The sequence below is a fragment of the Amphibalanus amphitrite genome, unplaced genomic scaffold (genome assembly GCF_019059575.1).
Source record: "Amphibalanus amphitrite isolate SeventyFive unplaced genomic scaffold, NRLGWU_Aamphi_draft 000294F_arrow, whole genome shotgun sequence".
NCBI classification, from domain to species: Eukaryota; Metazoa; Arthropoda; class Thecostraca; order Balanomorpha; family Balanidae; genus Amphibalanus; species Amphibalanus amphitrite.
In genome coordinates, this window is record NW_024881789.1 from 74,051 (window position 1) to 134,998 (window position 60,948).

General features: G+C 51.1%; 5 protein-coding genes across 7 annotated transcripts; 3 read left to right on the forward strand and 2 right to left on the reverse strand.

The window, feature by feature from the left end:
- Positions 1–6,858: 6,858 nt before the first annotated feature.
- LOC122387647 (beta-1,3-glucan-binding protein-like) lies at positions 6,859–10,872 on the forward strand. Its single transcript, XM_043378015.1, has 8 exons — positions 6,859–7,394; positions 7,731–7,925; positions 8,240–8,394; positions 8,542–8,705; positions 9,053–9,169; positions 9,527–9,664; positions 9,919–10,067; positions 10,228–10,872. Exons 2-8 carry the CDS (start codon positions 7,740–7,742, stop codon positions 10,432–10,434), a joined length of 1,116 nt encoding a protein of 371 aa, XP_043233950.1. The 5' UTR covers positions 6,859–7,394; positions 7,731–7,739; the 3' UTR covers positions 10,435–10,872.
- Positions 10,873–18,308: 7,436 nt separating this feature from the next.
- On the forward strand, positions 18,309–20,522 carry LOC122387681 (zinc metalloproteinase nas-13-like). The gene is made up of 2 exons (XM_043378086.1): positions 18,309–20,006; positions 20,287–20,522. Exons 1-2 carry the CDS (start codon positions 18,572–18,574, stop codon positions 20,520–20,522), a joined length of 1,671 nt encoding a protein of 556 aa, XP_043234021.1. The 5' UTR covers positions 18,309–18,571.
- A 723-nt stretch (positions 20,523–21,245) lies between these two features.
- Positions 21,246–27,781, reverse strand: LOC122387660 (arfaptin-2-like). Of its 2 annotated transcripts, XM_043378036.1 has the most exons (8): positions 27,748–27,764; positions 27,544–27,631; positions 25,518–25,890; positions 24,976–25,137; positions 24,539–24,648; positions 24,027–24,238; positions 23,100–23,265; positions 21,246–22,764 (listed from the first exon to the last, which is right to left on the reverse strand). In XM_043378036.1, the coding sequence occupies exons 3-8, from the start codon at positions 25,888–25,890 to the stop codon at positions 22,612–22,614; spliced, it is 1,176 nt and encodes a 391-aa protein (XP_043233971.1). In that variant the 5' UTR covers positions 27,544–27,631; positions 27,748–27,764; the 3' UTR covers positions 21,246–22,611. The 2 variants fall into 2 exon arrangements, with proteins under 2 accessions (XP_043233971.1, XP_043233969.1); XM_043378034.1 differs by having other exon boundaries at positions 27,580–27,781.
- A 405-nt stretch (positions 27,782–28,186) lies between these two features.
- Positions 28,187–45,776, forward strand: LOC122387661 (heat shock protein beta-1-like). Its single transcript, XM_043378037.1, has 5 exons — positions 28,187–28,344; positions 28,597–29,205; positions 38,439–38,541; positions 39,759–39,851; positions 45,243–45,776. Exons 2-5 carry the CDS (start codon positions 29,024–29,026, stop codon positions 45,435–45,437), a joined length of 573 nt encoding a protein of 190 aa, XP_043233972.1. The 5' UTR covers positions 28,187–28,344; positions 28,597–29,023; the 3' UTR covers positions 45,438–45,776.
- Positions 45,777–49,389: 3,613 nt separating this feature from the next.
- LOC122387662 (ribitol-5-phosphate xylosyltransferase 1-like) lies at positions 49,390–59,434 on the reverse strand. 2 transcript variants are annotated; one of them, XM_043378039.1, is made up of 7 exons: positions 59,394–59,434; positions 58,150–58,354; positions 57,680–57,825; positions 52,773–52,922; positions 51,743–51,957; positions 51,198–51,362; positions 49,390–50,980 (listed from the first exon to the last, which is right to left on the reverse strand). In XM_043378039.1, exons 2-7 carry the CDS (start codon positions 58,313–58,315, stop codon positions 50,575–50,577), a joined length of 1,248 nt encoding a protein of 415 aa, XP_043233974.1. In that variant the 5' UTR covers positions 58,316–58,354; positions 59,394–59,434; the 3' UTR covers positions 49,390–50,574. The 2 variants fall into 2 exon arrangements, with proteins under 2 accessions (XP_043233974.1, XP_043233973.1); XM_043378038.1 differs by lacking the exon at positions 59,394–59,434 and adding an exon at positions 58,804–58,867.
- Between the last annotated feature and the right edge of the window lie 1,514 nt (positions 59,435–60,948).

Genomic DNA, 60,948 nt, shown 5'->3' on the forward strand with positions numbered 1-60,948 from the left:
TCCAACACAGCGCTATCAAAATGGCTTGATTTTAGCAGCATCATTTTTTCGCTTTATGATACTTAGTTTTACTTAGAACATTCTGAACTTGGCTAGTCACGTGTCCTCAAGCCAACGGTATCAAAACTGGCAATATATTTTGGAATTACAAGTGTATTTTCTTGTAATTAAAACACATTGTCAGTTGCGGGTCAAGGTTGATATGCCTCTGACAGAGATAATGGATTGAAATGAAAGAAAACATATGCTTCTGAGCTTTTGTTGACTGGTAGTCAACAAAATATTTATGAAGTGAAGTGAAGCGAATCTAATTCAGACTGTATTCTATCAGGTGAAATAAGCGACATAAAACAGAATTCGGCATCAAAAGCCAAAATTAACCCTCGCACTTATATGCGGGCGAACGGACCACCTCGGCTTTTCGCACATAACTTGCGCAAAAAGCGGCCGATCGCGACGATACTTTCAGTGCCTCTCGAGTTTATCAATTTTACACATGTTGTAAAGATTTCATGACCCTGACTCAAATGGTTTTTGACTTGTGACCTGATTCTCGAGACCATGCTTGGCCGGAATAGCGATTTGGCGTAGTCGGCTCACATTATCCGCGCATTTCCAGTCTTTTTTTATTGTAACGTCCAAACATGTAAATGATGTTGGTCCCATGCAGTATTTTGGGTGTCAACTGTCAAGGTCACCTGAAGGTCAGGTCAGGTCATTGACCTTTGGTGACCTCGGCTCACTTTTTGGAGTTTTACATGTTTCTAGGGTAGTTTTTTTTTCGGGCCGATGTCGAATTTAACATGCATTTGATCATTTACGAAGCAGTTTTAGTGCTTTCGTAACATGTTACGACACCGTCAGTGGTAGTTGACACTTGACACTCCCTATGGATAGCCGGCAGGACACCTACTGGTTGACCTGACCTGACCTGACCCGGCCTAAATATACGAAGACATATGTGATCAGAATTAACATGACATTCGTGATCAGCAACAGCCAAAAAAATAATAAACTCGCTTTGCGAACTTCAAATAACCCCCTATTTTCCCGGACTTCTTGGTAATTGATCTGGCCTGGAAGGTTAACCAATGACCTAGGAACTTAAAGTTGGTTATCATCGGCTTCCTTGCGTCTCGGGCAACACGCTCATTTTTTCCGCGAAGCTCTAACTCCACCAGGGGCCAAACGACGATGAGATTCCAACGGACCCCCCCCCCCCCGCCCTATACGTTAAACGGTGGCAAAACACGAATACGGGCGAGGGCTAAAACACCAGTCAATTTCTTTATATTGTTTGTTCCATTTCATTTTATCACTCATTCTCGGTTGGCAACTGCCAAACAGGAAAACTAATCAGTTTCACGAGATCAGAATTCCCGCGCTGTTAGCCATACAGAAACGACAGTTCTGTCATTTTCGAAACTACGAATAATAATAACAATTTTTTTTTAATCTGTATGTATATAGGTGTTAGGGAGCCATCTTGAGACTTGACAGGGAGTTGTACTGTGCCTTTTGCGTGTTAGGTATGTCCACAAAAAAAAAACTTTGGGGTCACTGATGTTAGATGTCGGACCTTCGTCCCCGTCTTGATTTGAGATGTTAGTTTCACAACGTTTCGGCCAGTTACTTTCCGGCCGTCGTCACTCGTCAGGTGTTCTTTGACCCTCAGAAGGACAGGACCTGGATGTTGGTGGCGTTGCGCCGTACGCGTCAAACCGTTCGAAAGCTCTTGTAGTCAGCGGGAATCGAACTCGAGTTTCCCCCGGTGATGGTCCACGGTTCTAACCACTCCACTATCGAGGCGGATTTGAATATGGCCGGAGAAGTTACTGGCTGAAACGTTGTGAAACTAACATCTCAACTCCAGACGGGGACGAAATTCCGACAACTAACATCAGTGATACTAACAGGCCTCGTCTCAAGCATTCAGAAGAAAAAAACTAAAGCTTTTGGGGGTTGATGGAATGATGTGGGGAAATAAAAGGAAAAGAGTTGGTCTAATTGACATTGTCTTACCTGCAGACCCATATTTCATGCTAATTTGCATGCATACCAGCCTGGTATCAGCTTTTATCATGCATATCAACTCACCACTTGATGGCATATCAACTCACCACCTGCCACTTTTCTTAAAATTATAAAAAAGCGTTGTTATAGGTGAAACCCAAAACTACCTGGGATCAACAGTAAATTGATGGTAGTTTCTTTCCCAGTGCATGTTGTTCCATGAATATCAACCGTCTTTGCTGTAGGGTGGGGACTTTTCCTTAGTTTCAAAATCAGAAGAAAAAAAGGACTTTGAAAAAAGTAATGTGTTAAGAAGGCACTGCACCACATGCATGCCTTTCTCAGCTATATGCATCACTTATTGGTCGCTTCACTTCACAGAAAAATAAAACTAAAAATTGGTTTACAAATGGATGAGCAGCACACATTTTAACATTTTTCGAGCAATTTATATCAACTCACCACCCCATATCAACTCACCCCGGTTTACGGTATCGCAAATATATCTGATGAAAGAGCTCAAAAAATATCATCCACTATCCAGGCTTTCAAACGGCACTTGAGCATCGATAAACTGGCACCTGGCAAATGCAGGGGTTTTCTAGCAGCCTCCCAAAACGTTAAAATGTCAGGCACCGTAGCTCGTAATATGACGCTTGAATTAATCGTTACACACATGAGCTCATTCTACTGTCCACAAACTTCCCTCAGTAGCTCACTACTCCTTGGCTTAAAAAAAAAATAGCACAATTTTTTTGGATAATACATGTATCCCGTCCATTGATCAAAATGATCCATTCGAATCCAGAATGAATAACGTAACCTACAGAAAATCGAATACAGTTATCATACCTACAGAAAATCGAATTTCACAACATGAAATACCTCATGCCAACAAACAACCCACTTAAACTTATCCTAATGTTTCTTTCCTGTGTCACCGTGACGTTGCTATGATCATGAATCCACTGCGTGCTGGTCGTCTGAGAGCATCGTTCGACCGTCACAACACTGGGATTTACAGGTGTGGCCCTATCGGTCGGCGCTCGACAGCTGCGGTGGCGAGCTCTGCGGGTGTGGTGGTGGGCCTGACCCGGGTACAGCCACACCAAGGTCGGCCACCATCGCACCATGGACGGTCACGTGACCGTGTTTATGACGCACTCTCAGTGATCGGCACATGACCGCTTGCCGGCCAGGGGCGAGACAATCGCAGTTGTTTCAACAAGCGTGAGATTGGGTCATGAGGTAATAACAAAACAGCTAACATAGACAAAACATACAAGTCAAGCAAACCAGTAAAAAAGCATTCACATATGTCCCTTTGTTAACATCTTTCAAAATTATGTAAGCCATTATTGATAGTTTATCTCACTGAACAGGCATATTGACTGAAAACGTATATTGGCTGAATCTTGCATAATAAGCACAGTCAAATTTATATAGACAATTGGGCTCAAACTTCAAAGTGACATAGACAACCAAATTGTTTCTTGAATTTCAATAAGGGTTACCGCAGATTAAAGGGACCCTCCCGGCTCCCACCTTCAAAAAAGTTTATGAATTGGCATGAAAGTGATGTCGCTCGGTTCAGAAAGAGCGAAAACGAATATCTACCAAATTTCACCGAAAAATATTCACCGGTTTTCAATATATTAGACTTTTACTTTTGTTTACTTTTTTGGGATCTCCGCTGTTTCTAGCGACTTTATTTTAGAAGTGCGGCGTTTGCGGCAGATGTTGCGCGCAAATAGCATATACCACCGCGTGCTACAAAACGTTTTAGTCAAACATTTAAAAATCGTTAGATATCTGCGCTGACGTCACACATTCAGAGGGGTATTCCTAAGCATTAGCGCCTCTGAATCAAAATGCTGCAATTTTGAAATTCAATATTTCCGATTTATGGCATTTCTCGATGTTGTGAGTGCCGAAACCGGTAAGTGTGAGCCAGGGACCCCATTTTGACTATCTCAACTCAAATCTAATGTTAACCCGCGCCCCGTTGGGCTCTGCCGAGCAACGCGCCCCGTTGGGGGGGGGGGGCATTTTGCCCCCCCCCCTAAGATCTCGAGAACCACGCAACATAGCGACAAGCAGTAAACGGCGTTGGATAGCCCCAACGGGGAACTACCTTGTGACCCAATTTTATTGACCTAGGTCAAACCGATGACGTCACAGGTCAGGTCAAAGGTCCAATTTTCACCGTTTACAGGCATTTCAAGAAATGCGTTGTAAAATCGAGTAAAATGCATTTCATTGAAAATCGTCGATGGGGAAATGTTCTTCAAACACATATTTTGCTATTTGAGGTCACTGATACCAGGTCAGGTCACAGAGGTCAGGTCACGGGGGGTCAAAATATGAAAGTGTCGTGTGATACATGTTTTATGGTCCATTTTACATGACAAATGCGATTATATGGGTCAGGCAGCCTTTGGGGCCAGCTTAGGTCACGTTTTGGTCAAGGTCAGGTCAAGGTCAGGTCAAGGTCAGGTCAAGGTCAGGTCAAATTAGGTCAAATTTCAAAGTTAATGTTTTTGCATAAAATGGGTATCGAATCGATGCAGCTCGTCACGGGGAGTTCAATGGTCGTCTTTGTTTTGCCGTACGTGGTCTAGAATCGCTATAAATTGAGTTAAAAAAATTTGACGTCATCATTTTTGAACAGTTTTTTCGCTATAACTTGGCCAAAAAACGAGATATCGATCTGAAATTTGGTATGTATATAGAAGAGCGCTGGGGCTATCACACATATTCCGTTTTTTTTTTTCGCAATTCGGAAAAAATTTGGATTTTTTAAAAGTTTTTCTAAACAAAATCAATTTTTCTATTTTTTTTGTCAAAAACAAAATTTTTTTGATTTTTTTTTGGTCAAAAACAAAAATTTTGAAAATCGGAGATAGCAGTTTTGTAGCGCCGCTTTTTGTCTACTAGACCATATAAAGAACTTTGAAATTGCTTGATAACTGTAGATTTGGTGAGCGTTTCAAGATTGCATGTTTTTTGCTCATTTTTGCTCGAACATGACCTCAGTTTGACCTCAATAACTGCTGACCCTAGGTGACCTAAGACTTGAAATTTGGTGTGAAGGTGTCAAATTGATGCCCGGGAAGGTACTGAAAATTTGGCGGCGCTGCGCGCCGCCGTTTTCTTGCTATTCAGGAAAAACCACAGGGGGGGGGGGGGGCCAAAATGCCCCCCCCCAACGGGGCGAGGGTTAAGGTGGGAGGGTCCCTTTAAGTCGGTTAAATGATCTCACCAATCTTACTCTAAACGTGAAATAGGTAATCGCTACTTACCTAACTCCGAAAACATAAAATCCCATTTCGAGCACTTGTAGTCTTGGAATCATGTTCCTAATGCAAGGCTCGATAGGTATATGAATTTTTTCCTTTTGAATCTTGCATAGAGCCGTGCGCGATATTTCAAAGATGCTCTGAAGTCATCGGAGTGTTTCGTCGAGCACTACTGACTCAATTGAGCTAGCGAGTGAAATAAAAAAGGATGCCAATCGAAAGATACGGAACATGGCATCAGACCCTCCCATGCAAACATAAATACTGACTTGACTGGCGAAGACCTTAGGTCAATAACCAAATTAACCTTTCCCAAACAAAAGGTATGTCACTCAACGCGGCTGTCATGTCAAACGTACCTAATGGTAGAGGAGAGTGATCTAAATTGGCCGTTTGGGTTAATTGACCGCCCAAATGTAAATTGACCAGTGCAATAACTGACACTTAACCCTCGCCCTGGCAGGGCATTTTTCATAACACGGCCTGGCAGGGGGGGTCGATGCGACCCCCCTCGCGATTGGCTCCTATGGCATCTAGAAACACCAAATTTGGTAGGTAGGTGGGCCCCCTGGAGTTCTCGCCCCTGTGCAAATTTGGTTGCTCTAAGTCAATATTTAGGGGGATTTGGGGGGGTATAAATGTCAAAATTTCGCTAAAAACAGGTCAAAAGTTTTTCGCCTATAACTTTTAATCTAATTAAGATAGAGCAAAAAAGCACCAGTGAACTCAGCACGTCAAGGCGCGTCGAATGATGTACTTTCAAGCTTGCTTAAGTGTACTTAAAGTTTTTCTTTATTTTTAAGTATACTTTAATTAATTAATTAAGTTCAAGTTAACCAAATTGCATCATATTGCATATCATTCGATTCGGCTGATCACCAGGAACACAATGACACCATTGTTTAAGCTCTAGCGTCATTATGTGCCAAGTTATTGGCAAAAACGTCATTTGACCTCAGTTGACCTCATTTGACCTGACCCATGGATAACTACACCAAACAAAGAAGCACCAAGTGACCTGCTGTTAAATACTGTGGTTTTAAAGCACAAAAGTGATAGAACGAAGCGGATATCTCCAGTATTTTCCGAATTTAGTATTTTCCCATAGGCTTAACATTACGACGTAATGACCTCTAACTGACCTCAGGTCAGTGACCTCAAAAAACCCAAACTATATGCTATACAACTCGGTGAACTTTGCACATCCTGAACGTTTGAAGGAAATCAGTCAAAAACTGTGAGTTGGACAGCTGCAAAAAGAAAATTGAAATTTGACCATGACCTTGTACCTACCGGTTTTTCTGACCTGGTGACCTGACCCAAGGTCACCTGGACCTGAAATTTTCCGGTAATGTGTAAAAAGGTTGCCCCATAGGCTGTGCGAAATTTGGCCGTCGCCCGCCGTTTTTACGCTATCTTCGAAAAACCTTAGGGGGGGGGGTCGCATCGACCCCCCTGCCAGGGCGAGGGTTAAGTTTAAAAAAAGAATCGAGCTCTAAGCTGCTGACAACAATACTAAACGGTTCGGTTGTTTGAATTGCGTAGTGAAGAATGAAATTTTGTATCATCGTTCTGGCAAATAACGCTTTAGGACCTGAACACCGTTGATCATATTACCTGATAAGCGAGCACACTGGTGCGAGTAACAAGGGGTTTAATTTCCACATTGAGAAAACTTCACATGACTAGCTAAAGGGCCAACCACATCACCGTAAATGCATGCCGAGCAGCGGGGTGCCGCAACTTTCGGGGTAGGTATATGCAAAGCTGTTCAATAATCAACCTCCCGTATCAGCTATGGCCTATGCATCATTTCGCCACATTTCCATCCAGGTAGTGACGTCACAGCCAACATCCCCATGCACTGATTCAGCCGAACTGCAAGTCAAAAGCGACTATGCGCGTGACTGGTAGGTTGGCAGATCTTACGAGGCGACGCAGCTGGGATTTCCCACGCGCGGCGGAGTCTCACGTCGTCCCGCCGACGTCCGCTGGTATATAACCGGAGGGGGCGTCTGCCAACATTCGACAGTCGTGGTCCGATAGAGGAGGGTTTTGCTCCGTCTCAACAGGACACCTCAGGTGAGACATGGCGCTAGAATAATGTAGCAGATGATTCCATTCGTGTGGGCCACATAATGTACAAAGACTTATACAGAAAAAGTCAATGTCCAGAAGTACTGCATCTAATGATGGAGCGGAGCAACGGGTAGGTCTGTGGCCGTTCATTGATTCACAATAATACATGTTGTGTCAAGCGCGAGTCCTTTAGAAGCAAGAAACTCAATGGGAACCTTTATTTTCGATTCATTTATAGGTAAGCAAAGTCCCTGACCTGTCCCGGCGTGCTGCCTATTCGCCGTTATATCCCGGTGTGTTCTATCTCTCCGTTCATGTATGTCCCGCCGTGTTCGGCAGCCCTGCGCGATGTTGCCCCTGCTGCTGGCGTCGCTGGCGGCCGCCGTGGCCGCCGGGCCGGTCTCCGACCAGCTCAGTGTCACCACCTACAACGAGGGCAAGACGGCCCTCTCCGGAGAGGTCATCTTCGAGGACAACTTTGACGAGCTCGACATGGTCACCTGGCAGCACGAGCTCACACTCTGGGGCGGCGGCGTAAGTGACTCTTCATCCGGAAATGACAAACGAAGGCATTGCTGTCTATTGCCTGTATGTAAAGCACCGATCAATCGTCAAAAGTCATGGCTTGTTTCACTGGCACATGTGAAGCATATGCCACGTGTCAAAAGCTACAGTCTGAAATTAAAGAGGTCTTTCATCACAAACAAGTTTTTGTAGTGATCTGATAACTTGTATTATTCTATAGGAATTCGCATTACCTACTTCATTTAAATGAGCTACAAGTAACCAATACCTATTCAGATGTGAAACTTATTCACTAACCGGCATTTCCCCTCTGTTCACCGCAGAACTGGGAGTTTGAGGGCTACAACAACAACCGCACCAACAGCTTCATCCGCGACGGCGTGCTCTTCATCAAGCCGACGCTGACTGCCGAGCGGTTCGGCGAGGAGTTCCTCTACTCGGGCACCCTGGACATGAATGGCGGCGCGCCCTATGACCAGTGAGTACACCGCGGCACATGTATCATACTTGATCCAAACGGAGGTTAATAATGTCCCTCTCTGGTGTCCTGGTGTGCCAGTCGGTCAGTTTTTTTCAACCAGTCTTGCCAGTCTTTGCACTGATTACCGGCTCTGTCGTCCCCCAGGTGCACGTGCGCCCTGAGCTACGGCTGCAGCCGCACCGGCAGCGCGGACAACATCATCAACCCGATCATGTCGGCTGCGGTGCGCACGCCACTGTCCTTCAGCTTCACCTACGGCACGGTCGAGGTCCGCGCCAAGATGCCGGCTGGAGACTGGATCTGGCCCGGTGAGTCGGGAGCGATGAACCTCAGCACCGCAGTCGGGATAATGATATATTGTGACGGGATAGTGTGAATTATACACTACTTACCTACTTGGTTACAGGCGACAGCCTTTCACGCTAGATTATTCACTTTCATGCCCATTTACGAGTGTTCGTAAGCAACTAAGCGCTGCAAAACTAATCTCCGTGATTATTCACCAAACTGTCTAACTGAAGTCGTATGGTCCACATGAATTTCGCACACTTTTGATTTCGACAATCCTAAGGTGGGTCCCCGAGTTCCAGGCTCCGACACCCCTCCCAAGAGGAGCTATCCAAACGATTCACGGTATTCTGACCGTGGGCTGCAGCCATCTGGATGATGCCCGTCCGCGAGGCCTACGGCAACTGGCCTACCTCCGGTGAGATCGACATCGTCGAGAGCCGCGGCAACAAGGACCTCAGCTGCGGCGACGGACCCCAGATCGGTGAGTGGCCGGTTCGGATCGATGCGGTCCGTATTTCTCTCAAACTAACCTAAGAGGCACAACCATCAAAACGAAACTACGATAAGGTAACTGGGAAAACTAAAAAGAGGGCAAACTATTTTGGCGATGACTACACCTTAATACGCTCAAGGATATAGTATCCATAGTAAAATATTCCTACTCGAGAGCCAGCATCACCACCAAATTAAAGTAATTTACTAAATGTACCACAGCTTCAATAGCTTATGCGCCAATCGATAGTCGTCACAAGAAAAACCAGCCACCACTGTTCACCGTCTGTGTCTCCGTATTGAACCGTCCCGTCGGGTGATCGATCATTCACGCTGTGTGTTACAGGCACCCAGCAGGTTGCCTCCACGATGCACTGGGGCGCCGACTTTCCGTCCAACCAGTGGCCGCTCACCCACTACGAGCTCAACGACGAGGCCGGCTTCGACACCGACTTCCACATCTACAAGGTCGTCTGGACGCCCGGTACGTCACCCTGTGTGGGGATGTGCGAGATCGTTACAAAGTCCTCTGGCTGATGGTGCTGACTTTGTGATATTCGGCTCTCACGGGCCTTGTGACATCAGCAATCGACTGTTTTAATGACACCCGTCTTGACTTGTCATACACGGTGCATGGTTTCGTTCACATAAGCGTTCGGCTTGAATGAATCATTTGTACTTTTCCATTGCATATTACCTCATTAATATCACACTCCTAACTTTTGGTGCCCGTTTCAGACGGTCTGACTTTCTCCGTCGATGACAACGAGATCGGCACGGCCGCCCCGCCCGAGGGAGGCTTCTGGGAGATGGGAGGTTTCGACCAGGACACCTGGAGGAACAACCCCTGGGCCGGACGCTCCAAGATGGCACCGTTCGACCAGCCGGTACGACATAATAAACTTTTACAGTGGACTGACGTGAACTAACAATGCTAATAATCTATGAGGAGGCTGATGAACACCTACCTTCGACAAATAACGATCACTGTATTGTAAGACGATACATATCTGTGCTAGCCTGACTACTTCTCTTTCTGCCGCGCAGTTCTACATCAAGTTCAACGTCGCCGTCGGAGGCACGGGCGGCTTCATTCCCGATGGATGCACCAATGGCAACGGCGCCAAGCCGTGGTCCAACACGTCGCCCCACGCGCCCAAGGAGTTCTGGGAGGGCCGCGACCAGTGGCTGCCCACCTGGAACGGCGACGACACCGCCATGCAGATCGACTATGTCCGCGTTACCGCTCTGTGAGCGCAGCACAGTAGCACCCCAGTGACATCATCAAGGGAACTACCATCGTTCGTTGTGATGTAACAGGTTAGGAGCCATGCGATAATAACACACAGAGAAACCCAATGGAGAACGATGTTTGGCGCCGACGTTCAGCGATGCGTTCAAGTACGTATAGATCGGTTTTGTTAGCGCTGAAGATTTGATAAGGGTTCAAAGATCCCGTTTGTGGGTGAGTGATACCACAGGATATTCTTGTCTGATCCGACAGCTCTTGTATTTTTTTTTTGCGGTCAGTATCAGTGGCATCACTTTACGTCGTGCTCTCGCAGCAGGGTAAGGATGGAGGAAGAAACCCGTGAGAATACGACTAAGCTGCGTTAGTTACGAGCTTAAATAATTATTTATTTATTTTTGTACAAATGTGCAAGCCAAATAAATGGATCGGTTTTGTTCGTGTTCGTTCTTTTAAGTATCGAACACAATTCTTTTCTCCTTAAAGTTCGTGAAATGCATTACGAAAGAAGATTGATCGTTTACGGCTTTTAAGTTTGGGCATGTTCGGGTAGGGGAATCTGTCATCAAAAGTTAAATTTCCCTTTGATTTTAACGGGGACAAAATCGGAAACCGAAAAACAAGCTGAACAGCTGAGATAATAATAAGTAGGTACCGGCGTAGTATTCAGCTCAGCCCCGGTCTTAAATAAATGACACACGACAAATACATAAATCACAGCGGTACTAGACCGATGGGTCTGGGACTAACCTGGGAAATGACTCCATATTCCGCTCTTGGACGATAGTAATCCTTGTGGTAGAAGTTGAAGTCTCTGCGCTGAGCTAACGCAGTCCACAGGTTTACGTCCTCAGTCTATGACGAAAGCTTTCCGGTCGACGCACGCGTCACAACACGTCAACACCACACACTTCACAGCACAACACTAAATAAGGCCGAGCCGAGTGGAACACAATCACCATTCACCACATCGTACCACCGAAACAATGCGGTTCGTTTGAAACAACAATTCGCACTGTCAATGTTCAAACGCACATTGACATCACGGGACACTCAGTGGAGAGTTGGCTCGCTGCCAAGGAGTCCGACCGCCCCGGGCGATGGTCACATGATTTAATTGCGGGCAATGATTGGCTGGCGGAACCGGATGGCGACAACTGACCAAGGCCGTATAAGAGAGGTAGAATCATCCCGCAATTTCCAATGGACCGGTCGCTAAGCATTAGCGTGACGTCACTGGTGGAGACCGCGCGGCGCCCGGCTCCAAGCCGTACGTCGGGTACATTTGGCACTTCATCGTTGTTATTACTGAACGTAACGACAACTTATGACCCTTAATAACTTTTTTACCCACCTAAAGCTGATTTCCTTGCCGATACATTGCCGACCCGAGCCCCACGGTTGACAATCTTGGGATATGGGTCGGATGGGCGACCTCGCGACGGGAGAAGGAACGATTGGCAATTGTTGTGTCCCGCACCGCCGATTGCATTCTCTATCTGTACCCGGAGGGGGGGCAGGGGGCACGTGCCCCCATCGGATCAGGGGGCCTCTCGGGCCCGAGGGGCCCTGCAGGGCCCCTTGGCGTCGCATGCGACGCCAATTGGCGGCTGAGGGTCCACGCTGGCATTTTCGACTCAGAAGGGCCCCACAGGGCTCTAAAGAATACCTTATGTGCTCCGAATAGCCACACTTCTCTCCATAAGAGCCACACACCGGCTTTTTATTGTTCCTTGTCGGCATTTGAGGGCCCCTTGCCGGCCTCTCAGGGCCCATTGGCGACCTCTGAGGGCTACTTGCCGGCCTCTGAGGGCCCTTACCGGCCTATCAGGGACCAGCAGCTCTAAGGGTTCCACACACGCCTGTGATGACCCCCTAAACCAATGGTTGAAGGCCCCCACAACCAGTGGCGGCGGAAGCAGGGGGGCAAGGGGGGCAGCTGCACCCTAAAGCTATGGAAAGGGGCGCCTCGAAAATCTGTAGAGGAGGCAGGAAGTTAAGAGGTGCGGCAGCCATAAAGCTGAGCAGTGCGACACCGCAACTGATAAAGGCACTTGTGACACGAAGAGGGTGGCAATGACGTGGGAAAAGTATCTTTTGATATGCTGAAGAGTGGAGGGCATCCTTATCTGAAACAAAAGCAGATGTTGCCGACCCTGTCGAATATAATCTTGCCAGGCGATAAAGGCTAGGAGGGCGCAACCACTCGAGAAGCGCGCCATGCGGAAGAGGGGCGCCTGCATGCGAAAGAGGGGCGCCTGTGTGTGGGACGAAAAAGAAACATTTATGGAGACGTCTTTGAAGGCGATAGCCTCCGAACACCAACACGAACATATGAGGGCTTATAGCGTTGCAGGCTCCATGCGACAAAAAGGAGCGCCTGATGGCCGATATGCGAGAGGAAATTAGTTTGTGTAACATTTATCGGGGGCGGTTTGCCGTTTACAACATATGAATGTTAAGGGAGGTCCGAGATTGGGGCCTGTAAAATTGCACTGTCCGTATGGGCGGTTACACCCCTAGTGCTAGGGCGTATTTTGCTATTTTTTTTTTTTTTTTTTACTAGGGAGATGATTATGACCAGGAATAGCACTCTGCAAACTTCTATGGGCGCCTGTATAGGGGCGAAACTGATTTTCCAGTGCAGGGACGGCCATCGGCATTGTGGGGCGGCATTCATTCCACTGGGGCGTCTGCCAGTGTTGAAGGGCGGTATTCATTTCAATGGGGCGCCCGTTGGTGTTGATGGGCGACATGTATCACCTGGGGCGCCTATCGGAGATTGGGGCGGCATTAATTTCACTGAGGCGCCTATCGGCGTTGACGGGTGGTATTTATTCATCCGGGGCGCTTATCGGTGGTATAGGCCGGCATTCGGTTCACTGAGGTACCTATCGGTGTTTAACCCTCGCCCTGGCAGGGCATTTTTCATAACACGGCCTGGCAGGGGGGGGGGTCGATGCGACCCCCCTCGCGATTGGCTCCTATGGCACCTAGAAACACCAAATTTGGTAGGTAGTTGGGCCCCTTGGAGTTCTCGCCCCTGTGTAAGTTTGGTTGCTCTAGGTCAATATGTAGGGGGGGTTTTGGGGGGTATAAATGTAAAAATTTCGCTAAAACAGGTCAACAGTTTTTCACTTATAACTTTTGATCTAATTAAGATAGAGCAAAACGAAAAGCACCGGTGAACTCAGCACGTCAAGGCGCATCGAATGATATACTTTTAAGCTTGCTTAAGTGTACTTAAAGTTTTTCTTAAGTCAACTTAAATTAATAAATTAAGTTCAAGTTAACCAAATTGCATCATATTGCATATCATTCGATTCGGCGGTTCACCAGGAACACAATGATACCATTTTTTAAGCTCTAGCGTCATTATGTGCCAAGTTATTGGCAAAAACGTCATTTGACCTCAGTTGACCTCATTTGACCTGACCCATGGATAAGTACGCCAAACAAAGAAGCACCAAGTGACCTGCTGTTAAGTACTATGGTTTCAAAGCACAAAAGTGATAGAACGAAGCGGACATCTCCAGTATTTTCCGAATTTAGTATTTTCCCATAGGCTTAACATTACGACGTAATGACCTCTAACTGACCTCAGGTCAGTGACCTCAAAAAACCCGAACTATACAGGGTGTCCCATAAGTTCCTTCTCACCTAAATTTTTCTTTAAGAGGCTCTCTTATTTAAAGCCACGCTTAATTTATTTTGTAACTGAGCTTTTGGGTTTGCCATGGCAACTGTGAATGTGCTCCACGGTAACTAATTCGTCTAGACAAAATATTTTTTGCCAGAGAGTTCACTTCCTTTGGAGACGGCTTACGCCGCAACATAGAGGTCTCTGATACGGGAACGTCTCGGTATTTAGACCGCACTGGGCCATTTACGACGGTTGAGGGTGATTGAGGCCATCCAGTATGTAGCCAATGTCTGTCGCTAACTGGACGCACAGTCAACAAGTGACGCCGATGATTTGTCGGGAGTCAATCGCTGCAAGTTTATGCTCTTTTTTTGTCAGCTTTCACGAGTGAGCCATGTGGCCAAAACTGTGTGGCGCCAAAATGGCCGTCAAAAAGGTCTTAGCGTTAGAAAGTTGGTAAACAGGCTTTTCAGGATGTATTACCAGCTGTCTAAGAGTATCATTTCGGGGTACCTAACTCAAGGTGACTTAAGCTCTACTTACCGGAGGGCTCAAAACAGTCAAAAACGTCTTAAAATGGCCAAACATGTGTTTCGTTATGCCTGAGGCTAAAAAACTGGAGGATCTATGACATCAATGTGGTCATCTGGACTACCTAGTCCGTGCTCGAGATAAAACACCCGTCCGAACCCCAAAACGGTCCCATATGGGCGACGGAAAAGGCCTTTGTGTCATCCAGCTTTATTCCTATGCAAAAGGCCAGGGTCACGGTAATGTGGGGTAATATGCGTCCAGACTCCAGACACTGATCACGTTGCGAATGATGCTCTAGAAACAGTCTTGGGACGCAGAATGCTTCTCCAAGAAGATCTAGGAGGAGTTTCAGCTTTCTAGCTTAACTTGAACCGCAAGTATGACACTATGACCACATTTTTTTTAGTAGAAAATGGCATCCGGGAGGTCGTAGGCCCATCTTCAAGCAAGACAGTGCATCAGTGCAGGGGTCAAGCAAAGCATAAAAGCAGTGCCAGGAGACTGTGATAGGCGTGTGTGGCAAGATCACATCCCAGGCAACTCATCGGATCCAAATTTCATAAAAATGTGTTGGGAATATTGAAATCGAGGCTCGTCGAAGCGAAGCGGTGTTCCAGCATTGAGGAGCTCACGGCGCATGCCAAGTCAGTCTGGGCTAACTTCAAGCCTGCTATGCTGCCAAACATGCCGGTTGGCATGTCGCAGCATGTATTCATGTGTTTGCTCATGAAATGGGGAGCACATTGAGGGGTTATAAACATATCAAAACGCAATGTACTATGTTTTACATGCAAACAAAAGGTGAGAACGAACTTATGGGACACCCTGTATGTTATACAACTCGGTGAACCTAGCACATCCTGAAAGTTTGAAGGAAATCAGTCCAAAACTGTGAGTTGGACAGGTGCAAAAAGAAAATTGAAATTTGACCATGACCTTGTACCGGTTTTTCTGACCTGGTGACCTGACCCAAGGTCACCCGGACCTGAAATTTTCAGGTCATATGTAAAAAGGCTGCCCCATAGGCTGTGCCAAATTTGGCGGCGCTGCGCGCCGCCGTTTTTACGCTATCTTCGAAAAACCTTAGGGGGGGGTCGCATCGACCCCCCCTGCCAGGGCGAGGGTTAAGGCGGCAGTAAATCCACTGGTGTCTGGGGCGCCTACCGGCGTCGAAAGATGCGGAGCATCTTATGATATGGTGATGAGGTTGTTTCTAAACGAACATTATGGAGGTTACATTTACGCTATGGAATGTAGCTAACTATTTCTCGTTACATAAAAACTGTAATTCTGAACGTGTTAACAGGTACAACACATTGTCAAACGTCTCTTCACTGTTTGTGTTACTACAACCGTGTATATGGTATAGGGGCGCCCAGGGGGAAGGGGCGCTTCAATATCGTTTGCACCCCTATCCTAAAATACCTTCCGCCGCCACTGCCCACAACGGCGCCTGCGAGGGCCCTCACCGGTGGCTGTGAAAGCCCCAAACCGGTGCCCAGCTGAGGGCCCCACACTGGCACCTCTGAGTTCAACCGGCATCCCTGAATGAAGTTCCAAAGGCCCAAACCAGTGCTTCTTCTAGAAATTGAATTTGCCGTGGGACCTTGAGGATCCTGGATCTTGATTTTTGGTCACGGCACAAGTCTGTTCTTAAGGCCATATATCGGCGGCTCTGAGGGCTCAACGCCGGAGCCTCTTACGGCCTAAGACGGGACCTTCGCATCGGACGGCCACTCACCGGTGACTTTTGAGGACCCCACACCGACGACTCTGAGGGCCCCCACCGGCGTCTGAGAGTACCTTGCTGGTCTCTGAGGACTCCGCAGGGCTCCTGAAGACACCGCAGACCTCTTGAGGGCCCCTTGTCGGTCTCTGAGAGCCCCTGTCGGCTTATAAAGGGTTCGAGCCAGCAGCTCTAGGGGTCCCGCACCCGGCTGTGATGACCCCACACTGCAGTTGAGGGCCCACAGGCCACAATGGCAACTGTGAGGACCCTCACCAGCGCCTCTGAGGGCCACACACTAGCACCTCAGAGGGCCCGCAGCGGTACCTCTGGGGCCCCGCACCAATGCCTCCGAGGGCCTCACACCGGTACCTACCTCTGAGGGCCCACACCAGTGCCTCCAAAGGCTTCATAACCGGTGGCCCTGAGGGCACTACACCGGTGATTTTTGGGGGCCTACCGAAGGCACAACACAATCCCTTAGTCTCGCTGAGTTTCTATCCCAATCCCATACCGGCTTCTATCCCAATTCCGGCTCAACTAATTAGCAGCCCCCCCCCCCCCCAATGGGTCAGCGGCGCCGCGCCGGTGTCGGTGCCGGGGGCCAGCGCCATCGGGGCGGCAGTCGGCCACGCGCACTCAATGGTTAGCGCTTAGCACCGGCGGCTAGCGCACGCCCGGCGTGTTATTGGCCGTGAGCCGCTCCAAAACGGCTGAAGTAGCTGGTCGATATAGGCATTAAGCAGATGAGAAGATGCAGGTGGATTAATGACCGGCAAGCTTTTGTGCTTTACGAGGGCGAAGGGTCGAAGTCGGCTGCTAAGCCGTGAGCGGATTTTATCAGATGCCGGTTCACTATGACCTTTATCCGGGTCCTGGTCCGCTGACGCACTCTTGGAGAGCCGAATCACAGCAAAACTTCATCCACGACTGTACTTACGGCTTACGCTTTTCTGAAAACGTCTGCGTTTGGCCTACGGGCCCGGCCGGCCGGCCGGACGGCCCCGATTGGCGATCCACCAGTGACGTCACTGGTAGTGTTAAGCTGATTGGCGAATAATGCATGGGGAAAACCGGGACGACATCCCCCTGCAACTGACCCGGGCCGAGCTCAAGGACAAACTGAACGGTTAACAACAAGCGGGATGTAAACGGATACGGGAATTTCATTGCGATGCAAATAAGGAGAGCTTGTGACGTTACTGGAGTAACAACGCTCATGAACACATAAGACATGGCATAGATTTTCATTCAGTTGTGAAAAAATCAATCAATCGAAACATCTGACTTTAGCTCTTTATCTCATTATAATTGTTGACGCCTTAGGTACTCCTTACTTTATATCGGAAGTCGGATAAAATAAATCGGATTTGACCAGCCAGGGCCGGGGTCAAATAAAAGGGGTAGGCAAACGCCTAAAATGATTTTGTCCACGAGCGAAAAAAAAAAACATTTCTCCCCCCCCCCCCCCCCATCCAGACTATGCTAATTTATCGGTCCGGGAGAAAGTGGAGTTAATCAGCCCACAGTCTATGCCTACTGGCCGACAAAACGTGAATCCAATGATTATACTCCATTATCATTTATGGCGTGGTACTCCCTATGAATTCTCAGAAAGTCAATTTCAGGTCGCTAGCCCAATTTTCGTACAGAGCAGAAAAATGACGAGGGCACTGAACCGCTCACTCCGTCTCCTCCTCCGACCAGTAAAAGGGTATATGATCGAAACATTTTCTTACACAAACAGCAGCACCGAAAGAGGTCAAATTAATAGGCCATGTTTGAACAATAAATTGAGCCGACTGGTCATCTGTGATGATAGCGTGCCCACTCATCACGTCATGCGACGACGGTGCAGGTGGTGAGTGTGCGGCCGATTGAGTATCGATCCTGCACTGTTTACATCGGAGAACCCACCTGAAGGCACAACACTGGGTCGGGGGACGGGTCGGAAACCAGGACAGCGAGAGGTCGGTGACCGGAACGGGGAGCGGACGGCTGTTGCTCGCAAGCCCGCACGGGCTCCCGAGGAACATCCACACCCGATGGGTTATGATATCCATTCCTTCCTCACACAAGACACGGCGGAAGGGTGACAAGTGACAGCCCGCCTGTTTGTCGCCTGCCACCCTCATGTTGACGTCTACCAATACCACCCTCCCGTCTCCGGTGGGTGTATATAGTCCGCTGGTCGCCTGAAAGTGGCATCAGACCCCTGTGGATCCTTAGCCGCTCCACCATGCACCCGCTGCGTCTGAGTCTGCTGCTGCTACCGGCGGTGACGACTCTTGCCTTCGGGAGGCTGCCGGAGTCGCTCCTGAAGATGCTAGAGATGCTCAGCCGTGAGCCGAGGTCACTCGGAGGTTTAGCTCAGTTTGTTGTTAACGACAGTCGTACCACCGCAATGTCGCCGGTCGATGTTAGCGGGAAGAGAGCTGGTATACCACCACAGCCGCTACCATTCTGGGCAAAACGCTCCAAAGAAGCTAATGACGACTCAGACTTTCAAGCGCCACCATTCTGGGCCAAACGTGGCAATGACGAAGCCCAAGACACCGTCAACGACTCGCTGACTGGTTCACAGAAGCGATCCGAATCCATAGAACAGTCGCCTCCGCGAGGTCGGCCGCCCATGTGGGCCAAGCGATCTCCTCACTCGGTCATGTCTTCAAAGCCTCCGGTCAAGCGTGACGCATCACTCATATCCGTCACCAACGACGTTACCTCCATCATCGATGACGTCACTGACGACGAGTTCGGCGTGCCGCTGACTCCCGACGACTTCCAGGCGGCCGTCCGTCTGGAGGCGGACGCTCTGCTCTCTGCGCCCGACGCTGGCGACCCCACCCAGCTGGCCGGTCTTTACGAGGGAGACATCGCCGGAGTCAGCGAGGAAGGCAAAGACCTGGAGACCGCAGGGGGTGACAGCGGTGGGAGGGTCCGGAACGCCGTGCGAAATCGGCACCAGCTGTGGCCAGGAGGTGAGATCCCCTACACGATCGCCTCCACGTTCAGCGACCAGGAGCGCGCAGTTATCGCCGCTGCCGCGCAGCAGCTGTCTCAGCGCTCCTGTCTGAGGCTGGTGCCGCGCTCCGGCCAACGCGACTACGTTCACATCAAGAAGGGTCGGGGCTGCTCGAGCGACGTGGGACGGTTCGGCGGTCGCCAGGAGCTCTCGCTCGGTAATGGCTGCGTATACCGCGGTGTGGTAGCGCATGAGCTGCTCCACGCGGCCGGATTCTGGCACGAGCAGAGTCGAGCCGACCGCGACAATCACGTGATCATCCACCGGGAGAACATTCGCGCTGGCATGGCCTACAACTTCGACAAGAAGCCCTGGAGCCAGACGCTGGACCTGGGCGAGCCGTATGACGTGGGCTCGGTCCTGCACTACGGACCGACGGCGTTCGCAGCGGACCCCAGCCGACCGACCATCACCGCGCTGGTGCCGAGCTCGCGCATGGGTCAACGAGACGGTCCCTCCGACCTGGACATCGCCAAGCTGAACCGACTGTACGGCTGTGACGAGGTGCCGACGGAGGCACCGGTGACGGGCGCTCCCGAGTGCCGGGATACGGACGGATCGTGTCAGTTCTGGGCGGAGAACGGAGAGTGTCAGAAGAATCCCAACTGGATGGGCATCAACTGCGCCCTCTCCTGCGGCACATGCGGAGGTGAGTGAGCCATATAAGGCCGACGAGGTCCAGCCTCTACCGAAACGAGTCACTGCCCTACCATTGCCAGTAGTGACTTGCTTGTTTTTAAACACGTGCAAAATATTAAATGTCGAGCAGTTCCACACTAACAATTTTTCGGGGTAGGTACCCATAAACTTTTTCAGAATGACAGCCGTCGAACAGTAACCACCGACCGACCCTTGTCCTCACTTTTTTTCCTTGGGAGCGTTCTACGGTTTACATAGACTTAGACTGACCTAACTTACCCCGCCCACAGACTGCGAGGACCGGAGTGGCTCGTGCGCCGGCTGGGCGGCCGACAACCAGTGTACCGCCAACTGGTCCTACATGAGCGTGTTCTGCCGGCGCGCCTGTGGCCTCTGCGGCGACGGAGCGATCGCCGGCTGCGGAGACACCGCCAGCCAGTGCTCCGAGTGGGCTAAGGCAGGGGAGTGCGCCGCCAACCCCGACTATATGGCAGTCCACTGCAGGAAGGCCTGCGGGGTCTGCTGAGGGCGTCGTTTTTTTACTTTTGGTATTAGTAAGTCGTTGTCTATTGATCTACGTGGTATTTTTTGGTTCAGTGATATTCATTCGAATAGGTGAATGATGTTTTATCATATTGGCAAGGTGTGGACATTCTTCCCCCACCGCGCCGTTCATATCTCTTGTTTATCGGTATCATCGCGTCGTCATTTTGTTGACGATATGTACTTTGTTGTGTTGTTATTGTGGTTATTCGGCCATAACGAGTTTTGTGCTAGATTGTAAAAATAAAGGCGCGTGCCCTCGCATGATTCTAGCACCAGTATTTTGCAGGCAAGTGCACCGTTTATAGAGAACAGGGCCTCATTTGCACATTCGAATATCTCACGACCCGCGTTATATAATTATATAATTATGCGCCTCTGCGGGAGCTCACTGTGGTGCTTCTCTGTGTCAACATTGTGTGGGAACGCGACGGGCTGTTGCGCCGCGCCCCCCTCACGCCCAGATTGTGACCCACTCCGCCCCAGTACAGGTAACCTCGCAGAACAGTCGGAGGCGCACTATCTGAACCACCACACCTACTGTTTGTGGCATCGGAACAGGCTATCGTACTTATGAACGTCAATAAAAAGTGGATAGACAGTAGCGATACAAACCCAGAATGAGCCAACCAAAGTACGGAAAGATTCGAACAGGTTTTGATTAAGCTTTGATCATGGACATTGCAAAAAAATAAAGCAAAAGTCGTTCTCCAAAACAGTGAATTATAATGTATTTGCGTGATATTAGCCAATAATTATACAAAATCGTTGAATAGTATGTCTTATCACGATTGTTGATATCACACATTTATGAACATTGGAAAGGAACTATTGCCTACCTACATAATTGCAGAGATCTACAAAGTGTAGGCATTCATAGCATGTGCGCGTTGAACGCCTAACAAACACAACCAGAGAACAGTGCTGAGAGCCTCGCAGTCTTACGAGACCGCATCCAACCCAGCCCACAAAGCAGGGTCGACAGAACGCAATCAAGGCAAAACACATTTACAGTCGGTGCTAAATGCAGCGTAAATAGCACGCCGGTCATTAAAATAACGGACCGACGTGACGCATCGAGATTCGTGGTTAAGCGTGTCGCATTGACTACCTAATACCTATTGCGGTGACCGCGCTGAGCGAAGTGGAAAGACGGCAAGCAGAGAGCACCGCGAGAGAATCCGATCCGCGAGGCCCCCTGACCGCTGGTGCGCGTAGCTAACGGACCGCTCGCTGCCGAGTCTGAGTAAAGCTGTCACCATAAGGCTGTTAGAGGTCCGGTCCTTGGACCGCTGACGCACCCTCAACACTGCCGGCAAGACCTTACGGCCAATCTCGAGCATGAGCATCTCTCGCATCGCAAAGCTGCCCGCCCCCTGTGCTACCTCTAGAAGCCCGCAGACCGTGCCGAGAGAGGCGATAGCTGGAGGCCGTTTACGCTTGTCTTATGAACACGCGGCTATGACAAACGTTCGATAGTAAGTTAAGATTATAGCGATACACTCCAGCAACCATGCATAGTACTCGGTACAGTTGAGCGCCCGTTCCGATTATCCAACAACTTCTCGATTGCCAGAATTGCACCCACACAACAGTGACACCATGCGTGTCACATTGGGTAGCTGTCAAGCGGAGACTGCGCACCAATATTGCATAAATACGACCACGTAAATAAACACGATGGCCAATGGAAAATGATTGCGTAATTGCATACTGCAACGGTTCTGCACCGATTTCGAGCCGTGCTGAGCTGACTAACGCTGCATTACATAGTAAATTCCATCGCCTGTCCCATCCGAAGCAGCATCAGACGATCTCTCAGCTAGCAGACCTAATCAAAAGTAAAAACCCTTGATAAGGCCTCCAGAGCAGGCACTGCGCGGAAAGTCTGCCTTCGCACTATTCACTGTGCGTCATTAAAGCCATTCTCCATCCGTTGGTCCGATGCTTTCCAATGCCATCTATACCGAGGCCGATCAGCAAGGTCGTCAATCCTGTAGCCCCCCGGGAGATCCGGCACCCCTTGGCGACCTGACCTCCGTGTGTTCCTCTCCTCCGCAGCGGGCCGGGGTCTATGAGGCGACTGTGCGCACGCCGGCGTCGCCCGCTCCCAGGCTGTCGGCACTCAGGTGGCACAGGGTGGTCTTCAGAGACGGCGCGTCCCCGGAGAAATACTCAGAGACGGCCGCGTGGAACAGACCCAGCTGGTTTCGCAGCACCTTCACCTGGGCGGGAAAAGATGCAAATGTGAGCCTTATAGCACCATAGGTACTCACTTACTTAGTGTTCAGATTCCATGGATCCACAGGTGTGTGTGTGGGCGGGGGGGGGGGTAACATCTGAAAAATGGGCGGTCCAACAAATTTTCAGCATATAAAATTCCGATCTACATATATTTCATGACGATATTCAGCAACCACAAAGTTAGTTAATAGCAAACATCCATTCGAACCAAACATAATAATTAATACAGCGCCGATTTAGGGCCATTACTATGCTGTAGTACACCCCTCCATCCATTCATTAAATCCAGCGAACTCATTGCAGAAGCCCGACGTACCCTGTTCTCGTCAAGCAGCGTCAGTTTGACGGTGACCTTTTCTCTCAGTCGCTGGTACTCTGCCAGCCTGATGTCGTGCTGTCGGCGGGCCTCAGCCAGCAGGCCGGTGTCGCCGCCCTGCTGTCCAGCCCACTCCAGGTCCACGCGGTACGCGTCGTACTCGACTCTGTGGAGGGAGGAGTCGGTGACGTCGCGGAACGAGTGGTAACGATACTGTGGGAGCATTAATATCCCCGTGCAAAAACAGCAACCATAAAAAGAAGAAGGTTGTAGCAAAAGCAATCACTTTCAAAAGTAAATAGCTCATCGAATAGGGCATGATAGGTGGGAAGCCAGAAAAGGGCATTCGCTAACGACCAAAAATGGTCAGAGAAACTGTCAGTTTATCGCCAGATGTCGCCCCACTTTCTTTAAGAACCTGCGTGGGATTGAATAACCAAGCGCCGGCTCCGATACAATATCCTAGTTCACATGAAGCGAGTGAGGTCCGCGGATGGACGAGTAGCCTCGCTAACTCAAACAACTATCTCAAAAGCTCAATCAAGTCCACTCACGAATGAGAACGAGCATACACACCAAACCAGCAACAGTCACGAACGAGCATCGATAAACAACACAGTCACGCCAAGCTCGTGTGACCTACTTGTAAGGGGAAGAAAAACATCCGAACCAGCGTACGATTCACGCAACATCCGCGGATTTTGCGTCTGCATTGCTTAACTTTGGCTTCTCAATAGTCCCGACAACCCGAAATTTAGCGATCGAACGGTAAAGCTCAGGCCCTGCAAACAAGTTCTTCTTAAAACGGGCTTTGACTTCGCCTATCCATCTATTCGAAATATTCCAACTAAATGTCTAGAAAAAAGGATGCGCACGAACGCTAACTATGGTCGTCTGGAGCGATCGGATTCCCCCCACCACACTCACCTGGCCGTCTCGTACGATTTGATGGTGGTGAGCGCGTCCTCGATGGTCTGTTCACACAGCGTCTCCATCGAGGAGACAAACTGAGCCAGCGCGTCGCGCAGTGGCCGACCACTCTCGTTCAGCGTGCGCTGCGCCTCGGCGTTTAGATCGAACTCCTGTCGTAGCTCGGGAGTTCGCTGCCCCAGCTGAGAGAACAGCTCACTGAGCTGCATCTGCGGAGGGAAGCGCGATGGTGAGACTGCAGTGACACCTGGCGATACGGGCTGAAAGGAAAACGGGCGAGCGGTAGGCGAAGCGAGTTGAACGGCGGTGGCGATGCGTGGGCAACCGCGAATAGCAGACGCGTCCATGATGATCAAAACTTTGATACATTCGCCACAAATTTCATTTGTTGTGTTATGATTCAAAAGTATGCAATTATATCAGACAATACAATAGGCTTCTTAACGGTGACATCAACCCACTTCTGGAACAATGATCATCACCTACCCGAACATAGTCATTGATTTTACCTGCGATGACAGCATATTGGTCAAATGTGTCGACAGCTCCTTGGCCGTTTTCATCAAGCTCCGGTATTGAACTTGGGTTTCTCGGAGGATGGCAATCTTAGCATCCAGTTCTGAAACAGTTTGCACGACAATTACACAACCATCAAAAACGGAATGGGCGACTGATGGTTCGCATGACATTGCCACTGCAACGACGTCGAACCTAGACAGTAGGAGCAAAAATGGGTTCGTAGGATGACGTTAGACACTTCAAGTCAGCAAAAAGGAGCTCGTAGAGATGATTTCGCGACCTAATTCGCTAAAAACATCGAACAGACTTCGAAGAGACACACATCAGCTCGCCATTGGTGTTGCTGCATTAAACTAACCCCATTATCCCAGTCCCACCATCTGCAGCACCATCACTATCCGAGTCCCAACACACCCTCATCACTCACCGGCGTCCACGGTGCGTGTGGAGCGTCCCAGCCGCTCGGCAATCAGCTGACGGGAGCACTTGTACGTGGAGATGCTCCAGGCCTTGAGCGACTCAAGTTTGTCGTATACGGTGGCGGAGTGGCGGCGGACCGACGAGCCGGGACTGATGGTGCGGCCCGGCGCTGCGGTTACGAAGGAGGAGGTCATAAGCGGCAGTGCTGGAGGGGCCAGGGGAATGTAGTAGGTCGCTTGTCAAGCTTCATTTATCTTTCCAAGTATTCATGAATGCAACTGTAGCCAAGAACCATAAGCACTCTCACTAGTGCTTCGAGTGTCAAACAAGAGATATGGACGCGATTCCTGGCAACATAACACAAATATAATTAATACCACCCACTTTGGTCTAATCTAAATCACGTCATAATCCCCGCTCGCCAATCCAGTCAGATGTCGCCACTACTGTCCCACCATGAACACAAACATCAGCAATGACTTGAGATGTCATGGCACCGCAGTCCACCTGTGACCTCAGAGCTCTCACTTGTGACCTCAGAGCTCTCACCTGCGACCTCTGGAGTCCTGGCGCCGTTCAGGGTCGGTGTGGGAGGCGCCGGGCCCGTGAGTGGCGCCGTGGTTCCGAAGGTGGCTGGGTCGGCCCAGTCATCCAGTGCCGACCGCTCCCCCAGTTCAGCGACCGGCGGGGCGGGGTCGTACGTCTCTGCCGGCGGGGCGGACCCATACCCGCCTGCCGGAGGGGCGGAGCCGTACCCGCCGGCCTGCGAGGACGAGCCGTAAGCCCCGGTCTGCGCGGACAGCGGGGGGAAGCGCGGTGGCGCCGGGTCGGAGACGATCGGTGGAGTGTCACCCAGCTCCACGTCCTCCGTGTCGCTCAGATCATCGATCGCCAGCGGCAGACGCTCCCCGTATGTCGCCATCTGCAGATGGAATACCAACACTGAATTATAATACTGGTACATGGCTTATCTGATACACATGTTCAATGCTACCTGCAATTTTGCTCGTTTGTGTAGACTTATGGTGCAGTGACTGACTAGTGTCATTTCGCAGCCTACTATGTTGTGTGGTTAATGGCTATCTGTACTGTAATTAACTCACTGAGGCTTTGATAGCATATTCCAACCAGAGCTTGGTATCACAATGTGGAGTGCAAAGTGTCAGGGAAGCTAAGTGACAGTGTTTTAACATAAGAATTGCAAGACTGGGCAACTGGGTGCGCCAAGGAAAATGCAGCTAAGCAAGTCATGAATTAATAAAATACTGAACTAGTCACTCATAAATCAAGGCTGAAATCAAGAAAACCTGTCATATCACAGCCTGATCAGTGGAGTAGGTGGCTGTCTTTTTTTTTGCAAGCACCTGGCTACCTCCAAGATAAGTTACTTACCTATCTGCACTTAGTTTGTCAGACAAGAAATATTCCAAATATCAAAAAATAAAAGCTCAAATTTTACAGAAATATAAGTATGTGCTCATTGTAGACTGTATCAGTATATGGCATCAGGAGTCTGCCTTCTATTGGCAAGTAAGAAGACAAATATACCTAATGACAAAATAAGGTGCATTGGTAAATAGGAAAGCCTGAAAACAATTGCAGAACAGCTTAACCTAAAATATTTCATTCAACCCCTGCCTGAAATCTCTCATATCCCATCTAATTGTAATGCAGCTGGCAGTGGCAAGCAGTCATCCCATCATTGCTGCAATTACTTCTTATTATCCCCTCCAACACATTTAATACCATATTTACATTTACACATTTATTCTTGGTGCAACATAATGGCTGGCTAATGCTACCTACATTTTGTGGGCTATTCAAAACAAAAATAGAAGATCTCAATAAAATAGCAAAGCAAAATGTATCCCAGGATTGATGGATGACCATTGCAGTTTATCCAAATTCTGAAATCTGAACACAGGTTTATCCTGAAAATGCTGTTCAAAATGACCTTAAATAAGTCACATGCTAGTTTAAAGGATATTATATACATACCACTTTCCTGAATAAAGTTTTAGCTACAGTTTTATTACCTATTTTCAAAAAAGGACAAAAAATATAAACAAAAGAATCTGGAAAATACTTTCATAGATGAAGAACTATTTACCATCTTTGGTAGAGGCTTAACTGGGTTTGCAGCAGAAGCTTATTTTAGGCATTATCCAATGATATTGATATTGCATAGGTAGTTCACCTGCGGCGTTGGATGTGATGCTTGTTAATGAAAAGAGCCCGTGAAAGGCGTCGGTAAAATCGTGTTCAAAGCCGACTGCAAGCTGCATGGTTGAAGTTTGCCTCTGCAAGAGGTGGCTACATTCTTGACATAGGTACTTCTGTAAGGCACCACCTTCCCACTTAACAGCTTAGGGCACTGATTTTAGAACAAGAAGTGGAATATCTTTGCCTACACAGTACACATACAGTGACCATTGTGAATTGATTGGGTCGTCAATGGTCTTGATTTTTCTGCTTGATGATATATGTAGGTACAAAGACTTCCAAAATAAGTATATCACAACTAAATATCTAAAATTCAGTTCAGCCAACAGAAACACGCCACACCAACACTTACACGGTAGTTGTAAATGCTTTACGACTACCCACTTACACTAATCTTGATCTTCTTGCAAAAGCTGGGGTCGCACCTTTTGTTTGCTTTGCTGAAAACTGAAGCTGTTTAAGAAAATTACATATAACAATATCACACTTTGAGCAGCATTCAGACTCCCGCCTTCCCAATTTACAAAAATTGAAACCAGTAGGCAACGCCTATTACAGCGATAAATTGAAATCAAAAACGAAACTCAACATCGTTTGGGGATTGGGACTGTGCGATTTGCAAGGGCATTGTTTATAGTTATGTTCAGTCCACGAGACGCTCGCAGTACCACTGCTTACAAAATTAAGTGACGTCAGGAATGGGAAATCTGAGCAATCAATCGAATTTCTGATTTTATTGTATTTCTAGAAAAGAACATGACCTTTAATTAAATACAAAAAATCTTCAGAATCAATTCATCAACGAATCCTAAGCCATTTATTCATCAAAAGCTGAAGAAATCGACACTGTGAAATTCAGCAGCGGCTCACCGATTGGTCAGAAGAATAGGAGAAGTATCATTGAGGTGCATCCGGTGCATCGAAAGAGCACGATTTCGTTGCTGGCTGTCATTTCTGCGCAACAACCGCCGCATACGGACGAATGGCGGTGATTCAACACTCAACAAATTGATTCCAATTTGTCGAGTGCATTCAATTTATTCACGATTTGATATAGGGCTTAAATTTTCAAAATTCGTATTTTCATGCGTTTCGGTGAAAATAATGCGGCCTATAAAGGAGCCACGGTAAAGCACAGCACAACAGCTAAACCGTAAGAATTAGATATACTGAATGGTCAATGGAGTGCAATGCAATGAAAAGCGGAGGCTACTGCTCTGACTTCATATTGGCTTCTTCATTATTCATTATCTTATCATTTGCCGTGAACTTGACACCCTTCGTTGAATACCCGAGCCAAAATTGCATCGTTTCTTGATCTTTGCCTTGTGACTTTGTTATACTATGATATTGAATGTGTGTAACAACTAGCATGAGATATGATGAATCGCCTTTTATTCCCTAGGTCTATGGACGTTGGACTGGACTACTCAGCTCAGCAAGTGCCCTCAGCTGGAAACTTGACTGGATGCACGCCACCTCCGGACCAACGACTTCCAACATGCTTCTTAACGGCTTCCTGTTTGTCTGCCGTACCGCGCTACTGTCCCGCGCCGGCCGCCCCGTTGCAGCGCTCCCCGCTCCGTCCAGCGGCCGCGCGACGCGTCACTCCCCCAGCGATCGGCCAGTGCCCCGCCCCTGTCTGGACCGGCGGCGGCCGCCCCTCGCGCGATGACGTCACTCAGCGGAGCGCCGCAGCGCCGTGCCACGGCCGGCGGCGGCGGCGGCGCTGGCGTCGAGGTGGCGGCTGGCGCACTCGACAGCCGACGGTCGGAGGGTGAGCGGTGTGGCCGTGTGCAGCGCGAGACAGAGCAGTGCCACCAGCAGCAGCCATGGCCAAGCGTAACATCCCCGTCAAAATGGGCGACTTCAGCATCATCGACACAGAGTTCAGCAGCATCCGCGAGCGGTTCGACGCCGAAATGCGCAAGATGGAGGATGAGATGAACAAGTTCCGCTCGGAGCTAATCAGCCGCGAGATGCCGTCGATGGGGCAGAGCTCAATCACCTCCAGGTAAGGGACGGACCGGCACTGTTCCGGTGCCTTTTGACCATATCGCCTTGCCCTCACTCCCTTGCCGTGCTGTGCTGTGCTATGTCGTTTGACGGTGGCTGTGCGGAGGCCGGCGGCAGCTGGCGGAATGTGGCTGTGACCCCGGTCGAGCCGCGGTCCCGCCCGGCCCGGTCGGCCGGTCGGTTGGTCGGTGCCCGGCCGGCCGCCGGCGGGTGGCACGCGGCCAGGCGGCGGCGGCCGGCACGGCTGCCAACACCCCTGCCAGGGAGCCGGCGGGCGGCAGGCGCGTCTGCTCGGCTCGGTGCGGCGGCCACTGCCCGACCGCCGCCCCCGCCCATGGCCTCTGCCGACGGCCGCCGCCGCCGTCGGCCGATGTCGAGGTCGTCGGAGATCGATTCTGGTAGTGGCGCGCCCCGCCCCCTCGGCCGGTGCCGGTCGTAACCGCCCCCTCCCGAGCTCCCCCTAAGGCAGGGGCGGTACGGGCGCCGAAGGGGGCAGACCGTCTTTGTTCGACCGTCCCGCTGCGCCGACCCCGGCAGGGGATGGGCAGCTAGATACGGGGCCGCCGTTTCTGCTCCCCATCCTGCGGACACGGGAGACGAGAGACCGGCTATCTGCTCCGTTCTATTCGGCGGCCTGCAGACCGTTATGGTCAAAGCACCGCTCGAAACACCCCTTTGTCCGAACCCACATTCAGTTGATGTGTTTCTCTAGCCGTAAATCTTTCATAACGTCGTCTGCTCGTGTTCCGGCGGCAAAAACACGCGTGTTTACGTGCTCTCGCTCTACTTGGTCCCCGCGACCGGACCCGTGCCAGTCGCCAGTTTGTAACATATACAGAACGGGCTTCACTAATAAGGAGAAACGTCTCGCTGAGCCGCTCAGTGGTGTGAAAACGCCTCGCTCAGTGCCAGTGGCTGGCTATGTGGCGTGTCGGACCCTCGCGTGGCTCGCGATTTGCATTACAGAGGATTACGAGTTTGTTTTCCTTCGGTACCCGTCTGAATTGGATTGTATACTACTGACCGTTATTTTATTCCATTGTAGTAGGCTCAAGTGGGTATTAGGTATACGCGATTGTAAAAGAGAGGAAGTTCTCACCTCAGTTTGAATGAGCAGAACTGTTTATTTCCTGCCGGAAATCGCAGCTGGCACAATCCAATGTTATTGACTATTGACCTCATGATAGACGATTCTTAGGGTTTTCCTCAGCAAAACGTGTAGTTTGGTTTTAACCTAATGGCTCTGTTGGTGCAGTCTGATAAATGATTGGTACCACATCAAGTATCTTTACAATAGGACATGAAATTTAATTTTCTCGTCTAGTTGCTCAATCAATAACTAACGTCGGCGGCCACCAACATGCGTCTTTGACGTTCGTCTGACTTTGCGAACGTCGTGGGTGAAGTCCTCTAACATCCGACAGGTGAAGCCCTTCCGCTTCCCTTGAGACACTCAGGTCGTGTGTCGATCGGACAAGAGTAGCTCGACAAGCAGCTGGGACGAGCGCCGCTAAACGCTCCCGCCCCGCCGAGCGAGAGGACAGTCAGTTCATTAGTGGTCCATTGTACGGATGAGGCGTGCTGCCTTCCTACCGACCGATAGGTCGACCGGTCAGAGGGAGGTCAAACTGTCTCTGGCGAGGTGAACAGGTCATGCCACTGGCGCTTCAGAGATAAATAGGCGTGCAATGTGTCGAAACGAAGTTTAAGCGCTTAGCGCACCCTGTCTGACCAAGTTCTGCTCACTGCTGTCAGTCACTCCATCAAAGGGTATGTCTGGAACGATGGGCCGCTTCTTGGTCTCCCTACATTGTTATGAGACATGGCAGTGTAGGTACGAAAGGCGAGCGAACACGGTGACTTAAGTAACTCCTTGGACGGTATCGCGGAGCCTTGGCGCACCCAGTGCCCCCTTTCCTTGCTAGTCGCGGGCGGTTGACGTTGGGATATGCAGGAGAGTGGAAAGACCTCTCGAGAAGCCCCCGGCCCACGACCTTCCATGATGTCACGACTGTGTTAGTGGAGGCCGCCTCACACAGCCAAATTGGCAGTTTGCGATCCAGAATGACCCTAGATAATACTTGTTCGACGGGTATGTAATCAAATGAGTCACGGAACGCCAGCGAATTGCTGCACCGGCCCGGACTGGGGGCGTCTGCACTGGGGCCTCAAACCGGCTTCATTCAATGATTGGGACATCATCTCGTGAATGTCCGGCATAGGTCATGAGATAGGGTGATGGGACCTAGACGTGACATCACGGTAGGAACATCACGCAGTGAGCTGAGTTGATTAATTGACAATTACCTACCTACTTACTACTTAGCCCATAAAATGTGCCATTGTGGTCATTCTTTGTCTTTTTAGCTTGTTCTTCATAAGCTGCTCATACATAGCTTCAATTAGCAAGAATAGTGAGTTCCTTTTAACTAAACCCCGATGGGAAGTCACTGACCCTCTGCTCTCCTTCGTTCCTCTACCCGCCCTTGTCATGCTGAGCGCATACCTGTTCATCCTTTGCCGCGCCCCACCCTGTGGCCATGACGTCACACGGTCGTGTCGTGTTGGCAGTGGCACTCGCTCCGCCGGCCGGCTGGGCGTTTCCAGACCTTTCTCTCACGCGCTCTCCGCCTGTCCGTCCGTCTGTCCGCCCGTCTTTCCGTCCGCCCGTCTGCCTGTCTGTCCGTCTGCTCGCCGTCCGTGACAATCCCCGCTCGGCGCGGCGTGACGTGATGTGATGGTTCACCGTGACTGCCCGGCGTGACGGTCAATCACGCAGTCTGCGTTTTTTTTTTTCGCTGCAGTCTGCACTGTTTCTCGTTGCAGTCGTCAACGGCTTTGGTTGATTTCTTTAGATTCTTGAACAACGGCATGCCGAAGTGACTATGCTTGTGAGTGAGCCTCTTCCAACTACCATCCAGTCTGTCCGATGTCTGCGTGTTTCAGATCTATTCCATGCCCTGAGGTGCGTCCCACTGCCTGATCCCAGACTAACCGGTCGCGTAGTGCCCAATCAGCCGCCTGATCCCGTCTGTCTCTCGCACGCTGCCGGACGCCGCTGCGCGCTCTCAGGAGTCGCACCTCCGAGTACCACCGGATGGTTGACGGTAAGGAGGAGGAACACCAGCGGGAGACCTCGGAGACGTTCAGCCGGCAGCGCCGGGACCCGGCGTCGGCGAGCGAGGCGGCGCGCCGTCCTCCGCCGTCCGCCGGCGGCAGCCGGATGACCACCGAGCTGACCATGCGGCACACGAGCACCTCCCCTGCCGGCGCGGCCAGCCGGACCGAGCAGCCGGCCGGCCGGACGGCGACACGGCAGGGCAGCGGGACGCCCGGCAGCGGCGGAGGAGGCGAGCGTCCCTCCGCTCCGTCCTCCCAATCGGCCTCTCGCAGCTCCAGGTAACGCCCGGTGCCGGGGCCGGCCGCGGAGCATGCGGGCTCAGGCCGCCGACCGGACGCTTCAAGTCTGATCGGTGATTGATGTCAGCTTTCTGTTTGGTGGTCGTTGTATATAGATTCATTTTTATTTTCTGGATGCTCGATGTTCGCTGTTCTCTAGAAGTGCCGGTGTGTAGATTCGATGCATCAAATTTTCTTGAGTTGTAGGAGCTATGCTCCACTTCTTTGGCTCCATTTGCATCTTATTCGGTTTTGGTTGAGTTTCTTTTCCACTCGATGTTTCGTGCATGTCCATTTCGTTTGGTGCATCAGTTGTCGGTACTCCGCTGCGCCGTAGATGTCGCCAATGTTTGACATTACATGTCTGATCGTTCGCTGCCGGTGTTGCCGCCAGTACGGCACCAGTCGCCGTGTTTTTATGGAGCTGGGCTGAGGTATGCCGCGACGGATGTTCGCTGTTATGACGTGGCATGTGCTCACTGTGCACATCGCATGATATCGGCTGCACGGTGAGCGCCCGAGCTCGGATTTAGCCGGCTTATCCTCACCAGCAGCGGGTGCTGGGCTTGTTTGGCTGTCCATTTTTATCACCATTATTCCACCATGTGCATTTGGCGGCGACAGACGTTCGATACAAGTCAGCGGATTGTGTTTGACGTGTCGTTATTTGTTTATCGTTTTCTCTCCCGCTGACGTCAGGTTTGCCGGTGGGTGGGCCGTTGGCTGCCGTGTGAGCCGCTGGGTGCTATGTGCCCTGCCGTCTCCTCTCGCAGGCTCCACAAGTCGGCTCCCTCCTAGCCGCGGCCCGTGTCCTTGACGAGCGCGTTCCACCGCTCCGCTCAGGTGTCTCCTACATATATGCTCGCAGCGCGCCGCGGGCGAGTCGCGTGTGTGAGGGTGACTGAGGCGGTACAGGTGGACGGACACCCGCGACAGTAGGTGATGACGCACGCATCACAGCTGTGATGGAACGGGCGTCACAGGGCCACCGTCCGTCGCATCTCACCACAAAATGCAGAGAATCACGAAGGACTCTCTGGGTGCCTCTTCCTGCACTGCATTGTACACTGTTATCACACGGTGCATCATATGAATACTTCCTGTGAGAATGACGGCTTCCTCCTCCTGTCTCCTTCTTTCATCGCCATCTCTTTTTCCACCGCGTGCCGCCGTCCCGTGTTTCCCCATCACGCGTTCCGCCGCCCGCGTGTTGGTGCACCAGCTCTTCCGTCGTTTATTTCTTCCGCCAACCGACCGTCGCCGTCTGCCCGGCTGCCTATTTATAGTTTCCTGTGCCGCTACACGCGAGGCTCCCTCGCTTGCCTGCTCTCTCTCTGGCGGCGGTAACGGCTCACTGTCTCGGCTCGTCGGCACGGTCCTGGAAACCCGCACGCCTGGTCTGCGTCGAGATGCAGACCGCTGCGAACAGGATATACTCACCTGAATCGCTGGGTGGTGACAATAACAGTGGCGGTAACAGCGACGCTAGCGGTGGTGCCGCGGGAGAACTGGGATGCAGATGGTGCGGATAGTGGCACGACACCGACCGATCACCGTTATTGATATGTGCAAATCGCGGTCGCCCTGTGAATTTGGTCGCCACGTAGCCCAATTTGTGGTCAGGCACGACTCTCTGTCATGCCGGTCAGGAGGCTGGAACGGTTTGTCGCAGGCTGTCAGCCGCTCGCGTTGTGAGTTGGCATTTCTGGGTGGAACAGTCATGATCTCATGCCTCGTACCCGGATGACGATGGTAAGGTTCGCTGTGACAGGGACCCATCCGTCACTCAATCAGCTATTCGGGGTGGTTTGGTCCGAACGGCGACGTTAGGTCACCGCTCCTGAGCAATATCATGCAGCGATCGGCTGGTTTAAATGCTGTACGGCTGCTATCCGCGGCATCTGTGTTCTGCACGTTTCATGCGTGCACGCGGCATCTGCATTCTGCAGGATTCATGCGTGCACCCACGTGGCCCCGTTGCGCTTGACCTGAGCGGGGAAGTTCCAGCTTCATGGAGCTCTCAGTTGTAGTGTCTGCGACTGGTGTTCATATTCAGACATTGGCGACACCCGACCTGCTGTGCCTCAAAGCAAGCCGTGGGTTCTGGTCGGAAACCACCGAGTTGCGGTGCCAACTCCGTTGCCGCCCCTCTCAGTGCCAGCCACGTGTGCCTGTGGGATGCCCTGCGGCCGCCCGAGGCCAGGTCGGGTTGACGAGGAGGGGGCATTTCCGCCCCACCCCTGCATCTCCCGTCTGTCGCTCACAGGAGGCCGGCCGGCCGGCGGAGTATGCAGCACAAACGGTCGACGGTTCTTGGCAGCCGGAGCGGCGGGCAGGTCGGAGCCAGACAGACGGGTCGCTCGCCGCCCTCTGAGCGGCGCGGCGCCACCGGTCTCGGCGTGCCCACGTCAGATCGGAGAGGGACAGTATCGCCGGCATCGCAGACCTGTTATGCCTAATACGGGACCGGACTCACTTCCTTATCCCCAGAGCAGTTTGGTGGGGCATTCCAGCCGGACCGGCTGGCTGCTATTCGGTGTGCATTTCGTCTAGCTGTGTGATTGTAGCTGGAAGCGGATGCTGTCGAGTGTCGATGTAGGCAATTGGGTTAGTGATTTCCGTTCACTTGAATGAAAAGTTTGATGTGCGTCTGTGACCTTTGCGGTTGATGAGCTGCTAATGTACATATTTTTGTAATATTAAACATTATTTTACATATTAATGTTCATTACAAGTACATATTTTTTGTTGCCTTTCCATGGAAAATAACTATTATACTCCAAATATCTTCAACGCTCATTGCGCTGCTCTGAAGCACTCACAGCTCATTAAGCGTGAACTCGGAGCGCTGAATTATTTAGCCACGTGCACCTTGTATTGAGCGGCCCCACGCCGGTGCATGCCAGTTACGTTGTCACGCCGCGCGCGGCCTGAAGGTCGTGTGTCGCAAACGTTTGTAACCGGCCCTGCCGCCTGCGATGACCACACGTGACCCGAATAGGTAACCCCACCCGGCACCAGCGCGGCGCGAATAATGACATCGCACGACACAACACGGCAACGACTGGGGGTCCAGGAACGCTCAACACCGCGGCTGTGCGGCTCATACTGGAAGTCGGTGGTTCAGGTTGGTCCAAGCCAAAACGCCTTCCCTGCCCAGTACTCACCGAATGTGCCGAACCAAAACGCGCTACATGGTGTTAGAGGAGCGGAATTCAGCTCTCATCGCCGATTGCACGCTGGTCGTTTACAACCGGATAACTTCGGGCGCGCCCCGGACCCCGTCCCGGACCGGGCCGTGACGTCACGTGCCACGATGCACCTTAGTGACGTCACGGGCGATCGATAGCTCGCCACCCTTCCATACCTGGCGCCGGTGGGCCGGCGTGCCGTGCTGCCGCCGCTCAATGAACACCCGCTTCGTGCTGAGGGGACCAGGAAAGACGGCGGGCAAACTGTCAATATGAAACGACGGCCGCGACTTTCTGGAAGGAAAAAAGTCACGGCGTTATTCCGATAGTTTTGTGGCATTTCGTTCATAAAGTCTGGTGGAGGTTTGCTGCGGAGCTGGCTGGGTGTTTACAGCCGTGCCGGCGGCAGCGGGCGAGTCGGTCGGTCTGCGAATCAACAAACCGCTGCTCTGACGACTACCAACCGTTTCGGGCGGACGGTGGCCCCCGGGCGTCTGCCGGGCCTCAAAAGGGGCGCCCGGCCCAGCTCACTGACGTTATGTCTCGTCATGATCAGCCGATACTCCGACTGGTCCTAGGACTGGCGTAGTGGATCTGTTGGTTTCGGTCGTCTTGCGACTCCGCTGTCTCGGTCTCTGACTCTGGACCTAGCTTGTCACCTTTACTTGACCCTGAGAGTGACCTGTTGTTTTGGGTAGGCCAGCCTTCATCCTCTGCTATCTCCTGGCGACTGATGCTGTCTCTCCCCCACCGCCACCCTGATATAAACCCACTGTCTCTCGCCAGTAACTCTAACCTGTTGACCTCAAACGAGCCGGTGCTGTCGCGTGCCGGGCCGCTCAGAGCCGGTGGGTGACACATGGCGGCCATCACTGACCGTCTGCCGTGACGGGACGACCCGCCCTGGCCCGAACGGTCGCTGGACCCGCCCAGCCCGCCGACCTCTCGACCTCCCGACCGTCCACCGTCCGACCGCCGACCGCCGACCGTCTAACCACCGCTAGCCGGCCGGCCGCAGGCGCTCTGGCGGGTCGCCCGAGCGTTTGTTTGCCTGTCTGGGTCCCGACGGCCGGTGGCGCTGCCCCACAGGGCAGGGAGGGGCGCCGGGGGCTGTCGGCACACCTCTGCCGGGCGCCCCAGAGACGCGGCTGTCGGCGGCTGTCGGTGTTGACGAGATGCGCACTGGGCGTGTGGTGACATGCGGCGCTTGTATGTTGATGCCTGCACTGATGATAGCATGATGAAGGGATGTGGATGCTGGACGAACTGATGCAATATACTGCTCTTTTGGCGACGTCGACGAGGCAAAGGCCTGGGCTCTTGTTCTACTATGGTCTTCGTTCCAGTGCCTTGCAGGACGCATCATTGCTGCTCGTTTAGTGGTTTACAGCCGCCCATCATTCGCGGGATGTTGAGCATGCTGCTTGCGTGCAGCAGTTATGCCGATGAGATGCTGCTCACTGCTCAGTGCTCAGCACATGCTGCGCCCAGCGATGACTCACTTGGACCACTCAGACGATATCCGCCCGCCCCCTCTGTCGTGATGTATCCTCTTCCCATATCGCTCCCCTGCTCTTCCATCGCCACTCCCGCGGTGACCCAACCCCCTCCCGCCGCTCCCGTGATGATGTGTGTCTCAGAGGGCGGTGGATGACGTCATTCTCAGCTCCCATCCTCTCTCTGCTCCCGCCTCTCCTCTGTGAGACCCGGACGTTCCATCATTTGTGTGTGCCGAGGCGCCGAGGAGGCGGCGGGCGCAGGGAAGCCGCATGAGGCGCGAGGCGCTCATTCAATCACGTCTCTGAGGTGCACCGCGCCGCGCCGGTCCGGGAGGCAGACCGTCTGCTGCTCAATGCTCACACAGACGGGAGAGGCGGGGGAGTGGGAAGGTGACGCAACGATGTGAAATGCTGACAAAATGTTCAGCTGTTGCTGATAAGATGCATACTTCTCTTGAGTTTCATTCATTGTTAGGTTAGTCGACCTGACAGACCGCGGTTGATTTCAGGGCATTTAGTTGAAGTATTGAAGAGTGCTGTTTTAGAGTCATATTTTTCCCAGGTTTATGTTTGTAGATATAAAACTTTATCGGAATTCACTGGGAAACTCCCACTGAATTCCGATCTCCCACTCCACTGTCACTCCCAGTGAATTCCGATAAAGTATTGAAGAGGCCCGACCCCTTTGACTCCAGGCGAATTCGAACGCATTTTTAGCTATCTAACAGCAGTCAGCATCTGTCGAGACAGGGCTAAATCACTAGTGCATTTATCTCATTGGCAAAACGATGTGTTGTACATTACTGCACTACGTACCTTTTCTCTCAGGAAGACGGCTTAGTGGTGGAGGCTAGACTGGCTGGATATCCATTTACGTCCCAACCCTTCCCTTTACACCTCACCTGGCTTGGATTAAAATATCACTCGTCATAGATAGCCGTAAACCCCTGTTGCACCCGGCTGTAATGCGCATTGCCACGACACTGATACCCAACTCCCCGATCCCCGAAACCTATATCCCTCGATATCCCTGATGTGGTGCTCCATGATCCCCTGCACCATGATACATGATCTGCATTGACCAGCTGCTGGTATTTGTATGGCCTGTTCTCGTCTGACGGTGCGTTGTTGTTTTGTTTCAGCACCACATCCCAGCAGCAGTCGGGCTTCCCCGGATCGAGTCTGGCGCCGCGCTCCGACCCGTCCACCTGGCTGGACAACCTGAACTCGCCCCTCATACAGGACGTACGTATCACAACCTGAACTCGCCCCTCATAGCAACTTGAACTCGCCCCTCATACAGGACGTACGTATCACAACCTGAACTTGCCCCGCAACCTGAACTCGACCCTCATACAGGACGTACGTATCACAACCTGAACTTGCCCCGCAACCTGAACTCGACCCTCATACAGGACGTACGTATTTGCCAGAAGTCGCTCCTAGCGGCCTGAACTCGCCCCTTGTATAGGACGTGCGTATCACACAACCTGATCTTGCCCCTCATACAGGACGTACGTACGTGTTACAGCCTGAACTCGTCCCTCATACAGGACGCATGTATTGCCTCAACCACAGACCGAGCTGTATACCAGGTCTTTGCCTGTATGGCTGTGCCCGTCAGGTTTGTTTACCAAAGGTCAATGCCTCAACTCGCTTCCGAAAGACATTTTTGTTGAGATTTTTTTTCACGCTTAGCATCAAGCATCAGCTTGTCAAATGACTAGACTGTATTTACCAGCTCTGTTCGCGAGTGTGAAATTACGTGATCTCACCCCATGCTATCGGCCCGTGATTTATTTGACTTATTGAGACATCGGCTCATTAAAGCCCGATATTCAAATGTCATTTGCGTGATAAACCGTAAATTAATGCCTGGCCCCTGGTGGTGATCACTGAATGTTAATTAATCCACCAAATGGCCCCTGGAGGGGATCCATTAATCAGTTTTGTCGGGAGATGGTGATCTCTCAGATCACTCTCAGGCTGTTATCGACGCTAGCTGAGAATGGGGAGAATGAATCTCCTCTTGCCTCCTGTAGTTTTCCGAGCATTGCTAGGTTCTGCTCCCTGTTCCTGACCCATCAAATGGAAACACTCTGCAGATATTCCCTTCTAGCTAGCGCGGTGTGAGGCCAATGTCTGTTGTCCTTTGATTCCCCGCTCTGCCCAGCGATCTGAGAGTCGAAATTCAGTGACCCAACCTGCCCGAGGTATCGACTGCGCCGCAGTGGGCACTGTGAGCACACCAAAGGAAGGTCGCGTACTGTAACGCAATGTGTTAGAAGCCGGCGAGGTGCCTCTAATTAGGCCCGTAATCGTTCCATCTTCTTGAGACCTGGGAAGATTCACCAATATGCATATCCACTCAGTCACTGATGCAAATTTCTAAGGTGTTCAGTCTCCGCGCGGCATTGTTTCGCGTGCTCGTTTTTGTGACGTTCCCCGCATCGTCGTTTCAGGAGGGTGATCAGAAGCAGCTGAAACTGCGTTTCGATGTTAGCCAGTACAAGCCCGAGGAAATTGTCGTCAAAACCGTCGACAACAAGCTCCTGGTGAGTATTCCGGTCTAGATAGACAATCGCTATTGTATGATACACGAGCGCGATTTTGTAACGTTCTCTCCTGTCGCCATTTCTTTGTGTTCATTTGGTTCTTCGATGCGACTGGAGTCAAAGGATCTAGGAAGTCGGATTATTTGCGCAATGATAAGATATTTCACTGATCGATTCCAGATAACCTACCTAACTATTTACCAAGCTTCGACGTGTAGGTACTGGCATTGAAGTTCGCAGCACACGGCAGCTAGTGCCATACGAGTACAGGGCAGCGTGCTCCGTCCTCTATTCTGTCGCCTCACCTCTATTCCTTCTCTATTCTGCCAGTGCCGTCTCCTGCCTGTCGCCTCACCTTCGTGCTGCTGTGATTTCCTGCACACCCTGCTCTCGTATTCAGCCTGCTCGGCGTCGACCAGCGTCAGTCCCGTGCACCTGGCGGCCTGTCGCGGGCCTCGAGCCGGGCGCCACCGAATGATCTCAATACCTTTGTCCGAGGCGGCTCCATTGTTCGCTCCAGCTACAGCGGTGATGGTGGGGAGGGGGAGGGGGAGACGACTCGGATCCTGTGACACACGCCTCCGCCCACACGCCCGTGAGCTTCTCCGCCCCTCCCCTCCCCCTACCTGTCTGTCCATCCCATCCGCCAGACACCTCGCCCCTTTCTCTGCCGCCCCTCCCATTGCAGCGTCTTGACACCGGCTGGCACATAGGCTGGCAGCTCGGGCATTCCTGTCACAGGGCTGGCAGCCGCTCAGACCGGGCCGGCTTCGTTTGACGTCGGGCTGTCGGTGTAACTCGTTCGCTGGAGTATGCGGTCTCAGGGTGGATGATGCATTACCCACCGCCGTTTTCAAAGGAGCTCCACACGACATGGTGCATTTAGCCGTAGATGAGGTGGTTTTGCTCCGGCTTCGTGGTACTGGCACGGTATCTTATTTAGTCCGACTTCCTGTTCCTTCTGCATTGACTCGGGCCACTAACCAAGACGCCGGTCACCCCCCCCCCCCCTCCATGTCCCATGGCTGCCGGACGCTGCGGCTGAACTGTGACGAGTCTGACCGAGCGCTGGCCGCCGCCACCTCTGTCCCGTTCTGTGCGTGGGCACTTCTCGCCTCTGGTGGCGGCGCCTTCTGCCGTTATTATTCATTGGACCGGCGCCGCGCCGCGCTGAGCGAATGCTGACTGATAGCGGCAGAGGAGGCCCGGTCGAACTCCCGCGGTCACGGGTCGCAGGGACGTGACCCCGCGACCTGTGACTGTCTGTCGACAGGACAGCGCCGCAGCACCCTATAACAGGACTGATCGCGCGCACCCGCTGTGCCGCACCCGGCTACCACGAGTTTCGTGGCTCAGAGAAAATGACACGTTCCCCGCATGTTTTATACTAAAGATATACTGTCTAAGATACTAGTATATTTTCAACCTGTCTTTTTGAAGATTTGTTTTTTTTTCTTCTTCTTCTTTTTGCTGTAATTCGTTCTGAATATTCTATGACTGACAGCCAAACCAACTCAGTAAATATGGGTCGTAAATCTATTCGAATGTCAGTCACATTGCTATAATCGGATTTCTCTTATTGTTTCCAGAAGATGTGTCGGGTAATGATTCGTAACTACGATGACCATCGACCAGGCATCAAATATTCGTTACGTAACCAAATGGATGCCTTCATTCGCTCCAGTTGAGCCATTAAAGGGACTATCCCACCTTTAACATGGGGTTTGAGTTGAGATAGCCAAGTTTGCGGCGAGGTTCAGAAACCACTATCTATCTAGGTTGCAACCCCCGCGGCTTCTTGGTGTTGAAGAAATTCGTTCCCTTCATTTGAAAATGGGCCTTGTACAAGGCCCTATCTTCAACATGGAGCAACCGTTAGTGTGACGTCACCTGGTTTAGTCATTCTGATTTAAATGGGTTTGTTCGTTGAAAAATCGCTTAAAACTTGGTCTGAACTTTGTTGTGGTGCCTACAGAGTAAAAAGAATCAGCTTTATGACAGTAATGTGGCCTGGGGAAGGAGGTAATTTTGGGCTGTGACGTCACATATTTGAAAGTTTATGTTTGGAATATGGGAAGCCTAAGATGTTTAATGAAAAATAAATGCCAGAACCGTGTTCCTGGTGATCCAATCTATAAAGTCGGGCACAATTTAACTGGTTTTAACAACATTTTAGAAGGTGGGATAGTCCCTTTAATGGACTACCAATGGTTGCATGCGGTGGCCTAATTCATATCCATGCTGGCTGCAGCATGTCTTAGGTGTGAGAAGGGGCGGTCTCGGTCTCCGCATGCGTCCTCTCGCTTTCTCCGGGTTTAAAATCTCCAGACACCTACTTACTCGCTTCGTGGCGGCGCGACGAAGAATCGGACGGGACAGGGAGAGTGTGCGTGGGTGGTGGACCGGTGGAGAGAGAGAGAGAGAGAGAGAGAGAGAGAGAGAGAGAGAGAGAGAGAGAGAGAGAGAGAGAGAGAGAGACCGGCGCTGGCCGCCCGCCCTCCGCCGTTTTCCACCGGCCGCTGGTTTACGGGCGGGTCTCTGCTCTCTCCCCTGAACCAACACTCACACAACGGACACGGCCGGACAAAGAAAAAGCACCGTGTCGGCCGGCTGATGGGTGTCGATCTCTCGCGTGAGAGCCACGCCCGGTGTCGGTGACGGCGCCGCGGGTCACTCTACTCTGTCGCTAATGGTTCGCTCCGGTGACAGGGCGCGGTCGCACCGGCGTATCGAGTAACGGCCAAGGTCGCGTCACAGCAGCAGACTGGCAGGCGTCGGGCCGCTGTGTGTGTGTGTGTGGGGGGGGGGGGGGAGGGTCGTGTGCCGCCGGTGCTGGGACCGTTGTCTGTATGATGACTCATCCTGACTGGATCGGTGTGGGCTGTCAGCGTGGTGTCACAGCTCGCTGTCGACAGGGATGGGCTGGGAAAGGTGACCGCGATACCGCCCTCCTGTGGTCGTCTCCAGTGGTCTCGCCCCGCTCACCAACGCTGCTGGAGCCCTGCTCCACCCACCCCGTTCGTGCTCCTCCCTGCTGAGCTGAACTCGCTGAGTTAGATGATTTTGTCACGAGCGGGGGCGACGACTGGAGGCAGCTCGTTTTCAGCCGCTAATATGGTGGATAATGGAAATGGGTGCGCTGCTCCCGGATGTCACCATCGCTCCTCTCTCCCCTCCCCCTCTCTCTCCCCATCGCTCCATCCATATGACTTCAGCGAGGAGGGGCCGAGCGATATGTGAACTGACGTAAACCCGGCACATTTTATGGCTATCAAATGTGAGGGAAGATAAGGAATAGATGCGGCTCCTTTATTGACTTGAAGAGCGTGGAACATTCTTGTCATCGATTTTTTATTGTTAGACGTTTCAAGGAAATAATGGCCAGAATGGGGACCAGCCCACCGCATGACTCTTCGTCATATTCGGCCACGTCACAGACACTGGAAACGTGGCAAAAAGTGCCGGTCCAGACATCGAACAGCCGATCAGCGTGACGTCATTCTCGAAGGGCGGTCTGTGGTTAGACTGAGGCAGACAAGTTGCAATCCCGCCCCTTTTCCCAGTGAGAATGCCGTCCCTGACGGCATACCTTCGGTCTGATGGTCACGTCCTCCAGTATTACGTGAATGACTCTCGGTGCTAATCGTACGGCAAATAACATGCGCCGCTGGCTAACCGCCTGTTTATTAGGTCAGGATTTAACTGTCGTAACTCGTATCTAAACCAGCAGCCAGTCTGTTGGCTTAGTCGCAGTTCGATGCAATCAAATAGAACGGAATGCTATTTGTTTAGCCGATTTTTGGCGATATTGTGTTTCCCGGGCCAACCTGCCAGCTCGGCTGTCCAAGATCAAGAGAATACTGGCATGAAGCCCACACCGGAACTCCAGCCAGGTCGGATAGGACAGGGAGATGAAAACAAACTACAGTTGTTGTTTTCGTTAGTGCTGTGCTGAATAATGCCCCTGTCACAGTGTCATCGAGGCTTTCTGTAGTCAACAATGGACAATTTTCACAAGAAAACGCGGAAAGGTCTACTAGGTTATCAGTATTGTATTTTATCAGCGCTAAGCCCTCACCTTTCTTTGATTAAAAGGCGATAGTGAGCGGTGCCGATCACCAGTAGCCGACGCCACTCCCCTGCCCCACCCAGCGTATCCTCTGACCCTCGATCCGCCGGAGCGCTCCCCCTCCCTTCTCGACACCGGTCTGTCGGTGCCCTGTTCTCATCGGTATTCGGTGCCGACCTGTCACCGACGGCCGATTCGGAGCCGCCACGCCCTGAGGGTTGCACAATGCCGCTGACCCGGCGCTGAGTCACACTGCTGGGCCCGACGCCTGCCGTGATGTCATCTACCTCAGCGGGGCGAGCCGGGGAGCAGTCAGTCCCTCGTCACACGCGGTGACGTCATCCTTCCTGACGCTACATGACGTCATAGTCGCGGTCATTGATTTCAACTGGGAGCGGTCGATTGCCTTGAGCCGATTGTCTCGTAACTGTATATGTTGGACTGGGTCAGGCTCCAGAGCAGCGTGATGATTTGGGAGTTTCTTTATATGTGGGGGATGGCTAAACGACGTTCGCAGATTCCATGTTGGTGTATCATATCACGGAACATTTTCCGGTACTGAATCGTCGAACCAGGTCCCGTAAATTCCATCAACGGGTGCTTCAATAAGCGCGCATCGAGTCGAGTCGAGTCGGTGTGCGCTTGAGGAAAGTTCATAAACAGTTTAAATTCAGCAGGAACGATGCAATCAGGTCACACCTGGCTCGTGTATCCCCTGCTACTTTGTTGATTGTACTCCGGTAAAAACATGCTGCATGCTACAATGTATGTACCTGCTCTAATCAGCAAATGCTCAGAAAGGTCGACGTGTGTTGCGATTTTGTAGAATTCGCGTGCTATTGGTGGATGAAAAATCGTGGTTCTATCTGGAACGACGAACTTATTCCTGCTATGTTGAGTGCTTACTTATGTCAAATGCTAATGACGTGGTGCTGATCCAGTTCAATTTTGTCGCGTTTTTTACTCACGCTGTGAGTCTGTGCAGGATTCCCTTGTCCTCCCCACCCACTCATTCAGCTGATGTTCCCGTCTCGCCATTTATTCGGCTGGGCTCCGTCCTGCCCATCCTTCGAGCTGTCGGCCTCATCTTGTCAGCGCCTTCAGCTGTCCGTGTTCTGACTCGTCCTCTTCCTGTGTGTCCTGTCCACAGGCGCACGTCTGTCTCGCTCAGCTCTCCGCTCGTTACTCGAAGTCCATCAACTGACAACTCCCCCTGTGTGTCCGTTCGCAGGTGCACGCCAAGGCTCCGTCTGTCTCCCTCAGCCCTCAGCCTGTTACTCGAAGACGATCGACTGACCTCTCCCCTGTGTGTCCGTTCGCAGGTGCATGCCAAGCACGAGGAGAAGTCGGACAGCCGCAGCGTCTACCGCGAGTACAACCGCGAGTTCCTGCTGCCGCAGGGCTCCAACCCGGAGATGATCAAGTCGTCGCTCTCCAAGGACGGCATCCTGACGGTGGAGGCGCCGCTGCCGGCGCTCGAGGGCGGCAGCGGCCACATCCCCATCACTCACCAGTAGCTGCCCCGCCGCCGCCGCAGTGCTGCCGCCTACCGGCGCCGTGTCGAATCTCGTGCGGCTGCTGCGCCCCGCCCACCTCAGGTGCCATATACCGGCCGCGCCGGGCGGCCGGGCGCCGCGCGCTGCAGCCCGCCGCCAGCGAGACAGACCCCTGCACCCCCGCCGCGCGTCTCCCGGCTTCAAACGGACTTAAATCCGAATTTCATTGTAGCACAATGTGATAGTGAAATGTGTACGTTTAATAATTTATTAAAACACAAAATGTCGTTTTATCGTTCACGCGGAGTGGGCCCGGCTCCTTGTCGCTGATGTATGTGAATACGAATACGAACGTCGACAGTCTGGACTTTGTCACACCGAGAGGAATCGTATCCTGCCACAAACAGCACTGATAACGTCGTCCAGGATGTCAGAGGCAATTGCTCTGTCCGCAATTGCCGTCGATGCTGTGATATCCGATTGAAGTAGCGAGATGTAGGATTAACCCACTGTCCACTGGGAGAAGCAGCGTCAATGAGACTCAACGATCTGCAAAACACTCGATTAATCGAGGCGTTCAACAGAGAGGCAGGTCGTCGCTCGGCAATATCAACGCAAATGCCTTCCGAAGTAGCGTTCCTGGCACATTCAAGCTCCATCACCCATGTGTTACACGTGACGCTGTTGTTACAACCACCCCAGTCAGCTGAGAGACGACATTGACCTATTCGCGTAACGGAGCACGGCACTGTTCTCCGGGTACCAATCTTGCGGTTAGCTCATAAACCCGATGGCTTGTCACTGGTATCGACGCGGGTTTGTCGTTTGACGTATCGAGTGACGCACTCTCGTTCGATAGCTACATGAAACGAAGAGATGTCAGGCCGTCGGGCCGATGTGCTAAACCTTATGAGGATTCATGAAAACTTCTGCTACAGAGTTTGGTCATGGTTTGTGTGGCGTCACTCGTTTCCTTAGAAGCTGCTAGCGTTGTTAGTCCCCATAGCAACCAAGCCTGGACCATCCTGTAAACACCCTAAATGATAGTTGACGTCATTTAGAACAACAATCAGACGTCGTTTGCGTCCCAAATCTCCCACACCACGGTTCCAAGACACTGCATTGCCTCAGCGCAAGAAATGGACCTATCGTTCATAGAGTGGAATGGAGCGTTCCCCCGGCTATCCCTGTGAGTTCGACCGTCCGTTGCTAGCCGGGCCTCTCGGAGCCGTGACGTACCGGACAGCGCCGGACAGCTGGCGGGATCAGCTGGTGGCTGCCGATGCCAGCTCTGGCGCTGGCTGCGACGTCGCTTCAATGTCACGCTATAAATACTCGGGTTAGGGCGAGCGAGAGGCTAGCTTCCTGATCAATTGCTCAGAACAGTCAGAGTACGCTGTTAGAGAAGGGAGGACGCCACCGGGTTAGATGGACAAAGTCACTGGCGATTGGTCCGGACAACTTGCGCACGAGGGAGCTTGCAGGTTGATAGAAAAAAAAAGAAATGGAGGGACAGTGACAGGACCAGCGGGTTAATTGCCCGGGTGACCGAGCGGGAAACCGACCGCAAAATCCAGTAGGACGTCTCATGATAGAGTTGTTATAAAGAAAACAAGGACCATAATTCGATATGAGACGAATAAATGCCAACAAAGTAGATACAGACTCATGGGCAATCCGAACAATGCATCAACTCGAGTTCAAACTTCAAATCACTAAAGCTCCTCGTAGCGCATCGAACTTTCGTTACAGCTCCGTCGCGGGTGGCTTGGCGTGCAGCGAAGACGACCGGTCTTTGATCTATCGACGGGACGAACGGATTCCTTTAAATGTTACTGGGTTACAGAAGAGCGGCTCCCCTATCTGGGCACGTGGTTGACAAAAAGACGGTGAGTTCCTGATTTGCAATAAACGCATCGACGACCGTGCTAATTGTATCCCTACTCGGTCGGTCACCTGTTGCTACGAATAAGACGAAGGTCGCTCCTCTGAAAAGTCGTGTATGACATGGTTCGGTAATTTGTATTACGCATTTTACCAAAAGCTTTATCATGTTCCACAGGTCACTAAAACATGCGATGCCCAATCCAACGTGAACCTCTGCCGCGTTACCGTACATTACTCACAGTTACCATAAAAGGCACATGTCATGGTAAATATTACAGCACCTAAATGGAGAATGTTGCAGCAAGTTTACGTCCTGCATAAAGCATTGACTAGTGCCAAGCCGATGGTTCAATTCAAATGTCTCCACACCACTACAGAATACTGCCCGCCTTGAAACATCGTCACAAAATAAAACGCATTCATGCAGTGGCGGATCCAAGGGGGGGGGGTCACATGGGTCATGCCGCCCCCCCCCCTTGAGGCCCGGGGGCCCAAAGACCTGCCAGGGGCACCACCGGCCTATCAGGGGTATCACAGTCCTGACAGGGGCACCACAGGACCGCCAGGGGCACCATAGGCCTAGCAGGGACACCACGGGCCTGGTGCCCCTGGGCCCTGACAGGACTGTAACGCCCCTGACAAGCCTGAAGTGTCCCCGGCAGGCACGTGGTGCCCCTGACAGGCCTGAGGCGCCCCTGCAAGGCCGGTGGTGCCCCTGGCAGGCCTGTGGTGTCCATGGCAGGCCTGTGGTGCCCTTGCTAGGCCTCTGGTGCCCCTGACAGGCTTGTAATGCCCCTGGAAGGACTGTGGTGCCCCTGGGCCCTGACAAGCCTGAGGTGCCCGGCCATGACAGGCCAGTGGTGCCTTGCTAGGCCTGTGGTGCCCCTGGCAGGCCTGTGGTGCCCCTGGCAGGCCTCTGGTGCCCCTGACAGGCTTGCGGTGCCCTTGGAAGGACTGTGGTGTTCCTGGGCCCTGACAAGCCTGAGGTGCCCCTGACAGGCCCGTGGTGCCCTTGTTAGGCCTGTGGTGCCCCTGGCAGGCCTCTGGTGCCCTTGCTAGGCCGCTGATACCCCTGCGCCCGGAGAGGACTGGTGCCCCTGAAAAGTCTGAAGTGCCCCTCGGCAGGCCCGTGGTGCCCCTGACAGGCCCAAGGTGCCCCTGCGAGGCCGGTGGTGCCCCTGGCAGACCTCTGGTGCCCCTGGCAGGTCTGTGGTGCCCCTGGCAGGTCTGTGGCGCCCCTGGCAGACCTGTGTTGACTGGTGCCCCTGCTAGGTCGCTGCTGCCCCTCACAGACCTGTGGTGCCCCTGGGCCTTGACAAGCCTGAGATGCCTGGCTATGACAGGCTCGTGGTGCCCCTGATAGACCAGTGGTGCCCTTGCTAGGCCTGTAGTGCCCCTGGCAGGCCTCTGGTGCCCCTGCTACCCCTGCGCCCGGAGAGGACTATGGTGCCCCTGAAAAGCCTGAAGTGCCTCTCGACAGGCCCGTGGTGCCCCTGACAGGCCCAAGTTATCCCTGCAAGGTCGGTGGTGCTCCTGGCAGGTCTCTGGTGCCCCTGGCAGGTCTGTGGTGCCCCTGGCAGGCCTGTGTTGAGTGGTGCCCCTGCTAGGCCGCTGGTGCCCCTCACAGGCCTGCGGTGCCCCTGGAAGGACTGTGGTGCCCCTGCCCCTAGGGGTGCTCATGGGCCCAACAGGCCCGCTGTGCCCCTGACAGGCCTGTCGTGTATACTTGCTAGACCTGTGGTGCCCCTGCTTCCTGGCGGGCCTGTGGCGCCCCTACAAGGCCGTAGGTGCCCCTGACAGGTTTGTGGTGTCCCTGGAAGGACTTTGGTGCCCCTGACAAGCCTGAAGTGTCAAGGACAGACCCTTTAGACGCCAGGGTCAAGTTCGTCGGACTGACAACGATTCGCTTACCTGATAACGTTCCTGGTAAGTACTCACTGCTCAGCGTCCACAACATATATACACATAGCACATTCATATATACTTGCTTACAATTGGTAAATGTGGTTGTGGCTAAGAGTTAAGATACTGACTAAAAATAAAAAATAAAAAGAAAAAACCTGAAAATGGGGGCACCACCAAAATGAAGTGGACGAAATCCGTTGAGTTTTTAATTTTGGGTATAGGTAGGGGCACCACTTCGATTCATGACCCTCCCCTTGGAGTTTTCCTGGATCCGCCCCTGCATTCATGGTTTTCGAGCAAAACCCAATCAAGCCTTGAACTGGTCACAGTATCGAAAACTTAATAAATCGGCATCTAAACAAGCCGTGAAAAGTACCCATCTCACCAGTTGTCGCCGACACAATGGAAAAAGCAATAACATGTTAACGCTCAATACACACCACACAGGCAGTCGACATGAAACCCGCGATTCAGTTACGTCTTGCAGCGGACGCCAGCGCAGCACCGACAGGGCTAAGCCTGCCACACAGCATGTGACTGGGAGTAAAAACGTTGGCCTCATTTATCACAGTTCCCCGAGGGTATCCAGGGAATCGATGGGGTTGATGGGGACACAAGACTTGAGCCGATCGCAAATCCACCAGCGTTTTCAACAACAGGTTGTGATGGTAGATGATGAGTACAATATCGCTATATAAATGCCTGATGTCACAATATCTACCCGTTATCACTAGATATTAACAAAACCCATGACAAGTTATCCCCCGGACTTGCACTTGACTATCTTCCCTTTCCCAGTTCATCACAATTAAAAACATGGGAGCTGGCACAAACTGATCAAGACACTGACTGCATGACATACGTCAACACCAGTCAAACCGTCGTTCATCCTAAACACCCAAGTCATTTGATGTATCACATAGCGAATCTCAGCAAACGTTACCCAGAAGCCGAGCGAGGTACTTGACATGGCAAGATTGACTGTCAATGTGAACGAGTACGAATGTAACTGGTTCCGATACTTACGGTAAAGTGGTTATGCATATAATGGTTAAGGCAACTTTGAGGGTATTTTATATTGGTATTAAAATTGATAAAATAGGAAATATCCACACTTTGTTGCTCACACATCAACAACTTGCAGGAAACAATGACACAATACGCCGTCTGCATTGGAATGAGACCACATCGAAGCAAAGTTATTTACTCACTGGCCACATGATAACGTCCATAAAAGGTTGAGCACCGTCTAGGCCGAGCTACGTATTATTCCCAACCCTCCTATCACGTCACGTTTTTCCAAGCAATATGCGCACCTCTTGCTTCAAAAACCACATAACACCCTTCAATCCAAACGTCTATCACATCACGCCTTACCATCCTCGCCATGGAAGAACTTACGTACGATGACGTTGATGAACTCGTTACGGACCCGCCGTTTGAAGTCCTCATACCAGGCGAGCAGTCGGCGGCGACGGGCGGCGCGCTGGCGCGCAGTCAGCGCCGCCTCTCGCCGCAGCAGCTCCGGCAGATGACGCCAGTCTCGCAGCCAGACGAACGGGGCGCCGTGGCGGCGCAGCAGGCCCGGGCCGGGACGACACCGGCCCACTGGCGGCTCGTCCGCGACCATCACCGGCACGGAGCCCAGCGCCGCCGCCTCGTACTGACGGTAACACTCCGGGTTGATGCCGGCCGGACTGAGGGTGAGGTCTGACTGCAGCAGGGCGTCCACGTACTCGGAGGCGGACTGGTGCGTCTCCGACTCTGTCCACCTGGGGACGGCAGGGAAGGGAAGATTAATGTTACAGGCTACGGTCACTAAACGTGCTATAGTGACTCATCACGCTTTACGTTGTTTTACGTACAAAAATAAAGGAAGCTTGTCCCACGAATGTGTTAAGTTCACACCCCCATCGTTCATTCCCAATGTCAAAAAACCACATCCGTAAAATAAAACAGCACACGCCACATCCGTTCTCGCATACTCACTGTTGTCGCGTCTTGAGCAGGCAGCTGTGGTCGGGCACGGACAGCAGGCTCTTCAGCAGCGTCTCCCGTGACGAGTTGGCGTACACGGTGCCGAAGAAGTTGCAGCGGTGCGGCCGTGGCGACTTGACGTCTATCGTGTATGGACCCTGCGGGAAACCTCTGTACCTGCGGCGGACGGGGAGCGGTTAGGATCGATAACAGTGTCCAAGAGGCTTGTGCTTCTGCTACATATGCTGCAGTGAGGTGAATGGTGATACACTTGCCATTGTAAGGTTTCCAGCAGGCAGCAATGCGAGTCAAGAGGGGAACGCAAATTTTTAGCTGACCCTAACGTAGCTTTTTAACTTCCTAAGCTGTACTTTCACATACAGACCTCAAAATACACGATCAATTAGAAAAAATGACGAAAAAGGATCCTGCAAGCCCGTCTGAGGCTCAGAGACGCATACACTGGCGACACTCAGCCCCTGACCCCTCTGTGAGTGGCCGTCACCGCACCGTCACCGTCTCCCCATCACCGTGCGCACCGCCTTTCCGTGACTCACGTGGCAACACCGAGCGGCCACTGGAAGACGTCCTCGCCATTCACGTCCGGGTCATCGTACACGACGAACAGCGCGTCGACGCGGCCGCCGTGGGCGCGCAGGTACGGCCGGATCCAGGTGTTGTTACAGAACTCGCTGCCGTGCAGCACGACGGCCGTGTGCTGCAGGAGCACCAGGCGGGGCAGCAGGTCCAGCCACTGGCGCGCCACCCGAACCTGGTGCAGCGGTGGAGGAGGGAGCCGAGTGAGACCGGCTGGGCCAGGAGTGATGGAGGTGACGTTAAATAATTAAAGGGACCCTCCCACCTTAACATTAGATTTGAGTTGAGATAGCCAAAATGGGGTCCCTGGCTCACAATTACCGGTTTCGGCACTCACAACATCGAGAAATGCCTTAAATCGGAAATATTGAATTTCAAAATTGCAGCATTTTGATTCAGAGGGGCTAATGCTTAGGAATACCCCTCTGAATGTGTGACGTCAGCGCAAATATCTAACGATTTTTAAATGTTTGACTAAAACGTTTTGTAGCACGCGGTGGTATATGCTATTTGCGCGCAACATCTGCCGCAAACGCCGCACTTCTAAAATAAAGTCGCTAGAAACAGCGGAGATCCCAAAAAAGTAAACAAAAGTAAAAGTCTAATATCTTGAAAACCGTTGAATATTTTTCGGTGAAATTTGGTAGATATTCGTTTTCGCTCTTTCTGAACCGAGCGACATCACTTTCATGCCAATTCATAAACTTTTTTGAAGGTGGGAGGGTCCCTTTAAAAATGGGTAACGAGGACGAGCAGGCAAGAAAATAACAAGCATGAATATGTTACAATATGCAGAGGTCATCGTAATATTATATAACGATGAACATTGTACATACATGAATAATAAATGTAACAACTAATAGGCAACGACGCGTATCACACGCCTAATATCTTGCAGCACATCCAATTAAGCAACACGATTCCCTATAATTCTGGCCATCGTGAGGCACACATCCCAGTGTTTGCGACTTTGGCGATTTCGGCGCTGACCTTTTCATCGGTGCGTCCGTTGAGTATGAGCACCAGGTACCGGACATCGGCCGGCACTGTGTTGGGCACCACGCCGGGACCATGCCGGAATGTGAAGGTGTATTTGTAGAAACGGCGCGAGCCCACGCTCCACGGCTCGCCAGGTTTCTCCTGACGACGGCACAACGTTTATTATGATATCATTATCAACCAACATGCTCTGACTGCCACTTTGCCTTGCAGCTGCCTCCAACACTCTAACCAACAGAAAAAGCCAGAAGTTTCTTTGATTGATCTAAGCATAACAATTTATCTGCACTTTTTAATTATAAAATTCTATGCACAAAATAAATGGTTAATGATCCTTAACCCTCGCCAGGCGAGGGCCTTTTCAATAACACGGACGGCGAGGGCGGGGGGGATTGGTACGCCCCCCCCCCCCAGCGATTGGCTCCTGTGGTACTTAGAAACGCCAAAATTACAGGGTAGGTGGGCCCATAGAAGGTCTCGCCCTCGTGAAAATTTTGTGACTTTAAGTCAATATTTAGGAAGGTTTTGGGGGTTATAAGTGCAAAAATGTCGCTAAAATATGTCAAAAGTTTTTCGCTTTTAAGTTTTAACTTTTCATCTAGTAAAGATAGAGCAAAAATAAAAGCACCAGTGAACTCAGTACGCTCGTGCGCATTGAATGACATACTCTGTTAACAATTTCAATAAACTCTAAATTTTCTTAAAAATTAAGGAATAAATACTTAAAAATCAAGTAAAATAAATTAATGAAGTTTAAGTCAATCAAAATGCATCATATTTCATATCATTCAAATCGCCTGAGCACAAGGAACACAATGACACAATTTTAGAAGCTCTAGTCTCATTGTGTGCCAAGTTATTAGCAAAAACGTAGTTTGACCTTAGTTGACCTCAGTTGACCCGACCTAAGCGTTCTTGCAGCTTGCAAACACCAACTAGATGTAAATCAAGGTAGTACAATACAAAAACGTTACAATAGAGCACAAAAATCTCATCTTGACACATTCGGGCAAATTTCCTTAACACTCGCCGGCACAGGCCATTTTGCGCCCTTCGACGGCACCAGGGGGGTTGGTTCGACCCCCCCCCCTCGCGTTTGGCCCCTGATCAAGTTAGAGCTTCGCGGAAAAAATGAGCGTGTTGCCCGTCACGAGAGGAAGCCGATGATACCCAATCTTAAGGTCCTAGGTCATCGGTTGACCTTCCAGGTCAGGTCAATGACCCAAAAATCGGGAAAATCGGGACCTGTTAGAAAGTCGTAATATAACCCTCGCCGGACCTATTGGTTTTCTACATACGCGCCGGCCGAGGGGGGGGGGCCGGGTACGACCCCCCCCCCCTCGCCGTTTCGCCCCTGGTGGAGCTAGCGCATCGCGGAAAAAACGAGCGTGTGCGCCGTTACGAAACGCAGAGATTGGTACCCGATTTTAAGGTCCTAGGTCAAACGGTGACCTCTGAGGTCAGGTCAAGTGCCCCAAGCTACGGTTCAGTTTTTGATGAATAACTTCGCAAAAAACGGCCGCAGAGCAACGATCTTGGCAGCATCGTGTTCGTCTCGCTCAGGCGCGTCGAATGATATACTTTTTGTCCGGGTCAGGTCAACTTAGAGTGTTGACCTCAGGTCAAGGTCAGGTCAGCACCCCCAGGTCACGAAGTTGGTCGAAAGGGGTCATGTCGCATATCATTCGATTCGGCAGGTCTTCCTGAGTCCATTGGTGGCTTTCCCGACTCGCTAGCTCAATTTGATCAAGAGTTATTGACGAAAAACTAATATGACCTTGATGACGTCATAAATGACGTCACGCAAGGTCAACATTGCAAAAGTGACGCATCTAACCTTGCAAGGAGTGCATAAAATCACGATTCTGTGTGCTTGAGATAGTTGGAGATCGTTCCCGGCGCCAGAATAGCAGTTTTCATTTTTCCCCATTGACTTATAATGGTGAGGTCACGAAAATGACCTGACCTCATATGACCTTTAGGAAAAATCCGAGATATACAAGTTGTGGGACTCATAATGGATACTAGATCCTGCAAGTTTCATTTCTCTGTGACATCTCCTCTGCCAGTGAGGGCGTTGCGAAGTTTCGACATCTGAAGACCGTGCAGAGGTTCACTTATGACGTCATAGGTCAGTGACCTGACCTGACCCAAAAATTCGGTTGGTGTCAAAAGATGCGGCTTGGATCAAAGGTCAGGTATGCCAAGTTTCAGCTCTCTATCGCCAGCGTGTTCGGAGCTATCGCGAAAAAAACCCTATGGGGGGCGGCACCCCCCCCCCCCCCCTCGGCCGGCGAGGAATAAGGCTACTATGGGCGTTTTCGGTGTGCTGGTCACGAATATCGTGCTAGTTTTGATCACAGATGATGTCTTTAAGCATTTAGACCAGGTCGGGTCAGGTCAGGTCAGGTCAACCGGTAGGGGTCGTGACAGATATTCGTAGTACGTGTCAACCGCCTCTGACAGCTTTGTAACATGTTACGAATGCACCAAAACTACTTCGTAAATGTTCAAATGGTTGCTAAATTCAAATTCAGCTCCAAAAACTAGCCTACAAACATGTAAAACTCGAAAAAGTGAACCGAGGTCACCATAGGTCAATGACCTCACCTGACAACATCCACCCTAATGCATGGGAACAACATCAAATCACATGTTTGAACATTTGAAACCACGAAAAACTTGCAAACGAGCGGCTAATGCGAGCCGACATGCGCCGAATCGCGATTCCGGCCAAACATGGTCTCGGAAAGTAGGTCACAGGTCAAAGGTCATTTGGGTCAGGGTCATGAAATTTTCAGGGTAGGTGTAAAATTGATCAATGCGAGGGTATTGAAAGTTCCGTCGCGATCGGCCGCTTTTTACGCGAGTTATTCGCGAAAACATTAGTTGCATCAGCCCTGTGCCGGCGAGGGTTAATTTGTGATGACCTCTAGATTTTTTTTATTTTTTTATAAATTTAGTCCGAACCTTATGATGGGAAGGATTCACAAGGACAGAGCCACCGCTAAGCGAAGCTTGTTGCGATGACCCTGCCCTCTACCCTCCGATCGCGCAATTCCGATTCTATGGCAGAATTTAGAGTCCAAAGTTTAACGTGCGCACAAAGCCGCGCACGGCCGGTCCCCTCGTTGACTTCACCTGGCTACGGCCTGCCACCAACCGCAGCCATACCTGTCAGGAGGCCCATAAATGTCGAGCGCCCGTCGCGCTTCGAACCCGGACTGTCATAACCGGGAACGCGTGCTCTCACCACGCTGAGTCCAACGCTCTAACTAACTGAGCTACGGGACCGGCTAGATGACCTCAGGTCAACCGAATTTGAAAAAACTGGGGTGCAAAATATGATGGACTCGGTGAGCTAAGCATATCCTAAAAGTTTGAATCAAATCAATGAAAGACTCTAGGTTTCGTGAACAAAATTGCAATTTTAGTGTCATTTTGGCAATGTACTGGTCTTTGTGACCATGTGACCTGATCTCAGGTCACTGGAACGTTAAACTCCCAGGTCAAGTGATTAATAGATGTTCCAAGTCCTGTCTCAAATTTGGTAGCGCTACGTGCCATAGTACCCACGCTATCAACGAAGAACCCTGGCATTCAGTCGCCGCTTAATTAGTCCAATTTTACCCTGACCTTGTACCGGTTTGGTGTCCTGGCGACCTGCGCTGAAAAGGCTGGGACCTGAAACCTGAAATTTTCAGGATAGGTGCGAAAAGGTTGCCCCAGATGGTATGGTATACCAAATTTGGTGGCACTGCGCGCCGCCGTTTGCAGTGCCCTCCCTCACTGGGCGAGGGTTAAGATGAATTCCAAGTTACCAGATGTATTATTGGAGTAGTAACCTGTTGACTGTTGGTACCATTGTGAGGTCCAACATTGTACCTACGTTACAGGGCCTATTATTGTTTCTGTAAAAACCTTCACGTGGTCAGTGCAAAACCCATTTAACCCTCGCATGTGTGCGGCGTTTGCCAGCTTCCAATGTGTAGGGGACCTACCCTGGTCGGTTGGACCCCCCCCCCCCCCCTTGCCGTTTGGCCCCTGATCGAGCTAGAGCTTCGCGGAAAAAACGAGCGTGTTGCCCGTGACGAGAGGAAGCTGATGATACCCAATTTTAAGGTCCTAGGTCATTGGTTGACCTTCCAGGTCAGGTCAATGACCCAAAGTCGGGAAAATCGGGACCTATTAGAAAGTCGTAAAGTGTGGCTGCTAAGGGGTTTTTCGGGGTGCTGATCACGAATATCGTGTTAGTTTTGATCACAGATGATGTCTTTAAGCATTTAGACCAGGTCGGGTCAGGTCAGGTCAGGTCAACCAGTAGTGACGGGTGTTCGTAGTACCTGTCAACCGCCTCTGACAGCTTCGTAACATGTTACGAAGGCACCAAAACTACTTCGTTAATGTTCAAATGGTTGCTAAATTCGAATTCAGCTCCAAAAACTAGCCTAGAAACATGTAAAACTAGAAAAAGTGAACCGAGGTCACCAAAGGTCAATGACCTGACCTGACCTTCAGGTGACCTTGACACCCACCCTAGTGCATGGGAGCAACATCAAATCATATGTTTGAACGTTTGAAACCTCGAAAAGCTTGCAAACGCGCGGCTAATGCGAGCCGACATACGCGGAATCGCGATTCCGGCCAAACATGGTCTCGGAAAAGAGGTCACAGGTCAAAGGTCATTTGGGTCAGGGTCATGAAATTTTCAGGGTAGGTGTAAAATTGATCAATGCGAGGGTACTGAAAGTTTCGTCGCGATCGGCCGCTTTTTACGCGAGTTATTCGCGAAAAACCATGGGGGGTCCATCCGACCCCCCCCCCCCCCCTACACAGTACACATGCGAGGGTTAACCCAAGTAACTGAAAACTGCTTGACCAATAATTGACTAAATCACCTGCAGTCTGGCATTGAATATGCTATTCCAGAAGTACCACCCAATGGCCGCCTTGCTCCATATCTCAATGTGTTTGATCTCATCTTCTGGTGGATTGTAACCAGCTTCTGAGGGTTGAACCACTGATGTTGATAACACCTCTTCAGCTGTGGAAAAAAATCAAGATCTAAAATGGCTTACATTGATACAAGGGCAATTAAGAAATTAACCTTAAAATTAGATATAGTATATACACAACATAATTGTTAAAATTTGCAAAAAAAAGGCAAATGATGATTATTAATCACCTGCTCATTCAAATAATAATTTGTCATCTGATATTCAGGGAGATGCTTATTTCACTCTTCGTTATTTAGCTTTAGAATATGCACCTAAGCCTATATGCACCAGTTATATTTGTTTTCTAGACATACCTAACTAGATTTACTAAAAATAGGCAATCACATAATTTAACACATTTTATTACTTACCTTTTTGTTTTCTCAGATCTGGGGTGCAGCTTGAAGGTGAAGACTGTCCACAATTATCCTTTTTTGCTTCAGACACTAAATATTTGCTAGCCATTAACATTGTAAGCAGAAGATATAAAACAAAAAATATGACAGACAGTACTGATAGTGATATTCTTACCTTCATCTCAAAGTTATTCTATTTTCATTCAGGACAACTAAAAATCTGAAAATGTTGCATTGTTAACTTAAAGGGAAATATCTTTACAAATAGAATCAGCTTCATCATATACGAAAGAAATTATCTTGATAACAATATTCAAATCAAAATGAAGCATGATAAGGCATCAGCTTACAGCTAATTGCTTATTTTTATCTTATATTGTCCACGGATATGCCTTTTAAAGTTCAAAGGAAAACAGATTGCTTGCATTGCAAGTAAGAAATATTGATTATATTGATGAAATATTGATTGCAATAGCTCAGAGAAGAAATTATGGGTGACATCCAACCATAAATCTCATAACTGACAAGAAACTAACTATTCAATGTGAATAAACAGGCCAAGTGCTAAAGGGAGCCTTAAATTCTTAAATCTTCTGAGAGGATTGAACAAGTGACAGCCATTGGGCTTGGATCTCTCAATGTCTCTAAGTTAAATAAGATATTAATGACAGTTCATGTTGATGTTGATGTGGGCGGGCGCTCTATGGCCTTATTGCTGGTGCGCCCTAATAAAACACCAAATCATCATCATCAAATACAGCACCTTCATAGTTTCAAGCTTGTATGATATAACTGGACATTTTAGTTAAAGACACATTTTTCAGTTACTATCCCACAAGTCCCATTAAAATACACGAATATTATGATGGTAGAAAATGACCTTATGCTCATGATACAATGAAATGATATTAAAATAAGTCCAAAAAGTATTATGATATATTTCATTTGATATGATATATTTCATATGATATATTTCAAGGTCATTTTCTACCATCATAATATTCATAATTATGCTCAAACTAGCCATAGCTCACCTCCAACGAATAAAATACACGAAATTGAAATTGAAATTGTAATTTTATTATACCATCAGGCATCAACAATGCTGATTCCATTTGATTCTATTTTGATTCGTCTTTTGTGAATATGATAATACAATAATACATCAACTGATATCATTAGCTGTTCATCAAGAAAATAGCATCGATTCAGAGGCAAAATATCGGTATTCGTAAAACAAAATCGACATAATACATCACGTTTTCAATTTGAATGATTTGGATACTCGACAAATTTGTTTGTCATAGTTCATGGCAGTCGCGCTATATATGTAGATGGATCCAGGGGGATGTCGTCCCGGTTTTCCCCATGCATTATTCGCCAATCAGCTTAACACTACCAGTGACGTCACTGGTGGATCGCCAATCGGGGCCGTCCGGCCGGCCGGCCGGGCCCGTAGGCCAAACGCAGACGTTTTCAGAAAAGCGTAAGCCGTAAGTACAGTCGTGGATGAAGTTTTGCTGTGATTCGGCTCTCCAAGAGTGCGTCAGCGGACCAGGACCCGGATAAAGGTCATAGTGAACCGGCATCTGATAAAATCCGCTCACGGCTTAGCAGCCGACTTCGACCCTTCGCCCTCGTAAAGCACAAAAGCTTGCCGGTCATTAATCCACCTGCATCTTCTCATCTGCTTAATGCCTATATCGACCAGCTACTTCAGCCGTTTTGGAGCGGCTCACGGCCAATAACACGCCGGGCGTGCGCTAGCCGCCGGTGCTAAGCGCTAACCATTGAGTGCGCGTGGCCGACTGCCGCCCCGATGGCGCTGGCCCCCGGCACCGACACCGGCGCGGCGCCGCTGACCCATTGGGGGGGGGGGGGGCTGCTAATTAGTTGAGCCGGAATTGGGATAGAAGCCGGTATGGGATTGGGATAGAAACTCAGCGAGACTAAGGGATTGTGTTGTGCCTTCGGTAGGCCCCCAAAAATCACCGGTGTAGTGCCCTCAGGGCCACCGGTTATGAAGCCTTTGGAGGCACTGGTGTGGGCCCTCAGAGGTAGGTACCGGTGTGAGGCCCTCGGAGGCATTGGTGCGGGGCCCCAGAGGTACCGCTGCGGGCCCTCTGAGGTGCTAGTGTGTGGCCCTCAGAGGCGCTGGTGAGGGTCCTCACAGTTGCCATTGTGGCCTGTGGGCCCTCAACTGCAGTGTGGGGTCATCACAGCCGGGTGCGGGACCCCTAGAGCTGCTGGCTCGAACCCTTTATAAGCCGACAGGGGCTCTCAGAGACCGACAAGGGGCCCTCAAGAGGTCTGCGGTGTCTTCAGGAGCCCTGCGGAGTCCTCAGAGACCAGCAAGGTACTCTCAGACGCCGGTGGGGGCCCTCAGAGTCGTCGGTGTGGGGTCCTCAAAAGTCACCGGTGAGTGGCCGTCCGATGCGAAGGTCCCGTCTTAGGCCGTAAGAGGCTCCGGCGTTGAGCCCTCAGAGCCGCCGATATATGGCCTTAAGAACAGACTTGTGCCGTGACCAAAAATCAAGATCCAGGATCCTCAAGGTCCCACGGCAAATTCAATTTCTAGAAGAAGCACTGGTTTGGGCCTTTGGAACTTCATTCAGGGATGCCGGTTGAACTCAGAGGTGCCAGTGTGGGGCCCTCAGCTGGGCACCGGTTTGGGGCTTTCACAGCCACCGGTGAGGGCCCTCGCAGGCGCCGTTGTGGGCAGTGGCGGCGGAAGGTATTTTAGGATAGGGGTGCAAACGATATTGAAGCGCCCCTTCCCCCTGGGCGCCCCTATACCATATACACGGTTGTAGT

Coding starts and splice junctions, on each gene's coding strand:
- LOC122387661 (XM_043378037.1), top strand. CDS start 29,024: ATGGCCAAGCGTAACATCCCCGTCAAAATGGGCGACTTCAGCATCATC. Junction 29,206..38,438: donor CAGAGCTCAATCACCTCCAG/GTAAGGGACGGA, acceptor GTTTTGTTTCAG/CACCACATCCCAGCAGCAGT. Junction 39,852..45,242: donor CCGTCGACAACAAGCTCCTG/GTGAGTATTCCG, acceptor GTCCGTTCGCAG/GTGCATGCCAAGCACGAGGA.
- LOC122387647 (XM_043378015.1), top strand. CDS start 7,740: ATGTTGCCCCTGCTGCTGGCGTCGCTGGCGGCCGCCGTGGCCGCCGGG. Junction 9,170..9,526: donor CGGCGACGGACCCCAGATCG/GTGAGTGGCCGG, acceptor TGTGTGTTACAG/GCACCCAGCAGGTTGCCTCC. Junction 10,068..10,227: donor TGGCACCGTTCGACCAGCCG/GTACGACATAAT, acceptor TCTGCCGCGCAG/TTCTACATCAAGTTCAACGT.
- LOC122387681 (XM_043378086.1), top strand. CDS start 18,572: ATGCACCCGCTGCGTCTGAGTCTGCTGCTGCTACCGGCGGTGACGACT. Junction 20,007..20,286: donor CTCCTGCGGCACATGCGGAG/GTGAGTGAGCCA, acceptor CCCCGCCCACAG/ACTGCGAGGACCGGAGTGGC.
- LOC122387662 (XM_043378039.1), bottom strand. CDS start 58,315: ATGAAGGTAAGAATATCACTATCAGTACTGTCTGTCATATTTTTTGTT. Junction 51,363..51,742: donor TGGCCGCTCGGTGTTGCCAC/GTGAGTCACGGA, acceptor CGTCCGCCGCAG/GTACAGAGGTTTCCCGCAGG. Junction 50,981..51,197: donor CTGCTCAAGACGCGACAACA/GTGAGTATGCGA, acceptor TGCCGTCCCCAG/GTGGACAGAGTCGGAGACGC.
- LOC122387660 (XM_043378034.1), bottom strand. CDS start 25,890: ATGGCGACATACGGGGAGCGTCTGCCGCTGGCGATCGATGATCTGAGC. Junction 24,649..24,975: donor CACACGCACCGTGGACGCCG/GTGAGTGATGAG, acceptor AAACTGTTTCAG/AACTGGATGCTAAGATTGCC. Junction 24,239..24,538: donor CCAATATGCTGTCATCGCAG/GTAAAATCAATG, acceptor TTCCCTCCGCAG/ATGCAGCTCAGTGAGCTGTT.